The sequence below is a fragment of the Diachasma alloeum genome, unplaced genomic scaffold (assembly GCF_001412515.2).
Source record: "Diachasma alloeum isolate Michigan unplaced genomic scaffold, Dall2.0 Dall_scaffold_00206, whole genome shotgun sequence".
Taxonomy (NCBI): Eukaryota; Metazoa; Arthropoda; class Insecta; order Hymenoptera; family Braconidae; genus Diachasma; species Diachasma alloeum.
Genome location: NW_021680371.1, coordinates 2500904 through 2566351, shown reverse-complemented (window position 1 = coordinate 2566351; position 65448 = coordinate 2500904). Strand labels below are relative to the sequence as shown.

Genomic DNA, 65448 nt, shown 5'->3' with positions numbered 1-65448 from the left:
TTTTTTTCATCTTTCGCCATCTGAAATTGTCAATTGAGTCCTGCATCACGCAGAAGTTTTGAAAAATTATGAATGAATAATCAAAATAAAGTAGAAAAAATTCTTAATTTTTTCAAAGAGCATTTTTAAGTTATATTCAGAATAAGTTGAATGACAGGAAATTGAGAAATGTATCTGATTTACGGTGACAGATGGCGGCCTGTCAATACAAAGAACAATTCTTTCCCTTTCTGACGAGCCTAAACTGAGCTCAATTGATCAATTTATTTCTGAGTTATGAATAATTTTAAAAAAGTCTAAAGTGTCCGCTTTCCCCCACCCTCTCCTAAATTAATCAATCAATTAATTAATTAATTAACAATTAATAACTATTAATAATACATAATTATCATTATATATTATTATTATTTATTATTATTTATACATAATTATCATTATTTATTATTATTAATCATGATTAACTATCATTAAATTATTAATAATTGATTAATTAATTAATAATTATTGGTTCGTTAGTTTTCAAACAACTCTCATGGTAAATGAAAATGATAACGACAGTGGCGCATCGGCGGTGATTATCGAACTACCCCTAAAGGAAAGGGAAGCATCAGCTGATCGCAGTTCCATCGCAGCTCGCGGTCTCTTCGTCCGGCAGGTTTCACGCGATAAAGGTCAGTGGCTGCACCTGCACACAATATCTTTACATAATTCCATCATCCGGGTAATCGGGAAGCTCCGCACTACGCAAATACCTTCGCCGGTCAAAAAATCCGGGTAAACGCCCTCGGAGTGCAGTTTATGCGGGGAAATATCCGATTTTTCTTGCGGGGAGTTGCTCCAGAACTCGTGAGCTTACATCTTCAATCAACTTTCAGTGAAAGCACTTTCTCCTCTTGCATTGGCGGTTTCTGCATTCACATTAATTCGGTTTTTAAGAATAAAATAAAAATACAGGATTTTTGAGGGGAGGGTCGTTGAGGTTAGGCTCCTAGGCACATTTTCATCGTTTTAAATGGAAAGCGTGAGGAGTAGGAATTAGAAACGGGAAGAGTGGTCCATTCTGAAGTGAAAATTTAGCAACTCGTGAATTAATTCAGTTGACAGGGAGATTTTGGTTGATTTATGAGGGGAAGGGGTGGGGTTCACCCCACGAATTGTTATTGTTTTGATCATTCTGTTTGTGGTCTTAATGTGAGCGAGAATGTGCCTATGAACTCCCCGCTCCGAAAATCCTATCGCAAAAAGGAGAAAGGATATAATCATAAAGGCATAAAGATTTTTTTTAAATTCCAATTTTACAATCGTTAATTGTTAATTAAATTGTCATTATTTACANCTATGAACTCCCCGCTCCAAAAATCCTATCGCAAAAAGGAGAAAGGATATAATCATAAAGGCATAAAGATTTTTTTTTAATTCCAATTTTACAATCGTTAATTGTTAATTAAATTGTCATTATTTACATTGTTAATTATTAATTATTATGCCGCAAACATCTTCAATCAACTTTCAGTGAAAGCACTTTCTCCTCTTGCATTGGCAGTTTCTGCATTCACATTAATTCGGTTTTTAAGAATAAAATAAAAATACAGGATTTTTGAGGGGAGGGTCGTTGAGGTTAGGCTCCTAGGCACATTTTCATCGTTTTAAATGGAAAGCGTGAGGAGTAGGAATTAGAAACGGGAAGAGTGGTCCATTCTGAAGTGAAAATTTAGCAACTCGTGAATTAATTCAGTTGACAGGCAGATTTTGGTTGATTTATGAGGGGAAGGGGTGGGGTTCACCCCACGAATTGTTATTGTTTTGATCATTCTGTTTGTGGTCTTAATGCGTGCGAGAATGTGCGTATGTACTCCCCCGCTCCGAAAATAGAATCTTAAACTCATCAAGATTTCCAGAAAATCTTCAATTTTACAATGATTTCGTATGATTTTTCTATTCGCTCATTTCGTCGTTAATTATTAATAATTATTACTTTGCATCTACCTAATAATGGAAGAGATCTATTGAAATATTATTCTACTGAAAATTGTGTCAATTTTACTATATTTTTAAAAGAGAAAAAAATTGAGCAAATTTTGATTTTTCGTGAATTTTTGCGCACGAATTTTGTACCGAAAAAAATATAAAACAGATTTATGAGAAATAAATCTCAGTGGAATGATAATTCATAGACGACAATCACAATCTACTGAATTTATCCGATAAAATATAAATTTATTTCCCACTCTTGATTTTATTTGATGAAGATCCAGTAGCATGAAGTCAATTCAAGGATCGAATTTAACTTCTAAAACATTTAAGAATGAATTGGACTATTATCTCACGAGGCAAAATGGTCTAACGAAAAATATTTACAGCGTTTGAAGTGTATCTTATCTAAATCATTCAATTTCCTTACGTTTATAATTGGAATAATTATCTCATCTGATTTATATCGTTCATTTTTTATTATAAATTTCACGAATCCCAAAAAGGATTGAACGGTCATTTTTAATCATTTTTAAAAATTAAAAATTCAATAGAATTACTTGGAGAATATTCTTTTCTCCTGTTCCTCTTTTCTATTTTTTACATTTTAAATTTTAACATACGAGATAGGGACTAGAAATGAATGAATTTTTTAAATGTAAAAATAGCCGGCGCCACTTGTTTTGCAATCGTAAACTCGTGATGCGAGTTTTTTCTGCTTCGTTGGGGCTGAATGACTCTTGTTTCTCAGAGGAAAAGTCGACGAATTTTGAATTTTTATTCGCATTCGTTCATTTGTTTGAATTAATGTGCTAGTGATGTGATAAGAGGATTTAATGAGTAGTTTCTGTTATTTATTTCCTCGATCATAAATTTTAAAATCCCCCGGAAAAGATGGAGTTGTCATCTTTTCAAAAAGGACAAATAGGATAAAAAGATGAAAAATTGTCAGGAGAATTCATAGAATTTCCTTGAGAATAAAAATGAATATATTTATATTATTATTTTTATTTACATTTATTTATTTTGTATATTTCAATTAAAATAATTATCTTATCTGATTTATAACGTTTATTTATCTACATTATAAATGCCAAAATCTCCCGAATATTGAATTGTCATTTTTTTTAATACAAAATTCAACAGAATTTCTATTTTTTTCTATTAAATTTTAACATACGAGATAGCGACTTGAAATGAATGAATTTTTTATATACAAAAATAGCCGGCGCCACTAGTTTTGCAATCGTAAACTCGTGCTGTCGATTTTTCTGTTTCGTTGGGACTAAATGACTCTTCATTTCTAAACAAAAAATCGACGAGTATTGAATTTCCATAAATTCAGATGTAGATTTGGTTGCGTCGTTCCGATATTTCCGAAGAATTTCCATTTACATTCGTTCATTCGGTTGAATTCATGCGCTAGCGATGTGATAAGAGGACTGAGTCAGTAGTTTATGTTATTTGTATGTGAACTGTGGCAATCTGCCACGGAACGAAACAGTGCTGCTAGAATTAGAATCGTGGGATAGGACAATTGCGTTTGTTAGCGCTTAATTACCTAATGAGTTCATTCAGAACGCAAATTCGATTGAGTCGTTATCAGTGTGATTGACGTAGTTGTCGGGAGGGTTTCGGTGTTTTTTAAATTCCCTCTGGGTCGCGATAACTCGAGAGTTAATCCATGTTTATTGTTGCAGGATACAGACCGAACACAACAGCTTCGGTGAAACGAGATGTATCTTACTCGCACTGCTAATTATGCTCTTAAACTCTCGTTAAATCAGGTGAATATTGAAATTTTTGGTAAAATTTATTGAGTTCTTTTTATTCCTATTGTCCCATTAGTCTCCCCATTGGTCTGCCTTGTCTCAGCCACTTCTCTCTTCTGATTTTTCTGTTGAATTTATTGAGTATTATTATTTCATTTATTTCATTGGTGCTGCAATTACTGTTTTACACCCTATTTATTGAGTATTTAATCTCAAAATGAATCAATCCATAATGATCTAAATTAGACTGCTGTCATTAACTAAATACGGATTAATAGGCTAAAAATAATTGTTCTAAAATGTCTAGAGCATTCAATTGGATATTTTTTTCTGGGTTAATGCGCGAGAAACTTTTTATATACATTTTTGTAGAGAATTTCATGCTCTGTGAAAAAAATATTTCGGCATTTCCTCCTAAAACCTCTCGTAACCTGAATAATTTCGCAATTCTAAAAATCCAATCTCCACATGACAATCGAATTCGCAAAAATCTTAAGATCGATCAATCCAGTGACAAAATGATTCGAAGTAAATTTCGATTGAATTCCAGAGTGCAGGTGCTCAAGTATACCGCAAAAGCATCGGCGATCGAGTTACAGCTCGCTCAGCAGTGGTTCTCGCAACAGTCGGCCTCTCCATGAGCATGTTCTCCCTCAAGCAGATGCTGTCATCCCAAGTGCCCCAGACCAGACTGCGTCGTTCCTCGTCGTTCTAACCCTCAGGATGGAGCGTTACAAGTGACGAAGGACCATCGGTTGATGCCACACTGAACTCAAGGACCCCAGCACGTGTGGAAATCATAAAATCTCCATTTCATCCAAAACCAGCACTTGAAGCATGTCGAGGGAGAATCCCACCAAAATCACGTGGACATTGTGGAGAATATTCTTGAGTTGAATCCAAAGGTTGCAGGAATCATCTCCAATAGTAGGAATTTTATTTGTCAAATTTTTCGTTGATATTCACGACGAGATCACTGACGATTTAATTCAAATGGGAATTCACAATTTTCGGGATTGAGAATGAATTATCCTTTGGGGAGATTTATTCCGTGATCAGCGAGTTGAAGAATCCAGAGATAACGTCGTGCATTCGTAAACAGTGGTAAAATGATGATAATCTTGTGCTGAACGTGAAAAACAAATTCTAATCACATAGTTATTATATTTTATGGTAGAGCGTAAGTCTTCTTCGTCATGCAGATATACACGGATAAATTTCATTTTTGGTTTTTTCGTTATTTATTACTCATACCCACCAAGTTCCTCGTCCTGTCAGAGGTAGCCCCTCGATGATGATAATAATGTCGGGGGAGAGACGATTATTTAACGTATACATTTATTTTGTAACTATAGTACAGTCTCACACGCATGATTCCCTTCGTATCCGTTCGATTAGTAGCTCTCCTCTCACTTTTTAATTATTTCTCAGACTATTTGTCTCACAGCTCTCACGGCTTTCGCACAGCAAAACAAAATGATCATTCATAGAGTAAGAAATAATGATTTTGATGAGGTGGATGGATAGTGTAGCTTTAATTACACAATTTCACAATCAGTTTTTGGAGAATATATCGAAACTCAATTCAAGGAATTAATCGATTTTATTCGATCATTTGTTTAATTAAATCTTGACGTCTAATGAGCACTTGCCATACACATGGTCTCATCGAGTACAAAGTGGACGATTCAATCTGAATGAATCAGTGGATGTTTCGTAAGATCAAGGAGAGATCGTAACAATTGCAATATTTCGTTTTTTATGTATTTATATATAAGGTTTACATATTTATGGATATATCTTCATTCTTCTTGTTATGTTTGAAAATGTTGCCCTACTTCAACGAAGTTTTGGCAAGTACTTGAAGCATGGGTGATGAATACAGTGGGCAAGGGGTGAAACAGTTCAAGTTGAGGGTTTCATACAGAAAATAGAACTGAAGGCTTTAGTCGCGAATATCTCTGGAACGAGTGGATTTAGGAGATAATGTCTCTAGACCCTTTTTGCAGGTCATGAGTTTCTCTACAAAAAATGTCTTGTGACATTTTCCTCTGAATCTGCTCGTTAACGAGATTATTGCGGATTTATCCAGGCATAATATCTAAACCTGAACAATTGTACTCTTTTGGTTTATCTTACTTCGCCAATATCTTTGCAACGAATGGGTTTAGAGAAAAATGTCTTCAGAACTTTTTGTAGGTCTTGAAATTTTCCATAAAAAATGTCTTCTGACATTTTCCCCTGGATTCACTCGTCAACGAGGTAATTACGGCTTCATCCGGACGTGATATGTGAATCTAAACAGTTTTATCACTTCCCCACTGTAAGTACCCTTCATTTATTCACGGAAGCATTCGAATCTGTCAACAATTATCGAGAAAAATCTTCGTCGAAGCAGTACGTGGCTATCACAGCATGGCATTGTTAACGTCTGTCAAGTGCTTGTTGTTCTCTTAATTCGAGCTACTCGCCGATTACAAAAGAATTCAACGTAATTAATCAATAAATCGATCAAACTCATCACTCGATAGTTTCAATGCTTAATCAAACTAATAATAAATTGATGAGAGAAAAAAAAAACACGCAAGACTCTCTTCCTCGTGGAAAGAACACCGTGTGACCAGCAAGGTAATTTTCTAACATTTAACATCATGATAATTCGTCGATAAAATCTCTTATCACTATTTCGCAATTCTTTCTTCATCAGAATCAACTGGTAGGGAGTGACAGCTATGAATATTCAATAAATTAGTTTAATGTCCCTGATTAAAAATTAAAAAACAAAAACATTTTCTCCAATTTTGTAAAGTACGAATTGCAGAATTTTAGTATTTTCATTTCATGGTGAATAAAAAAATTCTTTCGTCGGAGTATATGGTTCGAGGGTAATTGATAATATGAATTGGTAAAAAAAATCTGGAGAAATGGGTACCAGAAGAGTAAAACATAACATCTGGATTAATAAAAAATATTATTTCCAGTTTTCTAAAGTACGAATTGGAGATTTCATTATTTTCACTTCATGATGAATAAAAGAAATTAATTCGTGGAATTTTTGGGTGGTTTATCTCAGTAAATGGATCAAGGATAATTGATAAGATGGATTGATGAAAAAAAATCTGGAGAAATCGATACCAGAAAGAATAAAACATCATTTGAATTGAAACAAGCATTTGTTCCAATTTTGTAGAATACGAATTGCAAATTTCATTGATTTCACTTCATGATAAATAAAAAAATTGAATTCGTGGATTTTTTGGGTGTTTTATATCAGGAAATGGATCAAGGAGAATTGATAACGTGAATTGATAAAAAAATCTTGAGACATCATTATCAGAAAAAAAAACATAACATTTCAATTAAAACCAACATTCGTTCCAATTTTGTAAAATACGAATTACAGAATTTCATTATTTTCATTTCATGATAAATAAAAAATTTGAGTGTTTCGTCTCAATAAATAGACTGATAACAAAAATTAGGAGAAATCGATACCAGAAAAAAATAAAACATAACATTTGAATTGAAACCAACATTTGTTCCAATTTTTTCAAATCCGAATTCCTGAATTTCGTTATTTTCACTTCATGATAAATAAAAAATTGAATTCGTGGACTTTTTGACTGTTTCATCTCAGTAAATGTATCACGGATAATCGATAACACGAATTGACAAAAAACCACGAGAAATCGTTACCAGAAAAAATAAAACATAACATCAGAATTTAAAAAACTGTACAAAAAGTCGGAAAGCTGTCGATTTTAATATACACGAATGAGGATGAATGAAAATGACAAAAAAAAATCACTGAATAATTTAAAAACCCGCGATTGGCCCCCCTCATTTTCACTTTTCTTAAAAATTCAATTTATTACACAATTTTCACTAAAAAAGAAAAAACTCTCAAACACATCAATAAAATCCAAAACTCGTCTCATATAATTTTCCCGTATAATAATCGTATCACCTCGTCAACAAAAATTATAAAAGCCCCTCGTCGACGTGAATTTAGAAATATAATAAAATATAATTTTTTTTTTCGCACACTGTATAAAGTACTCTCACTTTCTCTCGTTTTCTCTTCTCTCAATTAATTCTCCGTCTTGTGAGACAGCGAGAAAATGTTCCCTCCATTAACAAATTATCGCTTATCGTAGAGGTTTGATATCGCTTCACATGATCATCTCGGTTTATTCAGAGATACTAGAACAATCAAATTCCATTGAGACATTGATTACCTCTGAGTTCTCACTATTTTCTTGTTCGTCCTTTCACGAAGGATTTAATTGCAGGGGAAAATCATCTTGATGGAGAATATTTTTTGGTTTTTCGAGGGGAATATTCTCGACCAAGACATTTTTCACATTTTCTTCAATCACACAGCAACCGAAACAGTGGATTCCATGTACTGTACATACATGCAGTTATTTTTTATGTTTGACATTGATTGAGGATCGTTATGCGAGATATCTTTCACTTAAGATACTGTCTCGTCCCCTGGGATTGCCTGTGTGGATTGCTCCCACGGATTAATTAATGAATTAATTAATTCTTTGAAAGTTGATTCGGTGGTGGAGTGGAAAAAATGTTGGATCAAGTTTTTTGGTGAATTCAGGGGAGATATCGAAATTTTTTGAAGAAATTTTTTGTATATTCTTTGGCTTGGCCTTTAACTGCAGAAAAATTATTGTAAGAATTTTGATGTTTCCCTAGGGTTCATCGATTTTTATTAAGAAATGATTTCAGAACAAAGTGTCACTGAAAAGGGATTTGGATATCTCGGCTGTTAAGGCAAATATCGAAAATATTATTCTATTTTTTTGTAATCTTTGATTTCTAGGCAAAAATGCATTGTGAAAAATGTTCCTCAAGGTTTGGAGATGTTCATCAAGATATTATTCTAAGTATTCGTTTATGATAAATATCTCTAAATTTGAGAGATGTCAAAATTTGTATTTAAATATTTTTTGTAATTCTTGTTTTTCTGTATAAAAAAGCGTTATATGAATTTCTTCATCTTCTTCAAGGTTTAGAGATATTCGTCAAGAACATCTCAATGTAGAGTTCACCAAAAAATGATTTGCAAATTAAATTTTCAATGAATATCTTTCAATTTGGGGAAGACAGCAAAAATTGTAGTAAAACTTTTTTTTGTAGTGCTTATTTCTCTTTAAAAAAAAATCCCCATGAAAATTTTCCTACTTCCCTTCAATGCCAACACATTTTGAAATTAAAAATATCTAAGAGAAATGAAAATTCAACTACAAAGTCATTTTTAAGTTTAGTTTTTCGTAAATAACAAATTCTCATTTAAATACTTTTTTCTAAAATCTTATAACGCTTTTCTGCACAGAGAATGCCTTATAATAATTTCCTTACATTCCTCAAGGTTTGGAAATTTTCACTAGTAAAATCTCAAAGTAGAAATCACAAAAAAAAATGAATTTGAAAGTCAATTTTCGACGAATATCTGTCAATCTAGCAAAGATACCAAAATTTTCAATGAAACCTTTGTTGTAATCCTTATTTCTCCGAAAAAAAATCCCCATAAAAATTTTCCTATTTCCCTTCGACTCCAATACATTTTGAAATAAAAAAAATTCTAAAATCTAAAAACTAATTTTTAAGTTTAGTTTTTCATAAATATCGCAATCCTCACTTAAACATTTCTAATAAACCTTGATATTCTGTACAGAAAAAGCCTCATAAAACTGTCTCCATCTCCTTTAATCCTCATAAATAATCATCAACAAAACCTAAAAATTTAATTCCCAAAAAACTAATTTCACATTTACTTTACCATAAATATTTCCCAATCAAAGACCGAAAAAACTCATTCAGTCCCAAAAAATCCTCCCAAAAATCTCCGAAACTCCTTTGAATCCGAAATGACTCCCCAAAAAACTCCACCACTTCCCCACATCGCCGAATCCCCTCCCGCCCCCCCAAAATCCACTCTAAGACCAAGACACCATCAATACGTATAATCCTCCCAACTCCATCAAGCAGAGCAGACTTATCACTTCTCTCCTAAGAATCTTTCCCATCGAAAAACCCCTCCCTCAATATCTCCCTCATCCTCCCCCCCATCGACGTGCAATTGTCAGAAAATTAAAAAAGTGAGCTGTATTTACACGATTCACTGTAACGAGTCTCATTTCCTCAATAAAAAAAAACGATCCTACAATGATTAACATTACCCATCGACTATACTGAATACACAGAGGTTCTGAATGTAGTATTTTCCTGGGTGACACACAATACATATATTATATGTATAATAAAACATGTGAGAACTCAAGACTCCTCACAAGTAGATTAAATAATCCTTTATGCACCTGTTCTGTTAATTCGGGCGTATATGATACGTCTCGTCGATAAAAATATGTAAAAGACTGAGTTTCATCCGTGAAATCCCCCAGTATTGAACATATATACACAAGCATATATGAGTTTGATGTGTTTTATGTACATAAATGTCTTGCTTTTCTCAAGTTTCCGATGGAAAATGAAAATTCTCTGCTGCACATTGTGAGAAAAACTGAGATTATTTGTTTTTTTTTTTTTTGATAATTGCGAACCACTCGTCGTGTGGCTCCAGGCATTCGAAAATGCTGACTTTCATTCGCATTATCTTCTCTTTTGGGACTGGGAAATTTAATTTCCCCCAATTAGGACATTGAGGAGCAGGGGAGACGTGGTGAGCCCATTTGCGTGAGAACACGATCGAGCCACTGGAGGGGACCATTTAAATGCAACTCGATCCAACAGGGGGTCGAGGTGACTGTTTGGCGGCGGTACTCGGCACCCCAGCCCTTCACAAAACTCATCCTGATGGTGCACATTCTGGTGAGCTGGTAGACAGCCTCGAAACCCTGGGAGACTGACTGGGAGAGGAGGGCAGCGAACTCTTGGTTGTTGAAGATCTTGAGGTTGCAGCCTGGGGAGAAGACATTTTTTGTTAAAAAATTTTTATTTTATAATTAATGAAGAATATATTCGACTTGATTTCAAAATTGAATTATTAATTCTGTCATTATCGTGATGAAGAGGGATTTAATGACGAAATATCCAAAGATTGTTTTTATAATTTGGAAATTGCTCAGAGAATTTCCAGGAATTTTCCTTTAAATTTCTCATAAATAAACGAATATTGCAGACATTTAATTTGTTTAAATAATTCCTTGAACTGTGCATTATTGAGATTATTTTATAATTAACAAAGGATATATTCTACTTGATTTCAAAGTTTAATCATTAATTCTTTGGTTGGAGGGATTTTATGACAAAATATGAAGGGATCTTGATAGCTCAGAAAATGATCTACAACAATTGCAGACATTCTGCTTCATTTTTCCGAAAACATTACAATATAAGAAAATCTTCCTCATTAGTCAGATTAGAGAGTAATCCAAGAGTAATTTTACAACGAAATATCAAAAAATTATTTTTCTAGTTTAGAAATTTTCGAGGATTTGCAGAAACTTTCCTTTAAATTTCTCATAAAACCGATAATTCAGATTGGAGCAAACAGAGCCCCTGCATTTTCTCAATCCAATATTCTAATTGTTGTTTATCCATCCCATAGAATTCTAAGGCAATTACCTGAAACACTGAATTAACTCACCTGGTGGTATTTTACAAACAGTAGCGGGATGCCAACCGTAACGCTGATTACAGTTTGGACTCTGTACGAAGATGCTGGAGTCTGACTGGCACTCGGCAAAAACTTCACCACCGATGTAGTACAGTCTTACACCTTTACCGATGTGCCGTCTTGTCTGCTCTACCACGGTGTTTCGATTAACGTTTGACAGTAGGCCGAGACAAAAGCGCTCGGAATTACTTGGATCCGTAAAACCATCCACCGTTATGCTTGGCTGGGAGGCGTGAAATGTCTCGCCCACCCTCGTGTTCAGTTCGTAATAACTTATTGAACACCTGGAAATTATTCATCCAAAGATGTATTAATTCAAAATGCATTTCAAGTACAAACGAGTAAGAATCTCGTTACCGAGTGGATGCAGGGAAAAATGTGAGAAGACATTTTTTGTGGAGAATTTCAAGACCTGCAAAAAAGGCCTGGAGAAATTTTTCTCTACACCCATTCGTTGCAGAGATATTGGCGAAGTAAGATAAACCAAAAGAGTAAGATTGTTCAGGTTTAGATATTATGCCCGGATAAATCCGCAATAATCTCGATAACGAGTGGATTCAGAGGAAAATGTCAGAAGACATTTTTTGTAGAGAATCTCATGACCTGCGAAAAAGGTCTAGAGACATTACCTCCTAAATCCACTCCTTCCAGAGATATTCGCGAAATAAAGCCTTCAGTTCGATTTTCTGTATGAAACCCTCAACTTGAACTGTTTCACCCCTTGCCCACTGTATTCATCCCCCATGCTTCAAGTACTCGCCAAAATTTCGTTGAAGTAGGGCAACATTTTCAAACATAACAAGAAGAATGAAGATATATCCATAAATATGTAAACCTTATATATAAATACATAAAAAATGAAATATTGCAATTGTTACGATCTCTCCTTGATCTTACGAAACATCCACTGATTCATTCAGATTGAATCGTCCACTTTGTACTCGATGAGACCATGTGTATGACAAGTGTTCATTAGACGTCAAAATTTAATTAACCAAATAATCGAATAAAATCGATTAATTCCTTGAATTAAGTTTCGATATATTCTCAAAAAACAGACTGTGAAATTGTGTAATTAAAGCTACACTATCCATCCACCTCATCAAAATCATTATCTCTTACTCTAAGAACAATCATTTTGTTTTGCTGTGCGAAAGGCGTGAGAGCTGTGAGACAAATAGTCTGAGAAATAATTAAAAAGTGAGAGGACAGCTGCAAATCGAACGGATACGAAGGGAATAATGCGTGCGAGACTGTGCTATAGTTACAAAATAAATGTATACGTTAAATAATCGTCTCTCCCCCGAGATGATTCTCGGGATTTAATTTAAACAAATGACCGAGAAATATCTATTATTAGAAATAAATGAAAACAGACATTTATTACGATAAAAATGCTCTCCCAAAACTCACCAGAAAGCAGGTTCACAATACATGACTGGCTGAGCATCAACAGGACTAGGTGACAATCGTGATAACGACATATTGTCATTATGATCCATATTGTCCCCATCCTCACTGATGTAACCAGGTGGTGGTGTGTCAGCTGGTGGATCCATGGAGCCTGGTGCTGGATGCGGTGAACCCTGCACACTACCCAGACTCCCTACACTGGCTGGACTCGTTGCTTGCATACTCTGCATACCCTGATAAAGATTATTTGGCTGCTGTTGCTGAGGTGACTGTGGTATACTCTGCTGATTATTGTGGCGGTGATTCAGCGTTGCGTGGAAACTCGTGTTCTCCGGTACACTGACACTCAACTCCTCCAACGATGTGTTGTAGAGCACTGACTCGTCACCCGATAGATTGTGACGGGGCACGAGAATCGCCGGCAATACTTGAGGAAAACATGGTCAAGACGTGGAGGATTAATCAACGGATTTTTTGCTAATTGCACGTGTGTAACAACGTTTTTCTTCAATTTTTCGCTTATGAATGGATGGAACTGAATCTTTTTTTTCAAGTGGAGGTACTGTTGAGCTCTATCAATCGTCATTAATTAAAAATTGATTTAACGATTAGTTTTTGAATTTTTCATGAATTTCCCTGAAAGTGAGCATTCTGATGGTTTCTTCAAATGTCATGTTTCAAAATCATTCAAGTATGTATAAATAAAATTTTTCTATTAACATTATAGCGAAGAGCTGAGGGGAGAGATAGAACTGTAAAAAAGACAATCGGTTGTACAGAAGAAAGGGATAATGAGAATAATGATGACGATAACATTCAACTAAGTTGAAAATATGACAAAATTAGTTGAAAAGAAATCTTATTCAATTTAATAAAATGAAATAATGTGCAAAATAACCAAATCGTAAGCATAATGCTAATTTATTAACAAAAATAACTATAGTAAGTGTAATACAAGAGCAATTTCCCACTTGTTTTTGTTTGTGAGAAATAAAATGTGGAGTGATTCTGTCAAGATTAGAGGACAAAGAATCATCTAGGAGGAACTGATTTTTCAAAGAATTCCCTGGGAAAAACTGATCTTTAATTCATGTCGTTCGATTTCACTAAGAAATTGTAATTTTGTTTTTTGTGAATATCTCCAGATCGCCTAGAGGTGGAAAAATTTTTGATAATATCTTTTTTGTGGAGAAAAGTGAGAGCCACAAAAAAGTTATGAACGAAAATTTCGCCATCTCCTTTAGATTTGGAGATATTATCAAAAAACTGATCTATTCTTAAATCAATTTTCCCACTTTCTCACCTGGTGTTTGAATTCTCTGATAATGATAAGGATTAACGCAGACCTCGTCTCTCTTCTGTGTGAACGAGTACTCGCAGTGCTCGATAGCCCGCAGCTCGTGGTGAGACTGCAGATCTGGCCAGCGCCAGAGACGACAGTAAATAACGTGGGGCAATCCCTTGCCCCTCACACCCTGCACACCGTTGTCACCAACACCACCGGGACTAGGCCTGAAAGAACAAATCGAGAATTAGCCCTTCGAGCTCCAGTAGATACTCAACTTCCTCCGCTTATCTCGGAGGAACTCGTGTTTATCAACGAATGAATGATGTTTATCTCGTTTAAGATTTCACTGATATGAAATTTTTTATTCCTGAAGAATTCTACCGATGTGTGAAGAGGGAAATAAAGAGCTCCGGTGAAAGAATGAGAGGAGGAAATGTTGGAAATCATATCAACCAATATTCCATTACATTTTTTTCCTTTAGAACTAACGATTTTCGAGATGAACAGAGATTTGACAAATTTCATGTGAAGAGTTGAACATCCTCTCGATTCCTTCCTCACAAAACTCGAAAAATCTCGAAAACTAGTCGATTTATCAAAGAATGTCTAGGAAGCTTTTTTGTAGCCCATAAAATTCTCCACAAAAAGTTCCCGTGAAGTTTTCGTCTACATCCACAAGTTTAAAAGATATCAAATGTTTTCTGAAGATATGAAAACTATTTTTTTTAAAGGCCGATAGTTGTTGTTTTTCCACTTTTGCCAAGTCTTTAATCATTTCCGGAAATTTCAGATCCAAAAAAGTATATCAAAGTATTTCGTCATCCAAAAAAAAAATCCCATAACATCTTCCCCGTGAACAAACGTCTTCAACAGTTCTCAAGAATAACGAAGATCGCGCAAAAGTAATATCTGAAAATTCTTCATTCAATTCTTTCCCTACAAAACTCGAAAAATCTCATCAATTGTTATCCGAATTAAAAAATACCAGAGAACCTTTTTTGTAGCCCATAAAATTCTCCACAAAAAGTTCCTGTGAAGTTTTCCTCTAAACCTGCAAATTCAAAAGATATCAAACATTTTCTGAAGCCACAAAAACGATCTTTTTAAAGAAAACAATAGCTTTTGTTTTTACTCTTTTATCAAGTCTTTAATCATCTCCGGAAATTCCCGACCCGAAAAAGTATATCAAAGTATTTAGTCATCCAAAAAAATCTTCTAACATCTTCTCCTTGAACGAACGGTTCTCAAGAATAACGAAGATCGCGTAAAAGTAATATCTGGAAATTCTTCATTCGATTCTTTCCCTACAAAACTCGAAAAATCTCAACAACTGTTATCCGAATTCAAAAACACCAAAGGACCTGTTTTGTAGCCCATAAAATTCTCCACAAAAAGTTCCTGTGAAGTTTTCCTCTAAACCCGCAAGTTCAAAAGATATCAAACGTTTTCTAGAACCACAAAAACGATCTTTTTAAAGAAACCAATAGCTTTTGTTTTTCCTCTTTTATCAAGTCTTTAATCATCTCCGGAAATTCCCGACCCGAAAAAGTATATCAAAGTATTTCATCATCAAAAAAAAATTCCCACAACAACCAACAGCTCTCAAGAAGAACGAAGATTGCGCAACAGTAATATCAAGAATTTAAAAATTCTTCCTCCCATTCTTTCCCCACAAAACTCAAAAAATCTCAAAAACCATTAATCGCATCAAAAAACCCCAGAGGACTTTTTTGTAGCCCCCAAAATTCCCCACAAAAAATCCTTATGAAGTTTTCCCCCTGCCCCCCTGCCTCAAGAGATATCCCCAGTTTCCTCACCCCAAAAAGCGCAATTCTTCCCACATCCAATATTCCTCTCTCAAATCACAATATTCTCCACTTACTGTCGTCAACGGGATATTATTATTTACTCCCCACCAAGATGACTCACACCTCATCAAAAACTATTTTCTTATATTCCCCCACAACAATCAATTGATGTATCACACCACTGTAATTCAACTCTAATGATCCATCAACAGATTTCTTTCACAACATTGTACGAGCACAACCCGGAGAATTGAAATGAATAAAAGTGAGAGTCTTCTCAGTCCAGAGTTCTCTCACTCCTGAATAAAAAAAAAATAGAAAAAAAAACACATCAAGGAGAATCCACAGTCACTTTATAATCGAGACACAAGACTCGAGGAAATTGTTACTCTGTATGGGTAGCACTGTGGTTCGATTTCCTCAATTCCATGTTGTTAACCACTAATATAACGTTTCCATTAATTCACGAGGACTGGAGTCTATCCGTGTACATCGGCCACTCGGTGCCACAATGAGTGAAACCATAGGCTAAACCAGCCGAGTTATACTCTTTCAATTGCAATCGCATGATAGTATGCGATATCTGTTATATAATACCTTTGCGGAGGTTTTTTTTCTATTGCGATCTTAGTTTTTGAGGAAAACGCGGGAGCCTCAGAAGGGGGCAGAGAGGGGGAGGAGTGATAAGGTCGAGTTGGCGATTGTGAAATTGTCGATAATTTTGTTATTATTATTTTGGAATTGACGGGAGATTGCTGAGTGAAGAGAAATTGGATGGAAGAAAATTGATGAACTATTCGTTTGATAAATTCAATTTTTTTGCTTCCGAATGGAAGGTTTGTAGTCGTTTAAATTTAAGTTTTGGATTTTTTGTGTTATATCGACTCAGTTTTTAGATCTCGTATGTAACAAAGTTTTTCTTCAATTGTTCGCTAATGAATGGATGGAATTGAATCTTTTTTTTTACAATGTAGGTATTGTTGAGGTCTACCAATCGCCATTCATTAAAATTTTATTCATCGATTGGTTTTCTGATTTTCTAATTTTTTCGAAGATCGGTTGTCCCACGATAACTAAAAAAAAATGTTCTGAATTGATTAAATGATGGCTTAAAAAATTGGTTTGAATGTCGTTTTGACCGAGTTCGGAGACGAAGGCGATAGCAATAATCGTTATTTTGATTTATTTGAAAATTTGCAAAAATTTTGTATTTTTTGAAAATCAGAATTCATCAGAAATCTCATGAGAGTGACATTGAACTGGATTTAGGGAAAAAATGGTTATGAAATTTTAAATTTTAAGTAGAATTCGCAGAAATTGGTAAAAAACCTATCAATCAACTTATAAATTTACAATAAAACAGAAAAGATGATGTAAAAATTAATATTGTTTATCAAATTCACAAAAGAAAAACCCTCGACTCATCTTATCTCTCCTCACCGTTTGTCAATAATTAAGGTTTACTGATCTTAATTGAAATTTGAAAAATAATCAAATAACTGATAATTTAAATTTTAATTGCCCGTGAATTGAGAAATTGACAATTGAGCAAATAATTATAAATTCCATAAAATGATTTTTTCGATTACCCATATAATCGTCAATCTTACAATCAATTCGGAATATTTAATTAATGATTGATTTAATAATTTCAAAAATTGTTGGGTAATATTTATCAATTAACTAATCCAAAATCCAAGTTAATTTAAAATTGATGATTGCACCGATATCAGCTCGAGAAATTTTTAAAAAAAACCTCTCAACCAACTCATAAATTTACAAAGAAAAAAAAACTATGTAAAAATTAATATTGTTTATCAAATTCACAAAAGAAAAATCCTCAGTTTATCTTATCTCTCCTCACCCTTCGTCAACAATTAAAGTATACCGATCTTAATTGAAATTTGAAAAATAATAAAATAATTGACAATTTAAATTTCTAATTGAATCAAGTACTTGATGATTGACTTAATAATTTGAAAATGGTTGAGTAACATTTACCAATTAACTAACCCAAGATTCAAGTTAATTTAAAATTGATGATTGCACCGATATCAGCTCGACAGATTGGTGAAAAACCTGGCAATCATTTCATGAATTAACAATAAAAAAAAGAAAAAACGATGTAAAAATTAATATTGTTAATGAAATTCACAAAAGAAAACCCCTCAATTCATCTCTCCTCAACCTTTGTCACCAGTATGAGCACCAGCCGTACGAAAAACCGGTTTAAAAATCGCGGTAGGTCAGTTATCTCGTGCTCGATAAATACGAGAACCCAAACCCGTGTCCCAGGCACGTTCAGTACCTCCGGGGGTACAAGGGCCCCCAGAGACGAGAGGAGGGCGAGAGGACAGTGTAACGGGCGCCGTTACACGCGCCTTCTCGGTACAACTCGAATGCTATTTCCACACGACACCTCGAAAATTGCACCGAGAATATTGAAACAGACGGCGAAATAAAAAAATTAATAAATACCATACAAATGCATCCATAAACTCTCACCCCATGAGCATGCAAATGCCACACATGCAAACATTCTGTACTGTATATCAATTAATCGTTATTGTCGGGAGGAGGTGCACGCCGCGACAGAACATAATCGATTACTGTCTGCTGGGGAAATGAAACTCGTGGGATGAAACATGAAATTATGGATTATTAAGTGGGAATATTTCTGATGATTTTTTGCTACGAAGAAATAATGCATCACATTTTTGTAGGTGCAATAATATTCACGGTATTACCTTCAGTGCTCGAATATTAATAATGCACGGAGAGAAATATTCAATAGAAATTACGTTTTGTTTCGTAATTCCGGAGCGAAATGTGGTTGTAGGAAATTTTACGGAACTGTCACGGAATTTTTCCAGAGCCTTCCGTAATTCTTATCTGAATCTCCTGTGACAAATTACGATACCGTCACTTAAATTTCTCGAGTCGATTCCGTACACGAGAAATATTTAATAAGAATTATGTTTTTTTTTTCGTAATTCCGGAGCGAAATGTGGTTGTAGGAAATTTTACGGAACTGTCACGGAATTTTTCCAGAGCGTTCCGTAATTCTTATCTGAAGCTCCTGTGACAAATTGCGATACCGTCACTTAAATTTTTGGAGTCGATTCCGTACATGAAGAGAAATATTCAATAAAAATTACGTTTTTTTTCTCCGTTTACGTTTTTTCTCCGTGCAAAGTTTAAATAATAAAATGATTGGAAAATGTCCGGAAACATAAGGTCAAATGGGGCTCAAATGAAAGTTCTGATGTTGGACTACAAAAGTAGAAAAGCATTTCACTAGCGAAAAAATAGCGAAAATCTTTTTAAAAAAGCATGAGCAATTCCTCGAACGAATGGAGAAAGTAAGGCGGTTCTCATGAGTAGAATCGTCTTGCGTCGAATTTTCATGAAGCCCGCTTAACGAACAGAAGAGAATTGAATACCATTTTATGAAACATGAGTGAACCAATCATAACTGTCCAAATCATTTAGGTCAGAGGAGACTAGAATAATTCTACTTTCTTAATATTGCGTTTACTAAGGTTTTCTTCGAACAAAGTCGATTAGAATTAATAGCTAGAATTATGAGATTATCTCACATTTTTGACGTTAAGGATAGGAGAATCTGAATGCAATATAGTGAAAATGATGATCGATTTTTTCACTTTGAACAAATAATATTAATATCCAAATACAAAATTTCTGATATGAATAAAAAGAAGCTGTGACTCAATATTCCAAATGAAGTTTTAATTTTTAATTTGATGCTGAAAACACGAGATGACAATATTCTAAGCACGGAATTATATTGATGAGATGAACAACAGATTAATTGAATTACCGTGTGAACTAACTAAAAATTGATAACAGTGTGAGCACGCACTTTTACCAGAGTATCAAGAAACATTGAGTTCCAGAAGTTCACACTCTAAAGTGTGTTCTAGAAGAAATTGAATTGTAATTACGATTAAAATCTTATTCAGTGAGCTAAGGAATTAGAACATGAGCGAATCATTTATTGTAATATGAAAATTGAACATCTGATAAATTGGGACATGTGATTCTCATCGGTCCTATTGCTTTTTGCAATGAGAATGATTATAAACAACTAATCGAAAACAGGAATATTGAATCTAACAGGAAAAAGGGCATCCCTTAGCGCTAGTATTTGACGTCAGTGTTGAGAATACCGTGAGTATAATCATCATTATTTACTTTTCTCCCAATTTATTCATGACATTGTATCAAATAACGCTCTAATTGATACCAAAACCTCATAATATCATCTCTCTCGACCCAACTGATTTTATTTCCCAAGACGCAAATTCGACGAAAGATAGCGGTGATGGGCCCGAGTTGTGACGTTATTCGAGGTCACCCGAGCTCTTTGAAATTATCATTTCCCAATAATTTTTTATCACTAGGTCGCACGAGCGCTGATCTATCACCTCTTTCACTTGTGAGAAGAAACTTCCTCTTCTTCATTCAAATTTCAAATGTATTAAATGAATAAAAGAACAAAAAAAAAATTTAAGAAACATCACTGTTGGGACCCCGTGATCGTAAATGTGATGGGGAAATTCAAATGATGGATTTATTCATGATGAATTCAACGAGGAGTGATCAAACGAGTATTGCTCGTCACTGTGGAAATTCCACTAGTCGAGAGGTTGAACGCGGGACTCGTTGAGGTAGGTCATCCCCCGGTGGATCCTGATGCGTCGTTATCTTTATCTCAGCCGGAAGTATTCTATTCCCCGTGATTTTTCAAATCGCTCTCTTCGCGTCGAACATGAGAAATTTTCTTCCCGAAAACTGAGTTATTGGCAAACCTAAATAATTTTACGGCGACAATTTTTTTCGGGGAAAAACCATTCTTTCTTCGTCAATGTATTTTTTCTATGGTGCAAACCTATCGAGTTCTGAGATAAAAAATTGTCATACAATAGATCGCAGTTTTTTCTGCCAACAGTTCGAATTCTTCTAGGAATATGTCTCATGATCATAATTAAATTTTAATCAAATTTAATCTTGGTGAAAGATATTAAATTTCCTTCTATCAAGCTGGTTAATTTCCCTCAAGTAAATCGGTCCCGCTCCATCAAATATTCTCATGTGGTATAGTTTTTCGGCAGAGCTCATTTTTTTTTCAAAAGATGAGGGCAATTGGTTAATATAAAAAAAACGAGTTCTCAAATCAATTCAAGTGGTTTTTGAATTAAACTATTGATTGAATTAATTTAATTTTACTTGGTTTGAGAAATCCCTCTCTTGTCATCAAGAAATTGTCCTCGTCTCTAGGACAAGTAAAAAATTTATTGACGAAAGTTTTCTTCTCTTAGTGCAGGATATTTTGCTCTTGAAAATTTTCAAGCGAGAGTTGACATAAGTAAAAACGTACTTCTCAAAAAATTTTGCTTTTGTCAGTGCACTTGGGCAACGAAAAGGGTTTCAATAAAAACTTTCTCATCTCCTCTCAATCCCGAGATATTCCTAAGAACCTGATCTACCCCGAGACGAAATGGCTTTTTCTCACTTCATCACGTCATCAAATCTTTCCCATTTATCCCACATATTTCTCCAAAAGACAATAATGGGATATTCTCTATCTACTTGTCTCACTACTACGCAACATGCGCAAGAAATCAAAGTTAACCGTTAAAACGGCGGGAGAGACGAGTGCAGACGGAATGTCTGGGGCATAGACGGAGTAAGAATAATACATTTAATAACGTAAATAATTTCTAGAAGATGAATCCGCCCGAAGGAGGCGATAAATCAGACAAAATCTGAATGGAAAATATCCAGAAGTCACTCGACATATTTAAACGTATATTCAACGGCCATAAAATCTAAAAGCCATAATTATCGCATCGTCGAGTTATATTTTTGTTTTTTTTTTTGTTTTTTCATTCTCAACTGACGCGTATGCCTGCCTCTTCCATGTATTCCCTTCAAACCAGATTTAATACTATGGTTTGTACGTGTCATTACCGATGCCTGCAATCCTCAGATTCTGTACGGTTAACTGGGGAATTTAAACTCACATACTTTGCACAATGAACGCTGTGCGAATTGTGAATAACTCGAGATCGGCGCGGGGAATTTTCGCGATTTTTACTGCAGTTTCGAGGAATTTTTTCACGCTTCAAAATGGGGTCTCACTCGTTCGAATAGTGTCATCGGGACGGGAGGTATTGAAAATTTTATAGACGCTTATTTTTTTTGTCAATTACAACTGTTTTAAAGTAGCTCTAACCTTCGGCCGGGCTGCGCTGTACTTTCGGATATTTTCAGATTTTTTATTTTTCAACTAAATTGCATTGAAAAAATTTGAAAAAATTCATACCCAGTCAGTATTATCTAAATTAAATTTCGCAAAATACTGGTATTTTTTCAAACATTTCCCTTTTATAAATAAATAATAAAAATTATTTGCAAAACGGTGGATTATTTTTTATGAGGTGTCAAAAAAGTTCTTGATTTTTTCACATCCAATGACAACAAAATCAGATTTTAATCTTTGATTACAATGGAAATGTTGATTTCCACATAAGACACTGGGTTAAATCCTGATTTTTAAACATTTCTTCTTTGAAAAACCAAAACGATAATTAAATTGAGAAAAAAATTAGAATTCCGAATTTAATCGAGTTTTCTGCAATTTTTTTGCAGTTTATAATGATCTCTGAATTTACTGTAAGGGCAGAGCTACTTTAACCTCTTGAATCAACTTTGATCATTAATTTCTCAGGATGGACTGCATGAAATTCAGTAGCGAAGTGGTAAAGCGGTTTAAGTTGACTTATCTCCCAGTTGAGTTTTTGAGGAATATTTCCGAATCTAAGGGAGATAGCGAAATTTTCGTAATCACATTTGTTATAGCTCTCAATCGGCTCTATAAAAAAGGTTTTAACAAAAATTTTGCTATCTCCCTTAGATTCCAAGATACTCATTGAAAACTGTTCAATAGTCAAAATTGACTTGTACCGTTTTACAATTTCGCTACTGAATTTCACTTTTTTTAAAAGTGTTAAGGTATTTTTTGTAAGTTTATTTTGCACACTATGGGGGTAGGAGATATGGGAAATTTCACCTAGAAGCTCAATTGTTTGAATTAAAATTTTTCCAATTTCTTGAATGAAGTTTGATCACGATGTTAGGATTTATGTTAGGATTTTCAGAGTGAAATTTGAAGATTTTTTTTTCATTTTCGAGTTTTCAAATGAGAGTTGAATCGTCCAAATTGCACGGTTGCGTTAGAAGATACAGAAAATTTTACTCAGAAGCATATTTTTGAGAATAACAATTTTTTTAATGACGAATCAACTTTAATCGTTAAGATCTTGGATCGTCAAGATCTTAAGGATTGGTGGATGGAAATTTCACGATTTTCTTCATTTGCAAGCTAATTAAGTTTTAAAATTAGATCTGACTTGAATAGCGTCACTGGGTCAGAAGATATTGGAAATTTGATACAGAAACTTAATGTTTTTAATTATGATTGTTTCAGAATTGGCGATATGAAAATAATTCACTTTTTTTTTATTGCCAAGCCACTTTTTCAAGTTTTCAAATGAGATCTAATTCATTCAAATCACACTATTGGGGTAGGAGATATGGGAAATTTCACCCAGAAACTTAATTTGTTGAATTACAATTTTGCTAATTTCTTGAATGAAATTTAATCATTAATATTTCAGGATTGGCAGAGTGAAATTTCAAGATTGTCATTTCATTTTTAAGGCACATAGAAAGTACCTTAAAATTAAATGAAAATTTCTACATAGAAATTTCATTTTTCTCTATTTTAACTATTTTAATTTTATTCTGAATCAACTTTGAACATCAATATCTCAGGATTGGCAGAGTGAAATTTCACAATTTTTTTTTATTTTAAGGTCAATTTTCCCAGCTTTAAAATGACCTCTGACTCGTTTAAATCACACCATCGTGCTGCCAAACATTGAAAAATTACCTAGAAGCTCAATTTCCTCTATTTTAACTGTTTTATTTCTATTCTAAACCAACTTTGAATATCAATATCTCAGAATTGGCAGAGTGAAATTTCACGATTTTTTTTTCATTTCCAGGACACATTTCCAAGCTTTAAAATGACATCTGACTCGTCTTAATCGCACCATCGTGCTACTGAACATTGACAAATTACCCAGAAGCTCAATTTTCAGAATACCAATTTCTCAATTAACTTTGATCTCCAATATCCCAAAATTGTCAGAGTGAAATACCGCGATTTTTATTTCATTTTCAAGGCCCCTCTCTGAGCTTTAAAATTCGCCCTGGCTCACCCAAACCAGATCACCCAGTGACACCAAAAGACATTGAAACATGTTCCGAAGATTCAATAAAGCAATTAAAGAAAACGAAGAAAACAAAAATTCCCAAATTCTCAGAGATAAAATCCCAAAAAATCACTCCCCATTATCATTCCTCCATCATTCATCCCTTGACCTCCCCAACATGAACCCAAACAAACCCAAACACTGCCAGCATCTCCCCTGCCCCAACATCCCCCTCGATCACACGTCAGAACCCATCCCCCAACACTCATGATCATCTCTAATCGAAGTTTGGCAAGTGTTCCTCGGTTGCGCGCGGCCGTCATCTGCGCATGTACCCCACCATATACCTCATCACCCCCATTCCCCAACAAAGAGATTCTGCATGAAACCCATCCAAATGTTATTCCTCGAAAATTCCCCCCGCAATCGATAAATAACTAGCACTCAACAAAACCCAGTAAAACCCAGAGCCAAAAATGATCATGTGTTGCGTGGATATCGATGATATCCTTGATGAAGCAATGACATCGAAGTCATGTGTCCTCACCCCCGGATAACTTCCCCGATATCAAAGGCCCGATGTTAACGACCCCACGATGACATGATGACACTATCTGTCTGACGAAACGAGTGAAACAAAACCAATCCTCTCCAATCGTGAATATCACCCGAGCGAACGAACCGATTGGGTCGAGTCACGTCTCACTTTTTAGATTAAAGAAAGCTCTTCAAAATGAAAAAAAAATCCCCGAAATTCACTCAGCGGATCCGAAGATATCGAGGATCGAACTTAATTCGCGAAATTAGGGAGAAAATTTCACTCCGTAAAGTTGACCTGCTAAAACTCGAAATATCTGGCTAACCAACGATGCGATTTCGACGAGTCAAGGCTCATTTCAAACCTCAAAAAAATACCTCCAGATTGAAGGAAAAATCGCGGAAATTCACTCAGCCGTTCTTGAGTTATTGGCGATTGAATTTGTTACCTTGGTATTGTAATGCACTTGGTGTTGCAGCTCTGTGTAGTGATGGCCTTCTCCAATTCCTCGAGGCCGGTTGACTTCTTCAGCTTTTTGACAAGGCTCTTGACCGCTTTTTCACTCCATTTGTCCTCGCCCTCGGCCTTCTTCCAGCCCAGCAGCCGCTTAACTATTGGCGGATTAAAGCTGGGCAGCATCGAAGTCATCATTTGGAATCGTTGAAACGTGCATCGGGCCGCCCTTATTACTAATGACACCACTAACTTGCCAATTTCGTTGTTGTTTACAATGTTGAGTATGTTTCACCACTGTTCACACGACTATTATCACAAATTGTCCCGAATACAGCTGTCCATCGATTGTTTGGGTATTTATTTTAGTTAGATACAGGGGGACGAGGGTAAATATAAATACAACGGAGATCACTTCACTCTGTCGGCGAAAACTTTGCCAAAGCCGCCATTTTACCCCGAGGCTGAGACCTCGGACTATCTCGGAAGCGTTCGGGGGACCTCGGAACAGCCGCGACAACCGTTGGCTACGGGTTCTATAGCTTTTTTTGGAGGGGCTCTCAAAAACTTCTTTCATGGGGTTTTGTCAGGTCGGGGCTTTATTCCAACTCCCCCTAGTTTCTCGGGCGTTTTGTTTCCGAGGGGGAGGTCTTAGATACTTGGGAGCGGGTTCCGAAATTGTTTTCGGTGGTCATGAAAAGGGGAGAAGGATTTTTTATGGGTGGTATTGATTGATGAGAAATAATTAGTTTTTTCGGGAAAAATTGGGTGAGTGCGGAAAATTTGGGTCCGTGTGTAAATCGAAAAACTTAGGGTCATATGTAAATCGAAAATCTTATGTCCATATGTAAATACTTGGCTGAAGACCCTCGGGCGATGGCTTAATGTAAGAAAGTTATTTTTGGGTATTTTTCTTGCAATAAATTTCGTTAAAAATCTGTTTTAAAAAAATTTAATTTAAAATTTTTTCGTTGAAATTCTTTTTAGAAAAATTAATTGAATGAATGGGGGAAGATAAAGACAGATGAGTTATCATTTTTGCCCATTTCGTCATTCCAATTTCAAATGAGTTAAATTTCTTACAGTCAGGGATGCGTTATAAAAATGGAAAAAGTGGAATAATAAAGATGAATGATGAGTGGAAAGTTAATGGATAATTTTGAATATTTGATCGATTCTTTTTCAGTTTTCAGGGTGAGCCAATCAATACCCATAATTTTTGAAAGATGAGGGAAATGTTATGAATCAATTTTGAAGAAAAGTCGACAATTTTCTTGAATTATTAAGAAAATAAGAGAAGAAAAAGAAAAAAAATAGACATTTTCTTGCAATTTTCTGAGAAACTAGGGTTTTTTTTTGGTTTTGTAGAATTTGGACGCTGTATGCGCGTCAGAAAAATGAAGAGAATGCAATTTATGCAATCCGCGAAAAAAGAAAAATAGAAAAAAATTAAATTGATGATATTCATGAAATTTCATGATGAATAAAAACCCAAGGAAGAACTCATCAATGTTGCGAATAATAAATACTATGAGAAAATTGACAATTATGACGCAAAGAATACACAGAGAAATTTTCTAGAAAAATTCTAGTACGAATACTGGGAAAAATTACAATTCACCGGATGTGAAAAATTCTAGTACTGTTAAGGTAAAATTTCTTGGTATTTCTGGTAAAATTTCTGGGGATTGCTGTGAAATTTTCACAGAAATACAGGAAAAAATTCACGTTTTCCCCAATAAAATTTCTAGTGCCAGCACTGGAATTTTTTCCTGGCTGTCACTTTGCGCCTCTTTTCCCGTGCTAACACTAGAATTTTTCTAAAAGTTTAAAGAAATTGAAAATACCGACTGTTTTTCAGCGACTAACTTCACGTGACTCATTCACCAATCCGAATTGAAATTAGCGGTTAGGCAGTTTCGTTCGATTTCTGCTTTTTGTTGTAGAGATCATGAGAAGGATAATGAGCGAATAATCTACTGACTGACAAAAATTGTGATTGTGACTTTAGTATTTGCTTAATATGCCATTGTCTTTGTTATGTAAACTTCGAGGGCTCAGGTGGCATGGAAGTTATGATCATTTGATAATATGTATTTTTGACACAATGAAAACAAACGTCGATATCTTCAATGTTTGCTTAATATGGCATTGTGTCTTTGTTATGTAAACTTACTCAATTGGCCCAGCTGGCGCAGAAGTTACGATGATATGATAATCTGTATTTTTGAGACAATAAAAACAAGCGTTGATATAAAACAACTTCACGAAACTCTCATCTTTCATAGATAGCAGCAATATTTATTTGAATCTGAATTCTTTGAAGGAATTTTTTCAATCAAACTCCTTTTCTTGAGAATATCGGGCTATTACCCAATTTTTTAAATCCTTTATTTGATGATTAATGTCAAATTACGTCGAAGTGCGAAGTGCAACATCGGAAATTGTTTAAATAAATTTTTTCTATAGAAACATTTTTCCATAGTTTTTGCACAGATTTTTTTTATTTTTTTTATATAAAAGAACAAACAAAAAGGACTCCTCGTCCCATTTGGGGGAGGGGGGAGGGTACATTGTTTGAAAAAAAAATTAAATTTCATGGACAGTTGACTACTAATTTTCAGGATAGTGACACTGAATGCAATTTAGGAGAAAAAAACATTAAATTTCAGGTTTCACTGAAAATTCAGTAAATTCAGTAATTCAGTAATTTAATTAATTCAGTATTTATATGAATTTGGAATTTGAAATTTGGAATTTATGATTTTTTCCCCCTAAATCGCATTCAGTGTAACTGTCCGGAGTTTTCTGGTTTTCCATTCATTTTTAGGGAAAAATAGAACTAAAATTTACAGTTCTCTTTGATTCCCCCACGAAATTTTGAATTTTCAATGACGAAATTCCTTGAAATTTCCGCGGTAATTGAATTCAATAACAATTTCCAGAAAGTGTAACGCAAATTTCAGACTACAATTTTCAACAGTGTATAATTAAAATAGCAGTTGGGAAATCTTGATGTTTGATATATTTTTTCTCTACACTGTTAGAGAATTACTCTTGAAATTTGAAGGAAAAAATCTTGAAATTTTTAACAAGAAATAATTTACATGGAATTTTCATTGATCTTGTTATTGATAAATTAGTCAATGTTCTTAAATATGCGATGGATTTTGATTTCTAAGGTTCATGCGACAATGAAAATGACAGAAAAACGTGAAAATTCAGGCAACTTTTCCTCTGAATTTTCAATCTGTTACTTAATTATCGCGATAGGTTTGAAAATCCAAATTGTCATTGAAAATCCAATTATCATTCATAACGAAAAACTTAATTTCATTGAATTTCCAAGATCATGATTTCTCAGGAATTCCATGCGAAATTTAATCTGAAATTGAATTCAAGTTCAGAATATTGAAAATTCAAATCAGTAGCGAAGTGGTAAAACGGTTCAAGTCGATTTTGACTAGTGGCCGTTTTTCAGTGAATATCTCGGAATCTAAGGGAGATAGCTAAATTTTTGTCAGGCCCTTTTTTGTAGCACTCAAATTGCTCTAGAAAAAAGGTTACTACGAAAATTTCGTTATCTCCTTTAGATTCGGAGATATATTCTTCAAAAACTCCACTGAGAGATAAATTGACTTAAACCGTTCTACCACTTCACTACTGAAATCCATCTGTTACTTAAATTTCAAAAAATTTCTAACAGCGTAACCCTGTAACTAATTGCTGTTCTCCTATACATAATCATCATTGCGTTATTATTGCAATTTTCAAGGCCACACATGTCTGAATAAATTAAATTAGATTATAAAATGAACAAAAAGATAAAATTCTGGATTTTCTCCGTGAAAAAGGTGGAGATATCCCTATTTGCAGATAATTATTAATTTCTCAGTGAACCCGCGGTTCAGGGGCGTTTGAATTGCCCGCAACGCCTCCCGAGCCTGCGCACGTGTCCGCGGAATTTCTCAGAACTAAATCCCGTGGGTGAAGGAATTTTCAGCGAGACTCAGTTGACACTGTGACATGTGTCTTCGATGTGCTCCTGGAGAACCGCCTCGATTATCAATCCCGTTATTTGAATTGTCAAGGGAGAAGGGATTCATGATTATCATCTCGTCATGACGGAGTCGCGGGGGAAATTGTGCTACGAGAACAAAGTTATTTTGGCGCCTATGGTGCGCATTGGAACGCTCCCCATGCGGCTACTCGCCCTCGACTACGGCGCCGATATTGTGTATACGGAGGAGCTGGTAGATTTCAAAATGCTGAGGTCGATACGGCGGGAAAATGGTGAGTCCACTCACTGATTTGGCAGGTATTGCCTCTCTTGATCACAGTTGTGGGTAGTTACGGCACATTTCATTACAAAAACTCATTACCAGAAAAATTCATCACAGGGCTTTTGATTGTATGGACAATTCATCACGGAATTATCGATTATTGCATTCAATCTTGAAATTTGTGAAGTTTTTGTGAGTTATGGAATGACATTTTCTGATGCAATGAATTGATATTATGGAGAATAAATCACGACTAGATCTGGGCGCGCGCTCATCTTTTTGTTGTGAAAATGAAGAAATCGAATTTATTAAACTTCATATACTCATAGATGTTTTATAAATATTGATAATGACTTGAAGAGAATTGAGAGAATGAAAAGAATGAAGAGTGAAACATCAATGAATAATTTTTAGTTTTCGATTAATTCTTTTTTTACTTTTTAAAATAATCTGATTAAAATCTGTAATTGTTGAAAAATGAGGGGAGGGTTATGAATTAATTTCCCAGGAAACTGAAAAAATTTCTTGAATTCTTCGGAAAATTCCAGTTTTCCAGATAACCGTAGGTCTTCAAAGATTTTTCTCGAATTATTTGGGAGACCGAAGAGTTTTCATCAAGTTTGTAGAGTTTAGAATTTATGTATGAAAATCTGAGAAGCAAGAATTGGTCATTTGTGCGTATGATAAATATGAAAAAATTAAAATTTGGAATGTGAAGAATAATTTGTGTGTTAAAAAAATTTAGAAATACTATGTTTTTTTCTCATGATCAACAATTAGGCAATTTAGATATGTTTTGATATAACGATAAACTTCACACATGAAAAAATGAAAAATATGACAGAAAAAAATTTTGCCATTTGAAGAATTTGAAAATACCGGGGATTTTTTTCAGCGACTACGTCATCGTTTTCCGCAAATATTTCCAAAACTAGTGAACCGATTTAGATTTTCTGTTTTCAAAAGATTCGTTGCGATGCCTTCTATCCAAATCAATTAAAACATATACCCGTTCCTACAAAGTTTTCGAGATATCTCCGTTTTTCCGTTTTTTCGTAGAAAAACTTTGTAAACACTCTAGCTTGTGCAAAAATGGAGATATCAACTTGAAATTTGGACAGAATCTTTCTCACATGATAACAATATTTCCTATTGATGATGGGTTCAATCGCATCAGTAGGTTCGGAGATACTCGACTTTTTCTGAAAATCTTTTACATGGAATATCTTTTATTTTTTTTCAATTTCTAACAAAACAAACGTCCATCTGCCGGTTAGTTTACAGTGATGCCGTCGAGACTAGTCGAGAATTATTTTGAAGAGATCGTCACGGTCTGAAAAAACATCGAAAGTTTTGAAATCGTCGCAATCTCGAAAGACATTGGATCGGTGCATCTCGTCACAATTTTTAACTTCACGAGACGAGACAGATATCGAGACAAACATTTGAAAAACAGAAAATACTGAAACTCAGAGGTGATGGATTCTTCCAAGTTCATGACGAGATGCACCGATCTAATGTCTTTTGAGATTGCGACGATTTCTAAACTTTCGATGTTTTTTTAGACCGTGATGATCTTTCCAAAATAATTCTCGTCTAGTCTCGACGGTATCACTAGGAGTTTACTCCATTTTGCATTGGTTCCAAACATTTCCCCAACATTTCCCAGATGTTCTCGGAACAATCGACTACGTCGACCGCACGGACGGTACGATAATCTTCCGGACAACCCCCCGGGAGTCCTCCCGGGTGGTCTTTCAACTAGGCACCAGTGACCCCACCCGCGCCCTGAGGGTCGCCAAACTGGTTGAGCAAGACGTTGCCGCCATCGACATCAACATGGGCTGTCCGAAGAGCTTCTCCCTGATGGGAGGAATGGGCGCAGCCCTCCTCACCCAAGTGGACAAAGCCAAGGCGATCCTGGAGACCCTTGTTAAAGGCGTCACCATCCCGGTCAGCTGCAAGATCAGAGTCTTCGAGGACCTCGAGAAGACCCTAGATCTGTGCAATGCACTGGTCTCCACGGGGATCTCCGCAATTGCTGTGCATGGACGCACGGTCAAGGAGAGGCCCCAGCACTCGAATCGGAACGAGATGATTCGAGCTATTTCCGAACACCTCTCCATCCCAGGTATGATGGATTTTTCTACTTCTGTATTAGCCCCAGGGCCATTTTACTTGGTCAGACCTTAGATGTTTTCAAGGTATAAATTACATGAAAAGCAGAATGCTCTATGCTATCTTTTGCCTTCCGAACGTCTATATGAGGGAAACAATCAAAGGTTTCCGGATTTTTTCCCCCCGAAAAAATCCCCCGGAAACAAATTCCCGGAATTATTTCCCCCTTAAGAAGGTAAAAAACAATTCCACAAACACACATTACCAACGTCAATTTTATTTATTACCACGCACGAAAAGTTTAATAGAAAAACCTATCGAATTCGTTAGAAAATTCTATAGAATATCTATTAAACTTTCTATTAGTTTTTGGCTGATTCTATTGACATGTTCAATAGAAAACATTCAGTAGAAAAAGTCAACAGAATTCGATTTTTCTATGTAACTTATTGTTTTCATAAATTTTCTATAGAATTTGCTCGGCTCAAATTTTCCAAGTTTTCTTCATTCTATTTTTTTTTCTTCTCATCAAGAAAATCAAACGAAAAAACTCAGAAAATTTGAGCCGAGAAAATTTTATAGAAAATATCTAAATAGAATAAGTTGTATAAAAAAATTGAATTCTATTGACCATTTCTACTGAATATTTTCTATTGAACATTTCAATAGAATTGGCCAAAAAATGATAGAACAGTATACAATAGAAATTCAATAGAATTGTAGGTTTTTTCGGTGATTTCCATAAGATCACGGGTTAAATGACTACTTGTTCAAAGATTCATAATAAATTAACCACGCTCCCCAGCATTCTGAAACTTTGCACACGCCTTTTCCATCACTTAAAGAATACGTAAAAAAAAAGAAAAAAATGGCTGCTTTTTTTCCAACCCTCCCAGCTCGCCCGATTATCCTTAATTAACATTTTCGTCAGTTTTCAATCTCAATTTTTCTGTTTTCACTTAAAAACGCTTTGTACCTCCTCTTCTCCCCCCAGTAATTGCGAATGGCGGTTCGAAGGAGATTGAAAAGCACTCGGACATCGCAAAGTTTAAGAAAGAGACCGGCTGCAGTAGCGTGATGATAGCGAGAAGCGCCGAGTGGAACTGCTCAATCTTCAGGAAGGAGGGACTCCTCCCCATAGAGGACGTCATCAAGTCCTACCTGAAGTACGCCATTGACTTCGACAATTCCCCCTCCAACACGAAATACTGTGTTCAGAATATCCTGAGGGACCTTCAGGAGAGCCCCATGGGCAAGCAGTTCCTCGCGGCCCAGTCGCTCGAGCAGATTTGCACTGTCTTCGACATGGACGCCTACTGCAGGGAAAAATCAAGAGAGTTTCAGGGCAAGGGGCTTCAGGGGCGATTTCAGGTCGAGCCCCTGAGAGATGGCGATAACACTGATAACAGTCTTAAGCGTAAGCGCGAGGAGGGGGACGACGATGTGACGCTTAAGCGTTGCGCATTTCTGAGGAACGGTTACACCAGTGATGCTGAATTACCCAAGACGAGGCTGTTAAAGTGGCTTAGGGACAATAAAAAGAAGGATCTGCCTGTTTATGATACGTGGAGCGAGGATAAGCTGTTCAGATCGATTGTCACTGTTGATGGGCAGAAATATAGCTCTACTTTTTGGTGAGGAAACAAGCGCTGTTAGAAATTTTTAGAAATTTTGTGCAAGATATGATAGGAGTTCTCATGAGAGTGACATTGAATTGCATTTAGGGGAAAAATGGTTATGCAATTTCAAGTTTTAGATAGAATTTAAGGAAATTCATGAGTTTTCAGTGGGAGTGGGACGGAAATTTCACGACTTGATTGAATTGTCAATGGAGCATGAATATTCAGAAACAAAATGAGATAAAGTTTCAATGTTTTGCGGAATTTTTCTTAATTTTTCCCAATTTTTCCAAAATAACTGAACTGAAAAATCAAGTGTTTTATTGATTTTTAGATCATTCGAACCGAACATCATGAGTTTTCAGTAGAACATGAATATTCACAAACAAAATCACATGAAACTTCAATGTTTTGCTGTATTTTCACAATTATTCTGAATTTTTATAGAATAATTGAACTGAAAAATCAAGTATTTTATTGATTTCTAGATCATTTGAACCGAACATCATGAGTTTTCAGCGGAACTGATATAGAAATTTCACAGCGTGATTGAATTTTCAATGAAACATTAATATTTAGAAACAAAATGACATGAAATTTCAATGTTTTGCTGAATTTTTCTTGATTTTTCCCAATTTTTACAGAATAATTGAACTGAAAAATCAAGTATTTTATTGATTTTTAGATCATTCGAACAGAACATCAATTAAATATTCAATTTTTCAATGACTAGATTTCCTGGAATTTCAGTGGAATTTAAACAAGATAAAAATTTCCGGGATTTAGCACTTGAAGAATTCCTGGAAATTCAAGAATTATTAATGAAAAATCAGGCAAATTCAGAAAAATCTCTCCTTGAATTCTAGATTCCTCTGAATCTTCACGAAACTCCTTCAAAAATTCCTGAAATTCCACGAATTTTAAACGAATTCCCTGAAAACTCAAGGGAATTTGGCAGTGAATATTCATTTTCACCTGAAAATTCATGTAGATTGCGGAATTTCCGTAATTCCTGCGGCTAAAAACTGGAACTTTACTTAAATTTCCATAGAAACCTGAAGTTCCATTGACTCTTTCCCCTTAAATTGAATTCAATCTATTTTGCGGAAAATTCAGTTAAATTTTTTCAACAGTGCAGATGCATTATCATATTTTTCATTCAGACATGTACGAACTTTCGGTTTCTTACCTATGGTTTAGCTTCAACCCCACGCATTTGTTTCCTTTTCCACAGGGAGAAGAACAAGAAGTGGGCCGAGCAAGGAGCCGCTCTAGTCTTCCTCCTGTCCATCGGCCTCATCGACGAGGGAAGTCTCATCGAGAAAGGCCACTTGATGAGATGATGCTGGCGATTCACAGCTGTTACACTCTTGTACATATTGACGTTGAGATTGTCTCTCTGATCTCTGCAATTATCAAAATAAAGCTATTGCCGTTAACACAGATTCATTACACCGTAATCAGTCAGTAGTTCGTAGGAATATATTTACTATTATCTTGGGGAGCTGTGGTCATCGGTCGATTGGCTAAAGTGAATCACCATGTAATCCTCATTGTTCCATCTCTGATCTGATGGGGATAACTGGACGATCAGTCGTCTCAATAGAATTTCTCAAAATCTTATCGATGCCGCTATCGTTGGTGATAGTGATCATGTGGTCACGGAAGGTATCAATGCTGTTACCACTATCAGTTTGATTTGGGACAGCGAAACGAGTGAATGGTTTCATTTTATCACCATCGAAATTTTAGTAAGGATAGCCAAGTACTTTGTTCAAGTTAGCATTTTTTTTCAAACAAGATTTCAGTTTTGGCGAAAATATTGCCAGCCCCATATTTTATTGACCTTTTCATCGTTAAATACATTTTTTTCGGGAATTTTTGCAATGGATATTGTGAAAAATATTTTATTGAATTTGACACTTGACTCTCGTTGTGTAATCTCTAATGATCATCCGGCAACACTGCACATGATTTCCATATAACCTCGTACATTCGGTCCGATGAGTGACTTGAGCGAACTGTTGCCAGACGTTAGGAAGGCGCGGATTCAAACCACTCAATATGGCCATCGGTGTTTTCATGGTGTTACTTAATGTCGCAAAAAAAATTAGAGAGTTTAACGAATAAAGTCATATACAGTTATGTGTACGAGAAAACGTTGCAAGATTATGAAAGAATGGATTGGAGGAGTTAAATTTCATTTTTTCAAAAATCCTTTGCTCGAAGAAATGTTCGGAAAGTGAAATTGATATTACGCCTAAAAATACTCTTGGTCTGTTTTATAAATTCTTAAGGATATCCAAGTACTTTATTCAAATTAGCAACTTTTTTTCGAACAAGATTTCAGTTTTCCCGAAAATATTGCCAGCCCCATATTTTATTGACCTTTTCATCGTTAAATACATTTTTTTCGGGAATTTTTGCAATGGATATTGTGAAAAATATTTTATTCAATTCCACACTTGACTCTCGTTGTGTAACCTCTAATGATCATCCGGCAACACTGCACATGATTTCCATATAACCGCGTACATTCGGTCCGATGAGTGATTTGAGCGAACTGTTGCCAGACGTTAGGAAGGCGCGGATTCAAACCACTCAATATGGCCGTCGTAGGAATCACACAACTTTTAATTTGATTGTTTCCAATTATCTGCCCGGATACTGACGTTTTTTAATGTTGCAAAAAAAACTATAGAGTATAACGAATAAAGTTATATACGGTTATGTGTACGAGAAAACGCTTCAAGACTATGAACTATCCGATTGATGGTGGGAGTATACAGCTCTTATGAGCGCGATGTGTTAAACTTCAAGCTTTCAAAAATCCTTTTCTCGAAAAAATATTCGGAAACTGAGGTTGATATTACGCCTAAAAAATGCTCGTCGTCTATTCTATCAACTCTGAAGAGAATTTCACCCCGAAAAAATTGCCCGAACTACATGGATATCCTTAAACCTCTTTTTTCATTAGAAAATGGCGGCTGGAAGCCGTAATGGTGGCCGACGGCTGAGTTATATGGGGTCTCTGGATGATTACGACAACTCGAGCGAAGATGAGAAGAAGAAGAAGAACACTTCTAAGTAATATGTAGTTGAATTGTTACCCATCATTTCATGAGTGGAAATGTGATGTTGACCGGTGAATTTTTGCAGACCGCAGGAGGAAGGGTGGGGCTGGGATCTCTTCAGACACTATCCTCCGAAAACGAAAACTGGATCTAATGCTGATATGAGTTTCTACCAGAATGCTATTAAGGCACTCAAAGTGGTGACATACTTGATTTTATTTACACTTGTCCTTGGTGGCGGAGTGTTTGCCAAATCAAGTATCTTACTCGCAACTGCTCAAATTGAGGAGGGAACACCAGTCAAGTACTGCGATTATAAGAGCCGTAATTCTTAATTATTGGATATTTACTGCTTACGGCCGTGGGTGAAGCGATCGAGAGAAGGGTGATTCGTGTATTACGCAAGTAATTTTTTTTGGGAATTCGGTTTCGAGGTCGCGCTATGAGCGCATCGCCGCACTTTTCCCGATTTTTTTAATTACACCGCAGTAAAGCCTCAGAAAATTTTGAAAAAATTTGACATCTCATTTTGAACTGCCTAGAAGCCTTATTAATGAAAATATCCGTCAAAAATATCATAAGTAGTTGGATTTTCAAATTTTTATTCCGAACCTCTGGGCCGTGTACCGTGTATGAGGTAAATTTTCAGAAAAACATGGCAACTTTGAGCTTGAACGTATAATTAAGGGTAACACTGAACATAAAAAATCTCACAGAATTTCTTCAAGTGTACGATCTATTATAGATGACTTTTAATTTTTTTCGAATTTTTCCTAGATCTTTCAAATTTTTCATTATCCTATTCTAAAAATGTTGATCTATGATGGTGTGGTGTGGCGCGACCAACGGAATGCTAATGAATTAAATTGAATGGTTTTACCCCTCAGGCACACCGCGACATAAGAACCCCGAAGTTTATTCGCTCTTAACTTTCAAATTTATTGGTAAAACGTTTTGGGATAAAATGGTAACGACGACTGTACTCATTGTATATGACAAAATATTTTGATTTTTTCTCTCCACGGTTTTTAAATAATCATCGTTTATAGGTGCCAAAGCATTCTTTGTTGATGTGTTTGGAAATCAAGACACTTGCAACGCGCTGGTAATGCATTTGTGTCTGGCGAATAAATTTTGAAAAAATCCGCCGCAATATTTAAAACCAGATATCGGCAGAATCATAAATCTTTTATGAAGTTAAATTTGGAAGAAGTCAATAGCTAATAATACTCATCAGTTTTAAATTATTAAATTAGTCGTCAATTGAATATCCAAATTCTGAATTATTTTATAGATCAATAATTGAGTTCGGAAAATTGACGATTATTTGGCTAGTCACAAATTCCTTTCAAGAAATCTAAAAATATTTGCCCAACAGTCAATTTACAATCCCATATTTTCCATTATTCAATTTACAATTCCGTATTTTAATTGTTTAATTCGTAGTCAATTGAAAATGAAAAATAATCAATTATTTAATCATTTTCAAATTTTTCACTTAATTATTACTAAAACTAATAATTGATAAACTAATAAACTAATTAGTTTGAAGAATCGGAATGCTACAGTTTTGATAAGAAGACGATCCCCAATAAGATAAACCTAAGATCGCCTTGATAGGTTGGTTCCAAGTAAAAATAGCATTCTATCAGTTTTTATTCATCTTCATCAGTGTAATTAAGCCCTCAAAAGTAGGGAGCCTCGAATCGAGTTAACATTTTTCCAAAGACGACATTTTGAAACTAAGCTATCTATCTTTATGATTTTTTTTTACAGAATCGAAATAACTTCATAATTACGGAAGATGATGAAATTTTTCTGCCGCGGGGTGAGGGTATCTTGAGTACTTAAGATGTCCTTGAGTACTTCCTGATGTCATAAAATTATATATTTGGCTCCACCACTTCCCCCCCCCCCNCGAATTTTTCCAGGACAGTCATTTTCAGAGAGTCCAAGTCTATCCTCAAAAATTACAGTGATGTTGAACAATCTGATTATTATGCTACATATGACCTTGACAAAATGTTCTCCGATATCTTCCGGATTTTACAAATTGGCGATTTTCTCAGGTAAAGAAAATTGGAATAATTCCAAATGTTAATAATTATTATTGGAGTTTCTTCGAGGTCATATGCAGAAGAATATTCTTATAGATCACCATAATTCTCACGCTTGGAACTGATTTCGGAGCACCTGGAAATGACTGGCCTGGAGAACTGCGTTCCAAAAGAGATATTTTCTTCTACTAAGAATATGAAAAAGATATCACCAATAACATTTTCTTGGAAGGAATAAATTTTTTTCTCAGTGTATGCTTATTTAATATTTAGATAGCCCGAAATGAGTCAATCTCAGGATTAATTTCTGATGAATATCTCTGCATTCAAAGAAAAATATCCTCTTTCTCTTGGATTTCAAGATATCTTCCAAAAAATGATCTTCGCGGAAAACCGAATCACCGCTTTTATCGCGATCTCATTCGCTTGAGTTTAAAATGAAATAACAATCTCGTGAATGACGTTGAAGTTATAGCTAAGGGATCTCTGTCCCCGAATAAAACGGCTACTATAAGTGAAGATGGTAGGATTTACTGGTACTGGTGTGTGATCCTGGCATTTTTCGTCCCGGAAGTCATGACCCTCCTGAGAACAGTCTATCAACTTCTATTCAAGAAGAAAAAAATTCCGTTCTTCCTTGACATCTTGTTCGCCGCCGTCGTGGAGAGTTTTCATGCTGCAGCAATGGCGCTGCTCTTTCTGCTTGTCATACCGGAGATGGATTCGTTGTTGGCAGCAGCTGTCACCAGCTGCACTTGCTTCATTCCTGCTGTTCTCGGTAACAGGAGATCTCATTCGTCATGTCGTCAAAAGTAAGCAATGAATCACAAAGAATTTATGTCACTCAGGGCTCCTATCGAGGACGAAAATTGAGGACAGCTCAAGTCGGTATCACATTCTGATGATGGTTGGAGACATAATCGCTGTCATCGCCCAACTAAGCGGAATCATCCTCCTTCCCATCGTTGATCGCATCGGCGAAACGGCAAGCTGGTGGTTACCCGCAGTTTTAATCTTCGCTTCGTGCAGATGGTGGCTCAACTACGTATCCCCGAGAAGTACATTGGGTACGTCAACAGACAAAACCATCTGACCCTTCAGCATTCAATCCTGATACGATTTAATCCAATTTCAGGCCTGATCAGATTCCTCTCGAACATGAAGGATCGTCTTGAATTATCCCGAGGTATCGTCCAAGGGATGACAGCACTTTGCAGGATAACAGTCTTCTTTGGAACCTCCTTAATCATCATTCACATCAAAGGGATCGAAGTGGAAAAGTTCTTTGGTGGCTTTCCTGGGAAAGCAACCTACCTCGTCAATGTAAGCAATGTGCGTTCCGCAGAGACAGAAAGCTCAGAAAGCTCTGGACAAGAAGAAATTTTTCCCGTTAGCTCTTCCATACCTCTATTTGTATTTCTTGTCCACGTGGTTGCATCCTTCAGCGCGCATTTCGCAGGTACGAATGGCTGAACAAATGTCAATCAAATTGACTGATATCGACTGATTAATTGATTGGCTAATATTCAAATCCTTCATTCAACCATTGATGATATTACTAATGGATTCTTTGGTCATATTATGATTACACATATGTACACATATTATGAAGGAGGGATGCTATACGCTATCCTTTCACCCTTTCACTCTTGAGTTTATTTCCATAATACAACAGATTTTCCGTTTTTCCAGGGGGAAACTCGACTTTAACCAAAATCGAATTTTTTAAGGGTCACGAGGGTCAAAGTGTCAGATCTTGGATTTTTCCAAGGGGAAAGTCGACTTTTGTCAAAATCGAATTTTTTAGCCGGGTGAACGTTGATTCCAACTATTTGAGCAACGGGCTATTCAGAACTCTCAAAAGTATGTGGAAAAAGTGAAAACTGAAAAAGTTTTTTTTTTCAGATTTTCAAAGAGTCAGATTTTCCGTTTTTGCGGGGGGAAAGTCGACTTTCGCCAATATCGAATTTTTTAGCCGGGTGAACGTTGATTCCAACTATTTAAACGACGGGCAATTCAGAACGCTCAAAAGTATCCTATCGTAAAAAGGAGTAAAGAAATCGATCCCGAAATATTCCGAAAATCACTACACCACAGGCTGGGTTCGAATCTCAACCTCGTCAATTCCGATATTTATAAGGATAAAAGCTGAGACTTAGCGTGGCAAGGGGTGAAACCGATAAGTCCAGTGGCATGGTATAGACCTACCTATCTAGATGATGTGATAGATGTTGCATTATGGAAATAAACTCGTCTTTACAGGATTCGGTTAGCGTCATTGGTTATTTCATATAGCAACATTGAAGGTGAAAGGATAGTATATAGCATCTCTCTTTCATAATATGTGTATACATATATGACCGTAATATGGCCAAAGAATCTATTCGCAATCGATTGCCTGTTCTTCTAGGCGAATGTGCGAGTCGATCGCTGATGCAGAAATTTGGTCTAGCCTTGCCAGTGAGTCTCACAGTTCCATCAACAATAGTCTTCATCTTCGTCTTATCAGTAATCCGTGAAGGAAATGTTTGTGCGTTGCACGGGTTTCTCCCTGACTACATCTTTTTCAAATTGTATGAACACATCGATTCGGCATCGGATCTGTTGTCCCACTGGGAGCACTGGTTATGGATCCCCTGGTTGTTTTCCCAAGGCTGGGTGACAATGCACATCTGGACGCCTCATTGCGAGAGGCTCGCCAAAACACATCGGCTATTCGTAGTCTCTTCCTACGACTCCCTGATAATTGATCAGTCCCTCATGCTGAGTAGAAGGCGCGACGAGCCCGCGGAGATTGAAGATACCAAGATGAACGATCGTGTGACCAAGATTTACGTCTGTGCGACGATGTGGCACGAGCAGGCGGACGAGATGATGAAGTTCATCAACAGTGTCATTAAACTCGATCTGTACAGATCGGCCACCAAATTCACTCAGAACAGGTATAAAGTACAGATGGACGACTACTACGAGCTGGAGACCCACGTCTACTTCGATGATGCCTTCCAATGCATGCATGGATGTGAATCCGGCAAGCCTTGTCACCACAGTGAGAACGAGACTCACGTGAATTGGTACGTGAAGGAGTTTATCAAGGCGATGGAGAGCTCCATCACGAAGCTGGGGTATGTGGCGTCCCCTCCGATGAAGTATCCCGCGCCCTACGGTGGCCGGCTGGAGTGGATGCTGCCAGGTAAGACTCCGCTGACCGTTCATTTGAAGGACAAGAACAAAATTCGACACAGGAAACGATGGAGTCAGGTGATGTACATGTACTACCTCCTCGGCTATCGCCTGATGGACCATCCCAATTACTCCGTTGAGCGGAAGGAAGCAATGGCGGAGCACACCTTCCTCTTAACCCTGGACGGCGACATAGACTTCGACCCCTCCGCCCTGATCGTCCTCCTTCACCTGATGAAGCGTGACAAGGAACTCGGGGCAGCTTGCGGCAGGATCCACCCGATGGGCACGGGCCCCATGGTCTGGTACCAGATGTTCGAGTACGCGATAGGTCACTGGCTCCAGAAATCCACAGAACACGTCATTGGAAGCGTCCTTTGCAGCCCTGGGGCGTTCTCTCTCTTTCGCGCCCAAACCCTGATGCAGGACAACGTTATGAGGAAGTACGCAACGGTGTCTAGTGAGGCTAGACACTACGTCCAATATGATCAAGGGGAGGATCGCTGGCTGTGTACCCTGATCCTCCAGGCTGGAGGGAGAGTCGAGTACTGCGCGGCGTCGGACTCGTACACCCACGCCCCAGAGACCTTCAACGAGTTCTTCAATCAGAGAAGAAGATGGATTCCCTCAACAATGGCCAATATGTTTGATCTACTGAGCACATCGAAACAAACCAGAAAGCTCAACGAGAACTTCTCCTGGCCGTTTGTCGTGTACGAGTGGATCCTCATGGGATCGACAGTCCTAGGTCCAGGCACCATCTTCCTCATGCTCGTGGGGGCTTTTGTGGCTGCCTTCAGGATCGACAATTGGACAAGCTTCTCGTACAACTTGGTACCCATCGTTATCTTCGTCATCGTATGCTTCTTCTGCAAAGAGAAGACTCAACTCTTAGTCGCCGGCATCATCTCCGCTTTCTACGGCCTCGTGATGGTAGTTGTTCTCGTCGGGATCATGATACAGATCACGGAGGATGGGTGGGTCGCACCCTCAACAATTCTATTTTGTGTTGTTGCGATACAGTTAGTCGTGGCTGGCCTGCTGCATCCTCAGGAGCTGATCTGTCTAGTCTGTGGAATCATTTATTATATAACAGTGCCCTCTATGTATATGCTGTTGATAATCTACTCGCTATTCAATTTGAATAATGTGAGCTGGGGGACGAGAGAGTCGAAACCAGTGGCTGCTAAGAATTCTGATCAAGACGACGATGACACCGACCAGGAAAAGCCTCCAAACGATTCGGAGAAGGAAGTTAAAGACAAGGGAGCGATTGACTTCTCGTTTGCCGGATTATTCAGGTGTATTCTCTGCACACACAATGAGGAATCCCCCACGGACAAGAAGCTGGAGACCATCAGCCAGTCTTTGAATCACATTGAGAAGCGGCTGCAGATGCTGGAGGGGGGTGAGAACCCGAGTCCGTTGGGCAGAAGACATGAAGAGAAAAAGGTGACCTATCAGAAGGAGAAAAAGGCGGACTATGAGAAACCAAAGGACCCCGAGATTATTCTGCAAGGCCATTCAGACTCCGAGGAGGAGACGATCGGAGACAAATCAGGAACGTTCTTGGTTTCGCCCTATTGGATTCGCGATAAGGATCTGAGTAAAGGGAGAGTTGAGTTTTTAACTAGAGAAGAGGAGGTCTTCTGGGAGAGGCTCATCAGGAAGTATCTTTATCCCATTGAAGAGGATAGAACGCAGCTCGCGATGAATGCGGAAGCGCTCAAAGGTCTTCGCAACGAGTTTCTCTTCAAGTTCTTTATGATTAATGGGCTGTTTGTACTGGCTGTGTTTGTCATGCAGTTGAAGAAGGATATTCTGCATCTGGAGTGGCCGCTGGGGCAGAAGTTTAATGTTACCTTTGCTGCGACCGAACAGACTGTCCATCTTCACAAGAGTTATCTTAAACTGGAGCCTATTGGGTGTCTCTTTATCATTGGGTTCGTGGGGATTCTGATGCTTCAGTTCATGGCGATGTTGGTGCATCGGTTCAACACGTTCTGCCATGTGCTTGCTAATACCTCTTTGGAGCTATCACGGTGCTGCAGGGTAAGGAAGGTTCCATGAATATTTATCATCATGAATTTAATGATACATCCACTGAGCGTAACAAATGATTTCACTTGCTCTTAAAACTTCTTTAAAAAGCCAATCGTCTATCTTTTGGTCGGTGTTCACCTATTGGTCTGGTTATCCCATTTAGCTAATTGAGTCCGACTCAATTTTCTTGTTGCTTTCAATTCTTATTGTCGTTAAATGACAAAATAATTCATTTTCCTCGAAAAATTCTTTGGAGTAGTTATATGTACCAATTACCGTCCTGTCACCGTAAGTAATGATTCCAGACTCATTATTTATGATGATTCACTTCCTCATTCTTCACAGTCGAAAAATTCAGAAGAACTGCCTCTCAAGAGTCAAGCCAATGAAATTGTCAAGGGTCTTCAACGACTAGCTCAGAACAACGCACACCCTATTACTCCTCCGGGTTCTCAGCCAGCTGCACAGCCCAACAAACGAAAGACCATTCATGCGCTCATATTAAAGGAGAACAAGACGACACTGGCTGCTGATTTCGACACGGTATTCCAGCAGAATCTGCAGGAGCCGTCGGCAAATCACAGGCTGACGTCCATGGGCGTCTCGGAACACGTTCTCAAGGCCTTTGAACGCCGAAGGACAACATTCGTCGAACGGAAATCCCAGTTGAAACACGCCAATTCGAGCAACATCTATGAGGATCCAGAGGGCGCCAGGAAACAAACTTTCTACAACCCAATACCCTCGGGGAATCCCCATACTTACGACAATCCAGTGTTCATCCCTGACGACGGAACGTCGCCGATTCAGCTGCGGCGGAAGCCGTAAAACTCCGAAGACTAAACGACTCCATGAAATAGAGTCGAAAAAAAGTTGAAAAATATTTGCTATTGAGGCTGTTAGAATGTTTTGAAGATTTTGAGTTTTTTCTGTGATTTTGGCTTGTTCCAAATTGGCGCCAATATCTCAGCGGAATTTCAAGCAGTCAAGTCGCCCGTTGGAGCGCTCAAAGAACATGAAATAGCTCTTTAAAATGAGACGTCATACATAGCATTATCTTCAGTTCGACGCGGTTCATACGAGAAAACGTTTTTTTTTTCAATCGTTAATCACCCAAAAACCTAGATTTTCAAAAATCTGAAATTTTCATCAAAAATTGTCAATAAAATGATGAGAATTTTGGCGCCAATTAGAGTTTGTCTTTCGCCGTAGTTCGGCGGTTATTAACTTTTTCCGCGAGAAAAGTATTGAGAATGACTGAAAATCTCTATTATTCATGCAATCATCCCACAAATATGTGAATATTCAATCAAATATTAGCAGATGGTGGAACTTAGACTAATGAGTAATAGAAGATATAATATCTTTTATTGTTTATCTCTTTCCATTGCATAATTAGAGAAATAAGCACTTTTCACTCACAAAATCATACTGAAGACGAGTAGTAGAAGATATAATAAGTTCATTTTTCTAGAATATTGATGCATAATACTTCCCTTATTTTTCAATAATTACGGGTATTGATCTGGTCGCTTTAAAAATGAGAGAGAATTGATCAAGGATTCAATATTATTCATTATGCATGCATATTACCCGGCATTCCATCAAAAATTATTCCAGTAAACGTGAAAAATTGCTCAATATTACGTATAATTTTTCTGTAGCGGAGAATGATTTTCCATTCGTCCCCGTGACCTTCAGATGGGTGAAAAAAAAACTACTCTACCAGTGCAGGAAATTTTACTGTACAAGAGGATAATTTTTGCATCCATAGATGTTTTTTTTACCGAAGGAATCGTAAAATATCATCCACAAACTTTTCGTACTTTTCGTAGAGTAAAATTTGCTACGATTTTCTAGGTAATTTTTATCCAACTTTTCTCTGTCCCTAATTTCCAAATCCAAAAATTGGAAATCAATAAAACTACATTATTTTTGATAATAATCATTCATGTACTTTATTGTAATATCAATTATATACAAATTTAAAATTGCCTCACTGAATTTCCTAAACACACCTCCCCCGATCTTAAATGTATATTACACTGGATTTTATATTTTCTCCTAACCACATTTCAACCTCTCGTTCTCATCACTCGTTAGTCAAGTGCACTCTCAATTCATTACCGAATTGTTCAGTTCAATCGCTGAACCAATTTTTAGTTTCATTTATTTACCATCTCTCTCTATGTACAATAATTATCTAAAAATTGAATTAAAACAGTCAATTGGACGTGTGGCTTCTCGAAAAATTGGAGAAGAATTCTTCATCTTTTTCGATGAAGCCGTGTCATTCGTCTAAATCCAATGAATCCACCCCTCCCATCGAAATTGAACGACAAAAAATATTGAAGTGCAGTGTCGCCTCGATTTGTCCTCCTCTACCTACGTTTTTTTTTCTTCACTTCTTTTTTATTCATTGAAATTTCATTGGCAGTATCGAGTGCATTAATGCAAGTCTCGTGTGGGCGATGAACAGGGTATACGTAAGAATAGTATTTGCATTTGTTCAGGGCATTTAATTCCTCTCTTTGCATTGAGCATTGGCACGTAGTGCTGAAAATACAAACGAACTCTCTTTCCACAATCGAGGCGCTCCATTTTTTGCTCCATAAGCTTTTCTAATTCCATTTCATTGTTGAACTTACTCGGAATAAAAGCATAATTGATAATTAAGTTCGAATAATTTTGAGGGGAAAGACGCTGATCAATGATTTTAAAAAATTGTGTAAATTCACGGACAAACAAATTTGATAGAAAAACTTGACGAATTCATTAGAAAATTCTATTGAATTCAATAGAAAACTTCAATAGAATTCGATTTTTTTATATAACTCATTCTCTTCAGATATTTTCTGTAGAATTTCCGCGGCTTAAATTTTTTTATTCTATTTTTCTTTTCTTCTCATCACGGAAATGAAACAAAAAAACTTGGAAAATTTCAGCTGAGGAAATTTTATAGAAAATATCTGAATAGAATCAGTTATGTAGACAAATCGAATTCTATTGACTTTTTGCATTGAACATGTCAATAGAATCGGCCAGAAATTTTTTCATCCGTGTCATTTCAGGCAGGTTTGATTGAACGAAAATTGAATTTCCTTAGCCCTTCCCCCAATCCTCCCAAGATAATTTCGAAAAATCTGTCAACTGAGTGAAAATTCCATTCAATTCCCGATCTCCATTATTAAAATTTCAATTCAATTATCAACAAAGTAGATATATACAATTCCTTACATTGAAAAATTGAAATATAATTCCTCAAAAATAAACAACACGTCGAAATGAATGTTCACAAAATGTTTCTCAATTCGAGTTATATATGTATATTTCTCTCTCGAACTTTCTCTCATCATTCTCGGATCATTCTCTCAGTTTGAGGGCGGACCGCGGTGAAATTTGAAAGTCAGGTACTTATTTTTTGTAGTCAAAAAATGAGAAAGAATCAAGTTTCAATTTTTTCCAATGACGACGGGCAGCTGTACAAGCATAAAATCCTAAAAATATTTCCTTTACCACAGGTAAGAAAAAATTCAATAGATTTAGAATTTCTGTTTAAATGTTTCTCTTGAGATTTATTCTATAAAAATGCTTGGGCATCAATTTTCCAAGTTTTTTCCACTCGGATTCTACAATGCAAAATAAAACAAAATCCAGCAGAAAAACTTGGAAATTTTTGTGCCCAATAATTCTAATGAAAAAATTTAAGAGATAATTCAAACAGAAATTCGAAATCTATTGACTTTTTCTTATTGTATATCCAATAGAATCAGTGCAAAAAACAAATAGAATTTTTCAATAGAATTCCAATAGAAATCCTATAGAAACCCCCATAGAATTCCTATAGAAATCCAATAGAATTTTCTAGTGAATTCGCAAGGTTTTCTATTGAATTTTTCATGCGTGCACACTCTTTAAAATTTTCTTCTGAATTGTTCGGGTTAAATCGTGGCAATTTCTATCATGTGTAATTTCCACTGCATTTTCAGAGAATTTTGTCATTCAAAGATCAAACATTCCATTGATTTTTTATTGAAATGATCAGAAAATCAATAAAACACTTGATTTTTCAGTTCGATTATTCCGCAAAAATTTGGAAAAATCTAGAAAATTCAGGAAAAAATTGAAAATGCATATGATTTCGTTACTGAAAATTCAATGTTCAATGGAATTCATGTTTCATTGAAAATTCAATGAACAAAGTTAAAAATCAATTTTTCTCATTTCTAGAGTATAAAAAATGAATACTAAAATCATCAGCATGGTGAGAACAATCCCCTGCAACTTTCAAATTTACCGCGGTCTCCCCTTAAATTCCCGGAAGAAATAAATATTTTCACGTTTGCCGCAAAAACTCGATAAATAGCCTCCGCGCAACAGTGGCAATCCAATCGTAACAGAATCTCCTATTTTTCCACTTCTTCACGTAGTTCAACAACTGTCTAGATTTATCGTATAACTGTACAAAGCATCGTGTTTCACCGTTGTTACGCGGAAGAAAGTTCTTCGGGTTCTTGTTTTCCATAGAATTTACGATTTTTTTTATTCTTCGATTACTTATATCTATGTACACTGGTGAAAATTCATGGGACAATTGATCTCACATCTCTCACACACGCATAATTTCATAAATCCATTCAATAGAGATGTGATGAAACGAGGTACGTCAGCACGAATTGGCGATTCCAGTCTCTGTTTTGATGGATAGATTTAGATCTAAGCAAGACATTGGGTCTACGAATTATTTCCCAGCCCCTAGATTAGATCAATTACGACAACTTTTTGATTTAAAAAAAATCGTTGATGGGAGGAATCATTTTCGAGCGCCATCTATAAGCTATCGAACCTCTCAGTTCGATTCTGGTCTGAATCACCCCAAAAAAATAGTGAATAATAATTTCTTTTGACACGGAGGACTCCCGAATATATTCAGTATATGTAAAAAATTGTTTCAAAATTTTTAAAATAGAAATTTTTATTTTGAGAAAAAAACACGTCCTGGATAATTCGGAAAAAGGCTGAGGATTGATTTGTACCCTCAGTAGAATAATTTTCATGTGGCTGTTCTGTAAAGCTAAACTTAAGCTGCAGTAAAGTCTGAATGAAAAGTGTACAAATTATTTATCGGCCTCTAGATTAAATCAATTGATACACGCGGAGAGAAATGTTCACTAAAAATTACGGAACCCACAATTCGCTCACCGATTACGGAATCGACTCAGAAAATTCAAGTGACGGTATCGAAATTTTTCACAGGAGATTCAGATAAAAATTACGGAACGCTCTGGAAAAATTCCGTGGCAGTTCCGTAAAATTTTCTACAGCCACATTTCGCTATGAAATTACAGAAAAGATACGTAATTTTTATTGAATATTTCTCTCCATGTAGTTGTAATTATACGTGGATACGTCCATGGACTTGCCTTCTTTCTCGAGTTTCCTAGAAACTCCGTGCATTCCCTCGAATTCCCTAGAAACTCCTTGAGTTCTCTCGAATTTTCTAGAAACTCCTTGAATTGCCTCGAATTTTCTAGAAACTCCTTGAATTTTTTCGAAAATTCAAGAAACTTCTCGAATTATTTCGAAACGTCTAGAATTTTCTAGAATTCCCATAGATGGCGCTGCACATGAGGACCTATTCCCAAAATGACTCCCCATATTGAAACCACACTGATAGAAAGGATTAGTTATTGTTAACGACCGGATTTAGTTGGACGCGAGGTTCTATTCAGTCTCACCAACTGTCCATTCATTAATAGTTAACAAATGCACATTTGAGGAGCCTTGTTTCACTCGATTTTCACTTTTCAAGTGAACCATTCGTTAACTATTATCCATTTGGAATATGCATTTGGTCATATTCACCTCTATCATTCGTTAATACTTATCGAATCTCGTTTGGAATAAATGAATCAGTCTATCAGTGCACAGACGTATTCACGTCAAAAAGTTCTGCATGAGAATGTTCTCAGGCCCATTCTATTCCGAAATACTCCGGGGAATCCCAATTGACCCTTTCCAATGTGTAACCTATCCTCACCTAAATCTTTCCCCCACCCCTCGGCGTTGTGACCGCCCACTTCCGTCACAGCGTGAAGTTGCGCAACTTCAGCCCTGGAATCTGTTAATATCTGTTTATGAAAGGGCATTCGGATGCCTCCGGTGGTATTTTCTTGTCTTCAGAGACGGTTCCTCTTCCTCAACTGCTTCTTATCTCATTTCACCACGCCACTATTGCATTCACTCTCCATCACGTGTAACCTAATTATCATTGAACGTTCAGAGTCACCATACCGAGTTTTTTTTACACAATTGTTACACATTCTGATAATCACTATACATTGTTTATTACGAGGTTAGACGCTCCACTAAAATCGTGGCAGAATGAAATTCGTGGGTAAATTGGAGGGGAGGGATAATGAGATGATGAATTTTTATGACCCGAGATGTGGGATTAAATAAGCCGGATTATCGCGTGAATTTCCACGTGCGAGTTGGATGGAAGTGTTTCATCAGAAAGTCAGGAGAAAAATTTACGATGAAAAATACTAATTACGGAGTTGTACAGTCTAGTGCTTCACTAGAGCTAGAACACCCCTTTTGTTGTGAAAAAAGACACATTTAATCCACTTCTCGTGGGATTTCATTCGTAAAATTTCTCTGGTTGTTTTCAATTGAAAAAATTCCATCGATTTCCGATCATTCAGATGAATAATTCATCTACGTTGTTCATTGACTGAATGTATTTGAATAGTGGAGTGATGACAATTCCTTTTCCCATCTCGTTAAATGTTGAATTATCCCTATGAATATGAACTTAACGGGCAAATGTCTCGTCATTTCTTCCTAGAATGACTTATTTCTCTCTCCCCAACAGATTAACCTCACTGAACTCCTCACTCATAAATAGAGTCACGTGATTTGCGATCGCAATGTAGATGGGGGAACCACCAAGTGGTCTCTGAAGGAATTGGTCGAGGGGAGGGGCAGCCAATGAGATCACTGGGTTCTCATTCAGCGCATTGGTCGGCGCCCGCCATTGGTCGGCTCCCTACTATCTCATTAGTTGCGCCCACGAGTAGTTAATATGGAGATTAGGGTTGCGAAAATGTCCGTCTTTTTTTGTTCGTCATATGACAAATTTATGAGGAGCATTTGACACTGATGTGATGTCATATTTTTTTTCTCATAATTTGAGTAGTTGGACGTTGTCACTGACATTTAGATGAAATATGAAGGTCATGTGGAATCTGTGTTACAAAATGTCATAAAATTGAGAAGCCATTACGAATTTTCGGAGAATGTGACATTTTCATTGCGATTTAGTGGAATATGACGCTCATCTATTATCATTTATATTTAGTCATATGACAAAAATTGTCATAAGTGGCATCTGTCATGTGACGGTCGTAAGACGTCACAAAATTTTTGCACATCCCTAATAGAGATTAGGATTGTGAAAATGACCGTCACTTTTTCCATAAAATGATAAATTTAGGACCGTCATGTGACACTCTTGTGACGTCACATTTTTTTGGTCATAATTTGAATAGTTTGGTGTTGTCAGCGCTATTTAGATGAAATATGACGGTCATGTGTTACAGTTGTCATAATTTGGTCATGTGACAAAAAATGTCATAACTGGTATCTGTCATGTCATAAATTTAGGACCGTCATATGACACTCTTGTGACGTCACATTTTTTGGTCATAGTTTGAGTAGTTTGATGTTGTCACTGCTATTCAGATGAAATATGACGGTCACATAGAACCTGTGTCACAAAAAATGTAGTACAATTGCGAAGTCATTATGAAATTGTGAAAAAATTGTTATTTTTATGGCTATTTAGATGGAATATGACAGTCACATAAAGTTTGTGCCACAAAAAAGGTTATAAAATTGAGCAGCTAATCATTAAATTTTGAGTAGTTTGACCTTGTTACTGCTATTTAGCTGAAATATGACGGTTACAGAAAATTTGGGTCACAAAATATGTCATAAAATGGAGAAGTGTTCACGATCTTTTGGCTTTTATGATTTACTTGGGGCATGATGGTCATATGTTAATGCCATCACAACTTGGCCATATGACAAAAATTGCCATCACTTGCACCTGTCACGTGACGCTCACATGACGCGTCACTGACGTGTCACAGAATTTCCCCACATCCCTAACAGAGACCACTCGAATCCTCCCACATCTACCCTGCGATCGCGAATGGATTTTGAAGGCCGTGTGGGATAAAATGATTTGCCTTATGGCAGTAGAAAAACATGTCCACTAGCTGTTAAATCACTGGTCTCTTCCATAATCATAGACGACACTTGAATCCGAGCACAGCCCTAAGAGCCGTTTTCCTAGAGTCAGACCCTCAGCTCCTCCATGATCTGTTGGTGATTGTGTCCCTTCTTGAGGGTTCCCACAGTCGTCATCTGCATGCTCTCCTGCTGCAGCTGATTGGGACTCATTATCAAATTTTGTCCTTGAGCCGGTTTCGATGGTTTTGTATTTTTCGGTGGTGGCGGTGGCATCGGTACAAGACACGTGTTGTTCTGGAGATCAGAGAAGTCCGGTGGTGGCATGTGCTGTATGTGGTGGCGTTCAGCTGTTTTGGTCTCGAGTTCGCCGCATATGTTGTTCGGCATTTGGCCGTTCTCCTGGCGCTTCTTCGGGCAGTGGTGCTGATTCTTGTCTCGCTGGTAGTAGACACCGGCGAAGATCAAGACGTTTAGAATGAGAAGACTACAGCCGATGGCTATTGTTACGCTTAGGGCTGTTGAGTAGGCTGCGAAACCGTCCTCCGGCTGACTCGTTGTCTCTTCGAAGGCAAGCTCGCTTGGGGATGCTGTTGTTGTGTTGAGAATACGCTCGGTTGTCAGCTCGAGGGTCGTTGGCTTGGCTGTTGTCGGGAGGCGTTGGATGAATCGCGGGGGCACCTGAAAATATTGTTGTTTCAGGTTTGCTTACTTCGGGGGGAATTTCACGTATGAATTATTTCAGAGGAAAATATAGGGAACGAGATAGAACATTCTGGTGGATTTCTATTAAACTTTCTACTAGTCTTTGGCTGACTTGTGGAAAACTCCGTAGCTTTGAAAATCTGTGCGTTTTTTTGTCAATAGCCATTTTCCATGGGAAATATTCTATTGAGGAAATCTATTTTTCTATACAACTTATTCTACCTACTTATTTATGTAAAACTTTACTGAAATGTGTGATTTTGAAAACAACTGATGTAATTATTGACTGAATAAAATTTTCAAGTGAGTATCGTAATGGCATCTGACTAGCATCTATTGTGATTTATTCATGAGTTTTAATAATATTGTAAGGGCAAATGTAGTACTTCATGTCCTTAGGGGGTTACCGTACTCCAGGACTATACCGAGATAGTTTCTATAGAAATTCCTATGCTCTAATGTTCCTAGTTTTTTTGTTTGATTTTTCTAATGAAAAAAGAAGTAAAATATAGTTGAAAAATTGAGAACAATTCATGGGGAGAAATTTCCTATAAAAAATCACGTATGAAAAAATTCAATAGAAAAGCTTAGCGAATTCGCTAGAAGATTCTATTGAAATTCCCTAGAAATTCTATGAGGATTCTATTAAAATTCTAGAGAATTTCTCGTTAAAATTCTATTTGTTTTTTGCGCAGTTTCTATTAGATATTTGATAGGAAAAAATGAGATTTTGCTCACCTGTTCGGCGTCCAAGAGATGGTGAGAACGGGGGACGTCGTCGGAGCCTGGCTTGTGAAGGTCTGGCACTAGGTTCAGCCAGAAGGAGAGGCGGTGGGCTCGGTAGTGGTTCTTCAACTTGGATTTTGTGTCTGAAAAACATGAAGTAAATCATTACAGAGTTCTCTAAAATTTCCACTAAATTTTTCTTTTACCGCAAAATTCGGTTATTTAATCAAGAAAATTTGCGTTGAATGCAATTGAATTCTGAAATAGACTAATTGAATTGTCAAATATTCAATTGATAAATGAATTAATGCATTAATGAAATCCCTTAATGAATGGATTAATTGAAGAAATTTTGGAAAATTTTGAAGTGAAATGGAATTAATATTAAATTATTGATAATAGCATCATAAAGAATGAGCAGATAAAATTTAATGCTCATTTAATTACTTTGAATTTCTTCTTCAACATTTTTCTTTTACCGCAATATTTGGGTATTTAATCAAGAAAATTATTATTTACTAATTATGCACGGACGAAAAAATTTAATAGAAAAACCTATCGAATTCGTTAGAAAATTCTATCGAATTTCTATTAAACTGTTCTATTGGTTTTTGGCCGATTCTATTGAAATGTTCAATAGAAAATGTTCAGTAGAAAAAGTCAATAGAATTTAATTTTTCTATATAACTTATTCTATTGAGATATTTTCTATAGAATTCCCTCGGCTCAAATTTTCTACATTTTTTCGTTTGATTTTTTTGATGAGAAGAAAAGTTAAATAGAATGAAAAAAACTTAGAAAATTCGAGTCGAGCAGATTCTATAGAAAATATATGAAAGGAAAAAGTTATATAGAAAAATTGAATTCTGTCGACTTTTTCTACTGAATGTTTTCGATTGAACATGTCAATTGAATGAGCCAAAAACTAATAGCAAGATTAATAGAAATTCAATAGAATTTTCTAACGAATTCGATAGATTTTTATCTAAAATTTTGTTGTGCGCGTAACCAGGTTATTTAATGAAGAATATTTCGATGCAATTAATCTCTGAAATAGATTAATTGAATCGGAAAATATTTAATCGATTAAAAAAATATTGTAAAAAATCGGGGAGTGAAATGGAATCAATAGTGAATTAATGATAATAGCATTATAGAGGATGAGTGAATGAAGTTTAATACGCAAAGACGATAATGGACTTGGAGGAAGAGTGAAAGAGGGTGGCACGAATCCTGGTGTTTCGCATTAAATTTCAATGGTGCAATTGGGGCGTGAGAAGACGGGCACGTTTGCTGAAATGCCAAAAGGAATGAGGGATAGGTAGTGTTGAAGTTAGCTTCGTGATGGAAATAGAGAGGAGGAGGTATGGGTGTATTGGTAAGGCAACTCAGTCCCGACTATCCAGGAAAATGAGAGAGAAAAGGTACAGCCAGCAGTCGCTCGATCGCTTGTCGATGGAGTACAGTAAATTGAATGAACAGTAAAGTAAAGAAATTGAATTGTTAGGGTATAGAGAGCAGAAAATGGACCAAGGTGGAATGAAAAAGTGATCGTAAGGAGTCAAATTATTGAGAGTTCAATGATATTATTGAATGGGACTTGTGAGTTTTCTAGGTTTTTCACTCTAGTTCAATAGACTCCCTCTCAATGTCAATAGAAATCTTGAAGAAACCTCGGGGCTACATTTAATTAGGAACTACTGGTGGGATCTTCTTGATTAAATTTAGGAAAAATGTACTTTTTTGTTTCAGAAGTCGAGGTAATTTTTTAATTAATGGGAGGTTCACCACAAAAAAAACACTTTTTCGTTTTTCAAGAAAAAAAAAAAATTAAAAATACTATTTCCGAGTTGTCTAGGTTTTTCACTCTAGTTCAATAGAAATCTTAAATTAAGAAATCTCGGGATTACATTCAATTAGGAACTACTGGTGAGATCTTTTTAATTGAACCTTGGAAAAATTTATTTTTTTGTTTCAGAAATCCAGATTTTTTTAAATTAATAAACTCTGAAATAATGATTATGAAAAATAATAATTCGACCTTTTTATTTATTTTTTTAATTCACCGAGACTGAGATAATACTTAATTAAATTTTGGAAAAATGTAGTTTTTTGTTTCAAAAGTCCAAATAATTGTTTAATTAATAAACTCTGAAACAATGATGATGAAAAATAATAATTCGACCTTTTTATTTATTTTTTCAACTCACCGAGACTGAGATAATTCTTGTGGACAGCCTCATAAGCTGTCCAGAGAGTATTCTTAAGTTTCGTACGTTCTGGACGTGATCCTGAGGGTCCAGGATCCGGTGTACCCTCGTTGGGATTTCTGGAAAATGAGATGAGAATGAATAAAGTAACTCGAAGGAAATAAAAATGTGAATAATATCTTACTTTCTAATTAACTTGGTGGAATAGCTTACCCAGTGCGAGCAAAGTTTGTGAAGTACAGGATAACACTTTCTGAGAGTGTTATTTCTGCTCTTGTGTAGTTCTTTGGCCAGTGGGAGTGGCCGCCTATCAGTGGTGCACCGAATAAATAGGGAAGTTCTTCACCGTGTATGCATCCTTGTCTCTGCAAGAGAGCAATTAAAATATTTATTTTTGAAATAGTTGATGGTGTTTTGGAAATCGTAATATTTTTAGTTGTGACTCGTGAAATTAAAAAGAACGCGAACGTATTCACTAGGAAATTCTTTTGAATTTATGTTATTTTTCCACTAGTTATTGGCCAATTCTATTGGAAAATTCGAGGGGCTCTTCACAGGCGTAATCAAGGTGTCACTCGCTGATGTAATCAATTGTAATCCCAGTGAAATCAATGTAATAATTGTAATCACATGATTACCATATTTATAATCAAGTTTTGGTAATCAAGTGGTAATCATTTGTAATCACTGTAATCATTTGTAATCAGTGTAATCTTTCGTAGTTGCTCCTAGTGAGACCATGAATTTTGTTTTTGAATTTTCGAGCGCGTCATTTCTACCAACGGTAAGTCTCAGAGTCCCTGGATCAATTTTTCTGGGAATCCCAGATGTTTATGGTTCAGAACCTTGCATAGCCAATGCGTTTTGCACAGAGCATTTGTCCGTAGAAAATTGATTCAACAGAGTTAAAATTTCTTCTTATTCTGGAGAACCAATGACTGAATTATCTCTGAATTATTTGCAGGTAAGTTTCATTCTTCATCAATGGTAGATATTTAGTAAATTTATTTTGCTGATAGCACTTGTAAAAGCCCAAATTTTTAGATGGAGCCATGGAGACTGCATTCCTCTGTTCTAATCCCCGCTCCTCCTTCCTCATTTCTTTGCAGGTTCTCATAATTAATTATTCCATCAATTCATATTTAATAAGAGGCCATTTTTTATGATTTCAATGATTACAGATGTTTGGTAATCACAGAATGTAGTCGACGAAATCATTTGTAATCGTGTAATCATATTCTGTGCTCTTGGTAATCACGGTTATCACACAGGCAATGGTAATCAGTGTAATCAGTCCCGTAACCCTGGGTAATCGATTACATTTTGTAATCGCGGTGTCATCCAATTCGTCTGTGAATAGCCCCTCGTGTTTTCTACTGAATTTTTTCATACGTAAATTCTCATATTTCCGTAGTCTTCCAATTGCCCCAACCACGAACGGCCGTATCTGACGAAATTATTACTCAGCGGGTGTTGCATGTGGCACACCTCCCACGAGGGAGTAAGTAAATACATCGAAATACCTTGGGGGACGTCGGAGGGAGAGGTTGCACCTGGGTTGAGACAGTAGAGGGCGCAGCCCCTGGGGCGTTGGGTTCCTACCGTGGTTGGTACATGAATTAGATATGTATGAGCTCAGGAGTTTCATAAAGCTAAATATCAAATGCGGAATATTAAATTAAAAAAAAACAGGGAAAGATACTTGTTTTCTCGTTCAACGGAAAAATTCATTAAGGGAGAGTTTGTGGGAATGCTTCCAGCTGAGGATATTCAGCAATTTAATTCGTTGAGGGGAATTTAGGAGTTAGAGGAGTTTAGGTTCTCGATTTAGATATGTTCAGATATCCCCAGAATTTTGATTATTTGACGTTTATGTCTGTGTTTATGACCCTTATTTTACCCTTATGACCCTTGCAACAAACATTTTTTCTATTCACGCACGAAAAAATTCAATAGAAAAAGTTAACAGAATTCGATTTTTCTATATAACGTATTCTTTTCATAATTTTTTATAGAATTTGCTCGACTCCAAATTTTTTTCCCAAGTTTTTTCATTTTATTTTTCTTTTCTTCTCATCAAGAAAGTCAAACGAAAAAACTTCAGCCGAGGAAATTCTATAGAAAATATCTCAATAGAATAAGTTATATAGAAAAATTGAATTTCATTGACTTCTTCTACTGAATATTTTCTATTGAACATTTCAATAGAATCGGCCAAAAACTAATAGAACAGTTCAATAGAATTTTCTAACGAATTCGATAGGTTTTTCTATTAAATTTTTTCATCCGTGTTTTCTTTATCGCTATTTTATTCATTATCTATCATTATTTTTTTCTTGAGAATGAGATCCGAAAAAAATGTGCAAGAATTTTCAATGATGCAGCATACTCAGACATTTCTCCCACGAATTATCCTACTTTTCTTCGTTATTTTGACTTTTTACCCGAAACATCTTAAATTTTTTCGTGCGTGGCGTCCCATAAAACTGGTCCTCAATAGAACTTCAATAGAAATCCAATACAATTTTCTATCGAGCGCCTGTTTTTTTCTTTCAAAAATTTTTCGCGCACGCTTTCCCCTATCCGAAGAATCCAAAGAATAAATTATCTCAAAATGCAACCGCCCGTCAACCCCACTCCACAATCGACTCCCTAGAAATTCCCGTGTACATCTCCCCGTCACAGATGAATTTCCGGGAGTTTCCTCGACCCATCGCGAAACTCTGGCTCTCCTTTGATCCAACGCGTTGAGTTTTCCGTTCAGTGTATCCTCGAATGGCAACGAGGTAGAAGCCTCCTCCAAAGTACTTCCTCCCCTGCCATAAAATGACAGGAGTATAAACCGACAAGAGGAAAATAAAAACCACCGACAAGTGGAAATAAACAGAGAGGGAAAATCCGTAAGTTTTCCAATTTACCGAAGTGAATGTTTGTTCTCTTTTCACCGAGAAAATTGAATAAAAAAATTGGGGGATTAATATGATACGAATGAATAGTCCATCGAGTCGAATTGAGAAGCACTCAATACACCTGAAATCGATAGCACGACCGATTGATTCATTTCCATCTCTTCTTTTTGGGTCAATTTATATTTTTTTTATCGAATGATCATTCCGGAGATATTGAATCTGTCTGCTGCGGGGATTGGGGAATGTGTGAGCAGATTGTTGTCGGTACGACAGGCTATTACTCTACTAGGGATATTATAGGGGTGGGGATAAAGTTTTACGATGAATCGGATGAAAATTTGAATGCATTGTTTAGACCTCGAAAAGCTCAATCAGTTGGAGAGTTATCGTTTTTTTTAAATTTCGATGACGACAGAATAAATTGAGAAAATGGTAGATTTAATATGAAATAAATCTCTGGTTTGAATATTTTAATTGAATAATTCTGGTCGAAATTCAATGATCATAATGATATTTTCATTTTTTACACAGAATTTTATGTCTTCGGGGTGATTCGATAGAGACCAAAATATATATCTCTCATCTCACGTTAACTTCAATCATTCATCCATACAGAATTATGATTAGGTAGTTTCGAATTTATCAAAAATAATTATGAATAATTATGTCTTAACTGATCATTTTTCAATGATTTCTATTATGAAAAAACAAGTGGGAAATTACTTTCGCCACAATATAGTCAATATATTTTTACTAAAACAATATACAATAAACAATGTAGTCAATATATTTTTGCCTCGTTTAATACATTTTTAGTAATAAATTATTAATTTGCTCTTGAATGAAATTTCTATGAAAATGTATTTTAAATTGAATTCAATGATTTCTTGAATTCAACATTGTCTCCATGTTGGCAGCCAACATTGGCTCAAAGTTGACAACCAACATTACCCCAACATTACCTGCCAACATTGCCCCAACGTTGGCAGCCAACATTGCCGGAAAAAAAATGTTGTCAAGATAATTTTTTTCTGCAACAGTTGATGCAATCAACCTCATGATCGAACTCGATCTAGATGGCATTGGGAAGAATATTTTAAATCACAATGGGTTTTATTTAAACAATGATTTTTTTGCTTAATTATCCTAACCCAAAAAATTAGAAATTTCGGATTTGACGAATACAATGCTCTGCGCCAAATTTAGACATAATTAGGCGTGAGTAAACGACACCACTAATTGATAAAGACTCGTGATAAATTGAAGACGAAAATGAACAGAGGTAAATATCGACGAACGCAGCAAGAATGAGGATATTAAACAGCCTGACAGTAACATGTTTCACCGATAAGAGTTCTGGACGTTTAATTAATTTGTACGTCGAGATGGTCGAACCCCGGTGGAAACACCGAGGTTGCACCTAGCCCAAGTGATGTGATACATCAGGACGTTGGCGCTTGGGTAACAGTGGAATCGAGTGGGGGGATAAGTTTCGGTGATCAGATAAGAGTATGAGTAACGGTTTTAGTGCATTAGATCCTCGTGAAATCGGTGGGGGACTCCTGGCATCCGGCATATTGCAATCTTATAACTCAACTGTAATGGGGTCATATCGCACAGGAAGCATAGGAAATTAGCCGGGAAATGAGGGGTACGTGGATTTTGAGGTGGAGCAGAGTGAAAATCAATGGAGAAGGGATGCGCACTCAGAAAAATGGCTCATCTGGATTAAAAAAATTAGTTGACATTTTTTACTTGTTTCAAAAGAAAGGATTTAATTATATCGAATGAACAATTCATTAATTTCGAAGGAAATTTTTATTAAATTCAAGAAAACAATGCATTTATTCGAAATAAACCAGTTTATTAAATTAAAATGAGCAATTGAATAATTCCAAATAAACACGCAAAGAATATAAAATTATTTTTCTGTACTGACCTTCACTTTTCCTCGTCCGGGGATTGGTATTGGCCCTTCCCCAAACTCGTAAAAGTGAAAATCACTGCGGAAAAATATCGTTCACGACTAAGGCCATGGGATTTTTCGGAATCGTAACAAATTTATTCATATTCACAATTTCACCAGATATCGGCTTAATGCATAAAAAATCAGCTTTCTGACAGTTTAAACAATTTCAATTATTGATTGATAACCAACGAATGTTTAAAAAAATAATAATTCTGTGCAAAATGTAATTTGAATGACGCTGAATATTCATGATTTTTTTTCAAATTTTTATCACGCAATTTAATTAACAAACTTGATGATTGAAAATGGTTGCATTTACAGTGTGAATCTCATTAATGAAGAACATCTCATATTTGCGTCAAAAAAATGCTTCATTAATAAAGAAATATAAATTTACTGACAAAGATTTATGAATAAAAATTTATTAATAATAAAATATCTCCCCCTAGAGAAACACAGGCGAAACACTTTAAAAACTTCAATCCAAATAAACGAGATTTATTTACCTGCGGATAGTCACCGAATTTCGTCTGATAATCGAACACGTAGAGATAGGAATTCCGATGTGATTGGCTGTGCAGATCAGCAGTCCTCGTAGCTGGTGCAACGGTATTGGCATCCCCAAGTGCCTCCAGGGTCTCGTCCCTATTTTATTTTCACAAATGAACGATTCAATCTCCTATTTTTCCACCATCACTACATAATGCTCGTGGAACAATTGAAAAAGAAGAACAAATCTCAAAAGTTGATCGATAAACTCTAATAAAATGTTCCCAACTTTTTAGACTTTTAATTGTTGGTTATGAAGAAGTTGGGGAGGAAGTGAAAATATGAGGATAAAGAGCTCAGAAGGGGAGACGGGGGAGGGAGAAAAGTTCAGGAAATGGATCCTTTTGGTAAACGAGTGCCGCTGGGATTAAGTACCAAAAGTTTATGCCGAGCAATTAAAATTGAACATATTTCCAAAGTTGATTAATGAAAGGGTTGTACCTGATGTTCACTGGGTGTTGTACCGGTCTCTCCCAGTCTGTGTATTCGTTTATTATCGTCGCGAGAATTTCCGCTTGGTGATAGGTGTAGGTATTGCGGACAAATTCACGGAGAATTTTGGTTCTTCTGTCTGCTTCCATTCCGTATTGGGCGTCGTCCGAGGTCAGGGAGAAGTAGGCTTCCGATCGCACTACACCGACCATCAAGTCATACCTGAAAGCAGAGGATTGAGGGATATTTCCTGATATTTTTGTCTTTTATTCCATTATTCATGGCAAATTCAGTAGCGAAGTAGTAAACCAGGTTAAGTCGATTTTGACTTTTGGCTATTTTTTATGAATATCTTGGAATCTAAGAGAGATAGCAAAATTTTGCTCACCACCTTTTTTGTGGAGCCAACTGAGGGTTATAAAAAAGGTCAGGCGTAAAATTTTTGTATCCCTTTTAGATTCCGAGATATTCGTCAAAAACTGGCAAGAAAGTTTTTCTATCATTTTACTGAACTTTCAAGATAACTATAATTATTTTTTACAGATAGCATCATTGAAAAAATTGTAGAAAATATTTCAATTGATTTTCGGAATATTTAGTTACTGGAGGATCTCATTTTGAATATTGCCACTTCCGATCTCGTCAGGTTCTCGAATAATCCAGGAATATCCTTTTCATCAAGAGAATTTTTTTCCCACTGAGAAAATACACTGGAGAAACTAGTCTCGTGTTGTTTCATTTCGTGGGGATATGAGATGCTTTCACGAGCCAAACAACGCCTGTATTTCCAGGATGCACAATCGAAATTCATTACGCCGTTGTGTATGTGGGGAAAAAAAAATTACAAACTGATTCCCAGGCTGAGGGGAAATGAGAGAAAAAACCTGGACTTTCATTTGGTTTCATTAAAACAACAGGCGTCTCGTTGCTTGCCGAGTAAATACGTGGACTACGTGAAATGCGACTGATACTTCATTTCGGATAAAACAGGAGTGTCTGCAATTTCAGTGAATTATACAAGTTCAGTGCATGTACTTCAGCCGATTTTTTCGAAAGCTAAATTCGAAATATTGATTTTTTTTTCGGGGATCAATGCCTGTTTGAGGATCTAATACCATAGATTTTTTAAATGAAATGCAGTTACACTTGAAATTTTTCAATGAATTTTATGAGGAAATAGTGAACAAGTTTACTTTATGGGAAATTGGAAAAATTGTATTGTATTTCAATTGAAATTCTAATTTTCTTTGAAAAAGTCAGTGAGAAAATGAGGGGATTTGTTGGAAATTTTTCTATTCATGTAATTAATATTTTTTATGGAAACTAGGGGGCTACGCCCCCTGCTCGTTCTGTTCGCCAATCCCCATATGACCCTCACGATCCTTATTCTGACCCTTAATTTTGGAGTCTTAATTTCGAGTTCCAAATTTTCATCACCAAAAATCGATTTGGATTTTTATCATTTCGAGAGATTGAGACCCTTATTTTGACCCTTAATTTGGCCCATATGACCCTTACTCTGACCTTCACGGCCTTTATTCAGAACCTCGTGACCCTTATTCTGACCTTCGTGACTCTTATTCTGGCCCTCATGACCCTTTATCTGACCCTCATGAGTCTTAATCTGACCGATATGACCCTTACTTTAACCTTCATTGCCCTTATTCTGATTTTTATCAGCCTTATTCTGACTATGGCCCTTCTTTTGACCCTTGTGACCCTTAATCCAACCCATAAGACCCTTATTCTGACCTTCATGAGCCTTATTTTGACCCTCTTAACCCCTATTCCGACCCTTATGACCATTATGTTGACCTCCGTGACCCTTATTTTAACCCTTATGACCCTTAATTTTGGGGTATTTATTTCAGGTACCAAATTTTCACCACCAGAAGTCGATTGGTATTTTTATAAGATAGAGAGATGAATCAATTCATAAATTTATGTGAATGAATATTCAAAAAATTAAAATTAAATTTACGTGAATGAATATTCCTCGCCCTCGGCTCGGGCTGCGATCATATGAGCTAGAACAGTTTTTTTAGGCAATGACAAAAATCTGCTTTATAGTGACTATCGCCGCAATGTGTAATCTCGCGCAACGAACCCGCAACGAGTCGATCGCGAGATTGGACTTCTACCAGGGATTGTTCACAAAATTTTTCATCACGCTGTAACGAAAAGTGAACTTTTCGGCACGCTCCGCGTGCCTAAAAGTCCAATTTCCGCCACATTGTGATGAAAAATATTGTTCGTAACTCGTGAAAAAATGTTTTTTAGCTCGTGGGATTATATCACTCGCCTTCGACTCGTGATATAAACCTCCCACTCGCCAAAAAACACTTTTTTGCACTCGTTACGAAATATACTATTATGAATTTCCATGATCTGTCATTCAAAATTAATCACTCCCCTCTCAGCCCCTAATTGCATCCCTCAATTCTCAAAACTAATCATAATGAATTCAATTACACTATCAGAATCTTCAAAAACTTGTACGCTAAAATTAATACAGAAGTGGTGGAGTGCACATACTTCGGAAAATTACTCTCAGCTACTAAACTCGTGAATGGTGTGCATTCGCCGACCGGTGTAGAGGGGCAGGGGCCGGGGAGGGAGTGGGGGCGGAGAGAGGCGGAAGGGGCAAACGTCCTCGGGGTGTACTATGCGTAATTACGAATATTATTTACTGCATTTTTTCCGTAATTAAACATTCAAAATATAAACTGCGTCAATTTATTGGTTCACTGATAACTGTTGCATTTTCAAACTCATGTCGATGCTTTTTTTTACGATATAAAATATCCGAGTTTTTCCATTTGTAGGTACAATCAGAATTTATTAATCCCCGGATGGAAATATTAAATATTGACGATTGAAAATTTTATTGAGTTCATGACGAGTTGAAAATTCAACAGTGAATTGTCAGTGAAAAAAAATTGTCTTTATTATCGTGTTCATCCGATCTTTCTGGAAATTAAAAATTCAAATATGACCGGAATATCATGAATAGGGATATTGCTCACAATTTTTTTTTGTGAAGAAATTATTTAAATGAGACCTTTTTTTAACTAGAGAAAAATTTAGAAAAATATCAAGCTTTCGAACAAATCGACTCAGAAAAGTTATGTGACGGTATCCCAGGTAGGAATTGACGAAAGTCGACTTTCCCCTAAAAAATCCAAGATGACACTTTGGCCCCAGGTGAAAAAACAAATTTTTATTTCGACATTTCTGGCGCCTCCGAGTGTTTCATTAGCATCAGAAACGTTAATCGATATAAAAATTAAGGAATGTAATTGAAACTAACTTTCATTTTGGGAAATTCACTGAAAACGATTCTCGCTTGCGGATTGCGTAAAATGTTCCGTAATTTTTCTTGAATATTTCTCTCCGTGTGGAAAAAATCCGTGATTCCATAAAATTTCCTACAACCATATTTAGTTAATCTTAACGAATGGATTTGGTTGGAGACGAGGGTCTATTCGGTCTCACCAAATGTTCATTCGAAAAATCCAAATACCTCCCCCCCCTTTGCCGCGGGTGAAAATTCAAAGTGATCCCGTAACGGATCACTCGGCTGACAGTAGGCACTCGTCATTCTACAATTATGACATCATTCTTCTTATAGTTGAGACATTCTTGTTAATTTATTACGTTTAATTTTGTATCATTTCACTTGAAGTTTCCTCTGACTCATGACTCGACACCGGTAGACTTGTTCAATTATAGAGAACTGTAATATCACACGCATGTTCCTAATCATGTCTGTAATATTCTATACTCTGTATTTATTAATAGATTGAAACCCTGTAAAATACTTAAGCTGTCCTCAGGGGGTGACTGTTACCCCAGGACATGGTCTTAAAGCTCAATAAATAAATAAACAATAAATTGTAAATAATTATATAATTATTTCCCGCGTAATTTGCACACTCGTTGAGCCACTTTCCCCTAAAAAACCGGCTTTATCTCGTTCAAGCAGCATGAGAATGCTCAACATTAAATTCAAGAGTGTTTCTCTCTATTTATTTATCATTCACTCTCGCATCACGGCATTTGCAAAGCAAGGGTTCCCTCTACATTTTCCATCTCAACCCCCCCCCCCCCCC

The 65448-nt window shown here is 36.3% G+C and overlaps 4 protein-coding genes across 4 annotated transcripts in view; 2 read left to right on the top strand and 2 right to left on the bottom strand.

Moving 5' to 3' along the window:
- Nucleotides 1-9705: 9705 nt before the first annotated feature.
- On the bottom strand, nt 9706-25617 carry LOC107036131 (mothers against decapentaplegic homolog 3). The gene is made up of 5 exons (XM_015253872.1): nt 25199-25617; nt 14117-14325; nt 12814-13240; nt 11371-11684; nt 9706-10683 (listed from the first exon to the last, which is right to left on the bottom strand). The coding sequence occupies exons 1-5, from the start codon at nt 25399-25401 to the stop codon at nt 10415-10417; spliced, it is 1422 nt and encodes a 473-aa protein (XP_015109358.1). The 5' UTR covers nt 25402-25617; the 3' UTR covers nt 9706-10414.
- A 3584-nt stretch (nt 25618-29201) lies between these two features.
- Nucleotides 29202-34666, top strand: LOC107036150 (tRNA-dihydrouridine(20) synthase [NAD(P)+]-like). The gene is made up of 4 exons (XM_015253897.2): nt 29202-29496; nt 31156-31617; nt 32599-33238; nt 34458-34666. Exons 1-4 carry the CDS (start codon nt 29325-29327, stop codon nt 34564-34566), a joined length of 1383 nt encoding a protein of 460 aa, XP_015109383.1. The 5' UTR covers nt 29202-29324; the 3' UTR covers nt 34567-34666.
- A 1537-nt stretch (nt 34667-36203) lies between these two features.
- On the top strand, nt 36204-44463 carry LOC107036123 (chitin synthase chs-2). The gene is made up of 7 exons (XM_015253864.1): nt 36204-36310; nt 36383-36621; nt 38830-39132; nt 39203-39421; nt 39490-39813; nt 40765-43589; nt 43926-44463. The coding sequence occupies exons 1-7, from the start codon at nt 36204-36206 to the stop codon at nt 44406-44408; spliced, it is 4500 nt and encodes a 1499-aa protein (XP_015109350.1). The 3' UTR covers nt 44409-44463.
- Nucleotides 44464-51944: 7481 nt separating this feature from the next.
- Nucleotides 51945-65448, bottom strand: part of LOC107036122 (neuroligin-4, X-linked) — a 206741-nt gene continuing 193237 nt past the window's right edge. The window contains exons 6-11 of the mRNA XM_015253862.1: nt 61346-61558; nt 60862-61000; nt 55691-55842; nt 55478-55596; nt 53280-53410; nt 51945-52517 (exon numbers count right to left, since the gene is read on the bottom strand). Coding sequence (XP_015109348.1) covers nt 51945-52517; nt 53280-53410; nt 55478-55596; nt 55691-55842; nt 60862-61000; nt 61346-61558 — 1327 coding nt within the window. The remainder of the gene's footprint in view (nt 52518-53279; nt 53411-55477; nt 55597-55690; nt 55843-60861; nt 61001-61345; nt 61559-65448) is intronic.

What these genes read in the sequence shown, in the direction of transcription:
- LOC107036123 (XM_015253864.1), top strand. Translation starts at nt 36,204, where the DNA reads ATGGCGGCTGGAAGCCGTAATGGTGGCCGACGGCTGAGTTATATGGGG. An exon ending in GTACTGCGATTATAAGAGCC is followed by an intron (nt 36,622 to 38,829) that starts GTAATTCTTAAT and finishes TTGAAGTTATAG; the next exon opens with CTAAGGGATCTCTGTCCCCG. An exon ending in AGCTATCACGGTGCTGCAGG is followed by an intron (nt 43,590 to 43,925) that starts GTAAGGAAGGTT and finishes CATTCTTCACAG; the next exon opens with TCGAAAAATTCAGAAGAACT.
- LOC107036150 (XM_015253897.2), top strand. Translation starts at nt 29,325, where the DNA reads ATGACGGAGTCGCGGGGGAAATTGTGCTACGAGAACAAAGTTATTTTG. An exon ending in CGAACACCTCTCCATCCCAG is followed by an intron (nt 31,618 to 32,598) that starts GTATGATGGATT and finishes TTCTCCCCCCAG; the next exon opens with TAATTGCGAATGGCGGTTCG. An exon ending in AAATATAGCTCTACTTTTTG is followed by an intron (nt 33,239 to 34,457) that starts GTGAGGAAACAA and finishes CCTTTTCCACAG; the next exon opens with GGAGAAGAACAAGAAGTGGG.
- LOC107036131 (XM_015253872.1), bottom strand. Translation starts at nt 25,401, where the DNA reads ATGATGACTTCGATGCTGCCCAGCTTTAATCCGCCAATAGTTAAGCGG. An exon ending in TCAGAGAATTCAAACACCAG is followed by an intron (nt 13,241 to 14,116) that starts GTGAGAAAGTGG and finishes GTTTTCCTCAAG; the next exon opens with TATTGCCGGCGATTCTCGTG. An exon ending in TATTGTGAACCTGCTTTCTG is followed by an intron (nt 11,685 to 12,813) that starts GTGAGTTTTGGG and finishes AATAATTTCCAG; the next exon opens with GTGTTCAATAAGTTATTACG.